Source organism: Camponotus vicinus, unplaced genomic scaffold, assembly GCF_025532165.1.
Source record: "Camponotus vicinus isolate PSW18456_S1 unplaced genomic scaffold, iyCamVici1.0 SCAF_2, whole genome shotgun sequence".
In the NCBI taxonomy this organism is placed as follows: Eukaryota; Metazoa; Arthropoda; class Insecta; order Hymenoptera; family Formicidae; genus Camponotus; species Camponotus vicinus.
Window position 1 is genome coordinate 17,975,953 of NW_028141956.1, and position 72,089 is coordinate 18,048,041.

The 72,089-nt window shown below is 36.0% G+C and overlaps 2 protein-coding genes across 2 annotated transcripts; one reads left to right on the plus strand and one right to left on the minus strand.

The window, feature by feature from the left end:
- Positions 1 to 8,983: 8,983 nt before the first annotated feature.
- LOC145966489 (uncharacterized) lies at positions 8,984 to 23,633 on the minus strand. The gene is made up of 6 exons (XM_083090574.1): positions 23,540 to 23,633; positions 12,826 to 13,416; positions 11,317 to 12,600; positions 10,472 to 11,142; positions 10,306 to 10,418; positions 8,984 to 10,076 (listed from the first exon to the last, which is right to left on the minus strand). The coding sequence occupies exons 1-6, from the start codon at positions 23,631 to 23,633 to the stop codon at positions 8,984 to 8,986; spliced, it is 3,846 nt and encodes a 1,281-aa protein (XP_082946700.1).
- A 43,514-nt stretch (positions 23,634 to 67,147) lies between these two features.
- On the plus strand, positions 67,148 to 68,869 carry LOC145966879 (uncharacterized). Its single transcript, XM_083091305.1, has one exon. It carries the CDS (start codon positions 67,167 to 67,169, stop codon positions 68,298 to 68,300), a length of 1,134 nt encoding a protein of 377 aa, XP_082947431.1. The 5' UTR covers positions 67,148 to 67,166; the 3' UTR covers positions 68,301 to 68,869.
- Positions 68,870 to 72,089: the final 3,220 nt, after the last annotated feature.

Here is a 72,089-nt window from a genome sequence, read left to right on the forward strand (position 1 = left end):
ATCTAGGATTTCAAAAGAAGTTCTTGCCCGATTAGCCACTATTCGCTAAGAAATATTTAAATCATTAATTTCTAAGAGAAGCCTGTTACTTTATAAAAGATTATTATTTAGTTATTACTGGCCATTTGTTTTTACATTTTGTTATTAAATAGTCAAAGTTAAATGTTATTTATTATATACTTTCGCGCTGAAGATGACCCAATAATAGGGTCGAAACGTTCGCTATCCTCTCTTTGTATGCTTTAATATCAATATTTATTTGATTGTATTATAAATAAATGTGTTATAACATCGACACTCGACTCGTATTGCCATTATAACTGTTTTGTTTAATTTTATATTTCGAGTCTTATATTTATTAATTTTTGTAAATGTTATTTGTTACGTCCTATTTTATCGTTTATTCAACGATTCTGCAGGGCTTACCGTGCATGGACGAACAAGGTTGTATCTCTCAATTTCTTTTTCAGGGCAACCTGCTAGGCCGGATATACCCTGGGACGCCGAGAGATTCAGGATCTACAGGACGCTTCTTTTCAGAGATATTTTAAGGTTGACAAATAAATAAATATGTGGATATATTATGTTATAATTTCTATTTTCATTTTATTTATCCATGTACATTAAATGCAAATTTATGTTGAATATAATATCATAATAATTTTCTTGTTGACGCTAATGTACTTTATTTTTATAAGTCTACGATGGTATCGAGGAATTCCTCATTGTTTAAATAGTCGAGAATTTGATTTGTTTCCCAATCTGTAGAGCTCTCTTCGCTCGGAGAGATGTCTATGGGTTCTAAATCTATTTCTCCAAGAGCGACCGGGGAGTAATTCTAGGTAAAATAACCTGAGAATGAGTCAGGAGTTCGTGGAGGGCTTGGCGGCGGTGAAGTCTGGACTTGTTGATCTCTTGTCGCAGGGATTTCTGCGTTGCGCTCCCAAGCGCGGAGCAGTCCTAGCGGGATCCCGTCCGTAGGATTGTTTAAGTCGACAATTATTGTCGATGCGTCGCTTGAGCTGTCCGGATAGGTTGTTTCTGTAATGTCTTCCTCCTCAGATTTCTCGCCAGTTGGTATCGCCGGGAGGTTGCGATTGGTGACGGCCTCAGGGTTGAACTCCGGGGGCAAGGGTGCGAAAGAGAGATCGAAGAGTGTGTCTTCGCGATCGGTTGCGGCTCTTGTTAATCCGGCAGGAATCTCGTCCCTATCTATAAATAATTGACGGGCGACGGAGGGACGGTCTCGCAGTAATCTTTGTCTATATAATGCTCGGCGAGCTACGCCTGCGTTTCGCAGAGGGAATTCGCGACGAGTTATTGGGTCTGAACGTCGGGTGTTGACCATCTATTAATGAGAGAAAAGGTTCGAATTCCGATACGAATATAATATAATATTTTAGTTAATTTTCCCGAAAATTATTATTACTTACGATGTCACAAGAAAAAAAAGGGGTCACCTGTCAAAAATGAAAGTACCGCGTGAATAATACGTCACACACACGCATACGCACAGTGGAAGAGAAAGTAGATAATTAAATAAATTTATTTTATTTCTTTCCTTGATACTAAATTATGATTTGAAGTCATTGAATAATTTTTAGTTATTAATCGTGCCTTTAAATTCCAAATCGGGTGAATGGGCATTAAGTAGGAAGAGGATTACAGGATATGTCATTGGAAAGACAATTTATCAATGCAGCTGGCTCAGTATATTGTAAAATTTTCATATAAGCCTAAGCCAGTGTATCGTTACTAATCTCTGGGATGGATATCGTATCTTGAAATCAAGGCAAGATTCAACCTGACGTTGTTTACATCAGTCAGCTCCAAAATTAAAAGACAACTTCCATCATCAGTAACGCAGCTTCAGGATAATTGTCAATTAACCGGGCCTAAATTGTATCTTTGCCTAATCAAACGTCGATATGACAGGAGGCCGCTAATTTTTTTATTTGCCTCACCAGCTCCAAGTCGAAAGGAAACATCTATCATTGAAATGTATTTCTCCAGATAATTGCCTTTTCACTGTGCCTAAATTAGATTTGTCCTGCCGAAGCAGGTTCTTACTAATTACTGTCAATCGAGTCGTCTTATCAAAGAGATAGGTCCCATAACATCTTTAAGTTTAAAATAAGATTTGAATAAATTGATTGCATGGATGCAGGAATATAGATTGTTAAAGATATGGATTCCCGATTCATTAAAACTATCATACAATTAAATCTGGTAATAGTGATAGTGAGTTGAAATGAAATTAAAACAAAATTAAGTCCATACCGGAATAATTCAAACGGATATGAGATGACGGTCACGTAGCATGTGACTGTAGATTGTCAATTATTTTAAATAGTATTAGGAAGCGTAGAGGAATAATCTTTTATTATTTAGAATGTACTTACCAGATGAAGTTCTCGATGTGTAGGGATGACTGCTCTCCGTTGGTGACCGACTGCCTCGGCGAGGTCCCTGAAGAGAGGTCAGGAGCCGTTGAAGAATAATTGGCAGAAGACCGAAGTTGAATTTAAACTCACTTTTATTTTAAAGTATACTTGAGTACAATATTTAACGGCTCTAAGATGCTTGGTAAGTCAGTTGCATCCTTCCTTCTCGAGAGAGCTGGGTCAAATGCACAGAAGACTGAGCTGCGTTCTCTGAAGTACCCTCTGATCCCTACTTTGTTCTAGGAGTCCGTGGTAGGGGAATGGGAGATCTAAGCGTTGCTTGGCTGTTATTTGCTGCACTAGCTGCCCTTCCTTTTGGCGCCTGTTGTGACGTAGTGGTTACGCTTTTGCGTGGGGGTAGTGGACTATCCGTGCGTTGGTTTGTTAATTTATAAAATTTTATAATAGTTTTTAGCTACCAAAATTCCCGTTATTTGCATACATTTTCTAATGTAGAATCTTAAATCTCCTTGAAGAAATGCGAACGGTTATTCTAGCATGTTCCGTTCAAAAGCAGCCTTAAATTTCGCTTATATTAATCACGCGGTTTTTATAATTAGTAAATTCTGGTGTCATAAACTATTATAATTACAATAATTTTATAATATATATATATATATGTATAGTTGCTTAGCATAGAAGAAATAATTGTTAATAATAATTGGGTGATACAAAAGTGTTTTAATTATTGCAGTTTTTTCGGATCAAACGGTATATCGAATTAATCTTATTGTAGTGGATGGTCGAAATACCAGGCGGTCGTGCCGGGTCTCTTATCTTATCGCTAAATGAGCCCATGTACAACTGTACTGAATGAAGCTCGGAGGGTCGCTTATCTCTTGGTGAATAATTTTATTCTTCTACTATTTTATAAGACGATTTAGTAATTTCGCTTACAACAATTCATGTAGCTCTGCTACTTATTATGTAGGATATATATATATATATATATATATATATATTGACTGTAGGATTTTATAATTGTAAAATTTTTATTATCTTGTCAAATTTATTTTATAATGATTTAGTGTGTATTAATATTTTCATGCCGAAAAAAAAAAAAAATAGGAGTTTATTTGAACCTTATTACTTCTTAATTTTTTATTAAACATCCAGGCTCATTTGGCGTATGAATATTTATATACAGGGTGATTCAAAATAACCCCTGTGTCCCTGAAATGACATATTCTTGAATCAATTCTAAGACGATTTTTCCTTCGGCAAAATTTCGTCCGAAGCTTAGTTTTTGAATTATTAAAGGAAGTAGTTAACGTATGACGGGTCGAATACAAGAGGCAGGCAAGGGTGGTGCGATTCATCGTCAGACGCGGGAGCTTACGCGGGGCGCCTGCTGCGATCAGCTGATCGCTATACACATACAGACACACATGCGAACACATACATTCTTTCTCTGTCTGTCTGTCTGTCTCTCTCTCTCTCATTCGCTCACTCACCTGTAATTTTTTTTTTTTTTTTACGTGAGGGGAAAATGCATTTTATGCATACCCACCGGTCGATCCAGTGAGTTATGTGGGATTCGAGTACCAAGTCGAATTACCAACTCGGTACTCCCTACCCACTAAAAACCCCTCTCTTTTCACGAATTTCCTTTGACACACTGTCCCTCTGACTTCTCGAGATCTGTTTTCACATAACGTCAAAAAATAGTTATTATTACCTTGTTCGATGATTTTTGATGTATTGCTGTAATTGCTTGAAGGAGAAATGAATTTTCCGATAGATCGTACGTTCTCAAATTTAACGTAGATATCACGTTGCAAAAGACAAGAAATCCACACTAAATTATTAACTGAAAGTTTTTCTTCTTTCATGAACTGTATTCTTTTATAAACTTTAACGTAATCACATTTATTTACTCACTCGATGAGACGAGAAATTTACTAATGACTCTATCACTAATCACTATTAATCACTGTCGAATAATAACTGTTGGCGATTAAAAATCACTCGATGAAAGAAACACGCGCGGACACGTTACTACACGACGCGACGACGCGACAATGCGACGATAATTACTCGGCGACTGCAAGCAGTTTTTTGTCATGATAGGTTGCGGTAGGTTAAGGTACTACTGGCGCTATCGAACGCGATCATGTGTTCGATTGAAGAATGCGGTAAACATAATAAACATTTAACATATTAATATTATTGTTATCATGAATGTGTGTGATATCCATACATCGTATGATATCTACTTAAAAATTAATTAGATTAAATAAGTGTTTTTAAAATATTGATTACTTTTACTATTATCTTAAATAAATATTTAATATTAATATTTTATATGATAATAGTAAAAGTAATAAATATTTTAACACTTATTTAATCTAATTAATTTTTAAATAGATATCATATGATGTATGGATATCACACACATTCATGATAATAATAATATTAATATGTTAAATGTTTATTATGTTTACCACATTCTTCAATCGAACACATGATCGCGTTCGATAGCGCCAGTAGTACCTTAACCTACCGCAACCTACCATGACAAAAAACTGCTTGCAGTCGCCGAGTAATTATCGTCGCATTGTCGCGTCGTCGTGTCGTGTAGTAACGTGTCCGCGCGTGTTTCTTTCATCGAGTGATTTTTAATCGCCAACAGTTATTATTCGACAGTGATTAATAGTGATTAGTGACAGAGTCATTAGTAAATTTCTCGTCTCATCGAGTGAGTAAATAAATGTGATTACGTTAAAGTTTATAAAAGAATACAGTTCATGAAAGAAGAAAAACTTTCAGTTAATAATTTAGTGTGGATTCTTGTCTTTTGCAACGTGATACCTACGTTAAATTTGAGAACGTACGATCTATCGGAAAATTCATTTCTCCTTCAAGCAATTACAGCAATACATCAAAAGTCATCGAACAAGATAATAATAAATATTTTTTGACGTTATGTGAAAACCGATCTCGGGAAGTCAGAGGGACAGTGTGTCAAAGGAAATTCGTGAAAAGAGAGGGGTTTTTAGTGGGTAGGGAGTACCGAGTTGGTAATTCGATTTGGTACTCGAGTCCCACATAACTCACTGGATCGACCGGTGGGTATGCATAAAATGCATTTTCCCCTCTCTCACATAAAAAAAAAAAAAAAAAAATTACAGGTGAGTGAGCGAATGAGAGAGAGAGAGAGAGAGACAGACAGACAGACAGAGAGAGAATGTATGTGTTCGCATGTGTGTCTGTATGTGTATAGCGATCAGCTGATCGCAGCAGGCGCCCCGCGTAAGCTCCCGCGTCTGACGGTGAATCGCGCCACCCTTGCCTGCCTCTTGTATTCGACCCGTCATACGTTAACTACTTCCTTTAATAATTCAAAAACTAAGCTTCGGACGAAATTTTGCCGAAGGAAAAATCGTCTTAGAATTGATTCAAGAATATGTCATTTCAGGGACACAGGGGTTATTTTGAATCACCCTGTATATATATATATATATATATATTCTTTTAAAAATTTTATAATTTTATGAATATTACGCTCGCAATAGGAAGCGCTTCTTATAATATTCGTTCAAGTTATTATTCTCGAGTCTTCTTTGTCTTCAGACGCGGGCGCGTATATTGATACATTGTGGAAGATAAGATTGTTGGCGCGTGCCAACCGATAACGCACTGCGTTTGGTTTAGCCTTAGCCTTTGGCACATATAAGAAGATTTATAATTTAGCTTGAGTATTTGTACGTATAAAATCATGTTTACTAAATTTTATAAAATTGTATATTTGTTGGATTTCAATTTTATGTTCTAATCCCTTTAATATATTTTAATATATTTTATTTCCTTCATTAAATTTATGTTTCATTGTCAGTTATATTGTTCTTATAATTTGCCTTTTAAATTTCGTATGTATAAGTGTTACATATTCTTTTACGATTTACAACTTAATAATTTAGTAAAGCATATTGCAGGATATATTTATTAATAACCATGCGTGTTAATGGTCAAAGCAAAAGGTCGGTCCGAAATTTATTTTACGCCTTGACTTTAAAAGAATATTATTTTCAAGTCTGCTTGGTCTGAAGTCTAATGCATGAACGCCGTAAGTATCAAGGGAGATAAGATACGTTGGCGCGTGTCAGTAGATAACGCAGCGCATATCTTTAGCCTTGACCGCTTGACTGACTTATTAATTCACGCATATAAAATTATATTTTATTCGCATTTACCTATAGTTTTTAGATTTGTTACTAATAAAGAAAAAATTTATTGTATTTAAGTTGCTAGAGTACATATGTTTGTATGAATAATTAAAGCACTTAAGCTAACGGATATTCCTTGGACAATATATAGACTTAAAGTATATAAGAATATATTGCATGTTTTTTTGTAACTACAAATTTTGTGTGCCCAACTCACCTTGTTATTTTATTAATAATTATATATATATATATATACTAATAACAAGGGCGATAAGTCGGTCCGAGCTTGTTTCGCGATTTAATTCTCATTAATTCTTGCATACGGGATTACGTATAGCGCTGTCTCTCTCGCTCTCGCGGCCCAACCGATAGTGCGGTCTCTCTCACTTTCACGTACTACCTATTGAGGTCTCGCGTATAAATCTCGATCGGTTTAATCGTTCGATTATGCTTTATTATATGTTGGAGGAGGCTTAGTAAGTATTGTTGGCGTTGTTGTTTACTATTAATTGATTTATTAAAATGTGGTTTTCCTTTATGTAGGTTTTTATATATGTATATGTATATACATATAACTAGAAAGGCACAAGCCTATGGATTTTTCATGGATAATGTATGTACGAAATGAGCCTCTTTTAAATATTTAACAAGGCTGCTACGCAAAACATCCGTAATTCTTTGTTTGAAATTCATTTGGCAAGTATATTCAAATATATATATATATATATATATTTTATATTTGTAATTGAGTAATGTATTTTTGAATATGGATTCACGTGTAGGCTATTATTGAAATGTATTTCTAAGGAAATTTTACTAATAAATATATTTTTATTTTTCCGTATAGCGTGTTCGTTAGGTGATGAAAATATTGAGACACCCGGTGGACAACCGAGTGAGGCTATGTTTATAGGGTGACTTATTATTCTGCATGCAGAAAGAGTTATGTATAAAAATTTTTATTCATACTGAAATTTTTCCTTTTGTAGTTATTATTTAATTTAATATATTTATTGTTAAAATTTAGTGTATTAATATTTGATTCATCATACTTATTTTACTATTTGATTTTCTTCATTCCTATATGGTTATATACATTTGTAAAATATTATACCTTTTTAGTACATTAGTTTTGATTAATTAAAATTTTATAATGATAATAAATTTTTCTATAGATTGATGTTTTTTAGGTATTTTATGTTAAATTAATTTTTCATACAGCCAAATATTATTTGATTGTCATTTTCAGCTGCTGGGACTTGGAATTCTTGCTACTTATTTATGACGAGCTGTCTTATATTGTTAGGAAGAGGATATATATATGTTTGATAATTGCTTATCAAATAATCGGCGGCAGTGGTAACCGAACGCGGCTCGCACCAACTCTTCGGACGCGCGAGGCGAGACGGCCTAAGTGAGGGGACAAGCACACACACACAAATGGCCGGTGAAACAGTCGATCTAGTTTTAGAGTAGATAGCAAAATGAGCGGTTTGATTGTTCACGTTGAGCAGTGCTGATGAGCCCGTCGATGTATGCGACGTTCAAACATCACACTTCCGTTATAATGAACAATATGAATTCTAGATGCCGGGAACTCGGATGAGCACGTGGCACGCGCGAGGAACCGCTCTCGTGCTGTGAGGCGTATTCTTGTAGTGAGCAGATAACACGAGATTCCGACACCGATGAGCAAAGGAAAGCGTGCTAACATAAGCAAGTGCAGAGCAGAAAACACAGAAAGCAGTTAGCAAAGCTGACTGAATGAGAATGATAAGGGAGCGACACAATTCACATGCACACGGACAACGTGTAGAGAGCGACTGGGCAACCGCTTCCGGAAAAGAAGCCCCACTTTTGGGCCCGTACAGGGTCACGTGATGTGCAAGCTCGAGAGGTGGCGCCGCCAGGCGGGCGTTGCGTGCTACGCGGTTAGCAACAGCGCGCCCGAATCTAAATTGCCCTAATGATGCCCAAATGATTCGCGAACATTCCGCCCGCCATCAGCAATTATTGCTGATGTATAACTGGTCTATGAGCGAATTGATAATGGGGCGAGTTTGACTATCGGGCGCGTGAGCTGTGTTGTCGCTGTTTTGATTGTAACGATCCGGGTGAGTCCATCCTTTCCTGGGTGTAGCTTCACTACTCTTGCGAGTGGCCATTTTGAAGAGGGTAATCTTTCATCCGTGAGCAGCACCAATGTTCCAACTTTGATGTGATTCGAGGGATGATGCCATTTTGAGATTGCTTGTTGACGTTGTAGATAATGAGCCGACTGAGACCAGAACTGCTGTACTTTCTGCTGGATGAGCTGCCATCTAGATAACCTAGGAGTTGAGAGATCGATTAATGATGGTTCTGGAACAGAATTTAGAGCCCCCCGATGAGAAAATGCCCAGGTGTGAGAGCTGAAATATCTTCAGGATCGTCACTTAACGGTTCGAGCGGTCGCGAATTGAGTACTGCTTCAATTTGAGTAAGCAGGGTAGAGTATTCTTCAAAAGTGAGCTGAGTTTCTCCAATCGTCCTTCGTAAGTGAAATTTGATTGATTTGACAATCGCCTCCCATTTCCCACCCATATGGGGAGAGGACGGTGAGTTGAACTTCCACTCGGTTCCTTCAGTTGATAAGGCGGTTGTGATCTTGTTTACCTCCCTTGAGCCTTTCGTAAAGAGCCTCTTGAGTTCCTTATTCGCCCCGATGAAATTTGTTCCACAATCCGAGTAGATTATTTGAGCCAGTCCTCTTCGTGATGAAAATCGTCGATAAGTCGCGTGGAAACCTTCAGTTGAGTAATCGCTGACCACCTCCAGATGGACAGCAGAAGAGGTGAGGCATACGAAAACGCATATCCACCCTTTGTGAGTTTTAGTTCCTCTACCCTTCCAAGTTTTGAGTGTGATCGGTCCTGCGTAATCCACCCCCGTATGAGAAAATGGCCGTGAGGGTGTCACGCGCGCCAATGGTAGCTGACTCATGAGTTGCTGGGCTCGTGCCCCCCTTTGTCGCGCGCACACAACACATTTAAGAATGTGCGATTTAACTGGAGCTCTTCCGCCGATGATCCAGGTGGTTTGGCGAACTCTTGAAAGTGTGAGTTGCGCACCCCTATGGAGAGTTGCCCGATGAGCTTGGTCGATGATCAAATTTGTTAATGGAGAGTTCCTGGGGAGGATCGCAGGATGCTTTTCTTCGTAATTGAATTGCGCTTCGCTGAGTCTCCCTCCAACTCTTACTACACCCCCTTTGTCGATAAATGCAGTGAGTCTTGAGAATGCATGAGAGTGAGGTAACAATGATCCCTTTGTGAGCAGCTTAATTTCATGAGAGAAGTATGCCGTTTGCGTTGCCTTGATCCATAAGAGCCTGGCTTGTTGTAAATCCTTTGGTGAGATGAGAGATGGGGATGTGTCGAGGGAGTTCCTGAGCTTGCCAATGAATCTTGTACAAAGAGCAGTAATTCTGAGTAGTGTATTGAGCGATGAATATCGGTAAATCAAGTCCCAGTGATATTCTGGGCTTGATGCACTGACAATTAATGAGATTCCTGCTCGAGCCTCTGAACTGCCAAGTGATGATGACAATTCTGGTTAATAGGGCCATTCCATTTGATCTTTAGTGAGCCATTGTGGCCCGGTCCACCACAATGGATGATCCTTGAGTAGGTCGGTGTCAACGCCTCGCAATGCACAATCCGCCGGATTCATACTGCCAGGAACATGACGCCAGGTGGTATCTGTGCACAATTCTTGAATTTGCGTTACTCGGTTCCTGACATAATCCTTCCAACGAGATGAGTGCGATCTGATCCAATTGAGAGTCACTTGAGAATCTGTTCACAGATGAGTTGCGCCTACCTTGAGCTTCAGTGTGGCTTTAACGTGAGAGGCGAGTTTTGTGAGCATGAGCGCTGCTGTGAGTTCTAATCGTGGAATCGTCAACTTCTTGAGAGGTGCTACTTTCGTTTTAGAGCACACTAATATTGAGCGTGAGCCAGTGGAGTGCGAGTCAGTGGACAGTGAGTTAACAGTCAAATAAATGACTGCTCCCATGGCGAGCTGAGAAGTATCCGAAAAACCATGAAGTTCCACGGTGGAGTCACTCCACGTATTGAGCCATCGTGGAACTGAGACGCTGGCCAGCGCGTTGAGTTGGTTTCTCATTGAAAGCCACCTTATGCTGAGAGAGGCTGGTAAGGGATCATTCCAGCCGAGCTTGAGTAACCATAATTCTTGTAATAAAACCTTGGCCCTTATTACTACCGGTGAGACCAAACCGAGAGGATCAAATATCTGAGCCACTTCAGATAGTATGAGACGTTTGGTGAGCTTCCTTGTAGGTGAGTTGAACTTTGATGAGAAAATGAACTTGTCTTCCTGAGGAATCCATTTGAGTCCGAGTAATTTGGTTTCGCAGTCGTCCAATGATACTGTATTCGTTTTAGAGCACGATACTGAGATGTCAGTGAGAAATTGTTGATCCGTTGCATGCCATTTTGCGAGGGGGAAACCGCCCGCGTTGCACAAGCCTATGATTTAATGAGCGACAATTTTGAGCTCTGAGATTGTATCCGCTCCCCCGAAGATATCGTCCACATAGCGTCCATGCATTAGTGATGGAACCGCCAGTGGAAATGAGCTGCCTTCGTCTTTGACCAGTTGTAGTAATACTCTCGTGGCCAAGAAGGGAGCTGCTCGTGTACCGTATGTACACGAGCAGCTCCCGGTAGTGAGATGGAAAGGAATCTCGTTGAGTTGGTCATCAATCCATAAGATTCGCTGCAGATTCCAATCCTCTTTGTTTATTTTGATTTGCCGATACATCTTTGTAATGTCAGTCGCAAAGATGTGGCGATGATGACGGATCCATATGAGCACGTCCATGACATTGAGCAGTAGGTTTGCACCGGTGTGCATGATGTCGTTGATGGATTTCCCAGAGGATGTTGGACTCGAGCCGTTAAAAACGACTCTGAGCTTCGTTGACGTATTGTCCGGTTTGAGCACTCCGTGATGGGGCAGGTAGAATGGTGGATGAGCCAAAGACGGGTTGATTGGATCTTCCCTCAGGACTCTTAACTCTCCTGACTCCGAAGAATCATGTGCCAGGTTTTTCCTGAGTTCCGATCCCCCATCAGTGACTTTCCTCATGTGTCCGAGATCCTCGTATTCTTTGAGAAATGTCGTATAGAGTTGGCGATATTGAGCATCCTTGCTCAATCGACGAATTGTTCGTTTAAGACATCTTGATGCTGTCTCTCGAGACTGTCCTACAGCTGAGGGTGATGAACTGAGTGGGATCCGCACAATGTAGCGTCCTGAAATCTCTCTGGTGTGAGTAGCTTGAAAGTGAGCCTCACATTCTTCTGCTGGAGTCAGTGTTGTTTGAGCCGTTGATGGCACTTCCTCTTGTTCCCAAAACCTTGTTAGAAGCTCATTGAGAGCATTCTGTTGATGAGCTGTTATTTGGTGAGCGTGCACACTTGCTGAGTTGGCCACGTTCACTGGTCCAATGAGAATCCACCCAAAGATTGAGAGCTGGGCAACTGGTGATGTCGCATCACCTCTAATGATCTGAGGCTTGACAACTGAGCCGTAATGATTTGCCCCAATGATGATGTCCACTGCTCTAGGACGATGGTATTCAGGATCTGCAAGAGAAAGACCGTTAAAATGTGGCCAGTCACTAGGAGTGACTTTGATAGATGGGATCAACGATGTGAGCCTTTTTAGGATGTGTGTTTCAATGGTCACGGTTTCCATTGAATAGAGGGACTTCAACTGAAGTTGAGTGCAGCCGAGAGTCTGAGTTGATCGGGATCCTCCTATACCATTGATAGTGAGCGATGATGCATGCCGAGGAAGGCTGAGCTGAAGGGTGAGCTGTTCCGATATAAACGTTAATTCTGAGCCTGAATCAATGAGCAGGCGAACTGGATGAGCTGTTAATTTAGTGATGGCTTGCGCAAGAGCAGTTCCGAGGAGGGCTGAGCGAAAAGTTTGTTGAAATGAGCAGGAATGGGCGACTGCACTAAGTAATTATTGAGCTGTTGATGATGTTGAGGGCTGAGTGGTGTCCTTCGCTGAGGTGACGTGGCCAGAGTCATGCAGCATCGTGTGATGCCGCCCAGCGCACGTCTTACATTTCTGAGTTGATCTACACGCCTTTACATTATGCCTGCCTAGACAGTTGAAACATAGCCTTTTCTCACTTGCGATAGCTCGGCGTGCTACAGGCAGCAATCTTCTGAATTGTTCACATGCGACTATATAATGAGACCCTTTACACTGGTCGCACGGATGAGCTGTTGAGCTATGAGCGAATGCCGCAGTTCGTGAACTGAAGCCGTTCTTTTGATTCCTTGCGTGAGGAGATGTCCGTTGTGAGGATGTCTGTGAGCCTGTTCCTTTTGCTGCCTCGATTCTTTCTAGAACCCTCACTCGAGCGGTTAAAAATGAGCTCATCTTTTCCCACGAGGGATATTCCTTTGCGGAGCCGAGAGACAATTCCCATGCTTCTCTGGTTGCTGGGTCTAAGTGCTTTGAAACATGATAGACCATCATGTTATCGCCGAGAGTGGTGGTCACACCGAGATTGAGCAGCGCCTTATGAATCTCTGACACAGTGGTGATGAGCAGATTCAATGAGCTGGAGTTTTTCTGCGCCGTTGTGATTCCGAAAAGTTTGTCGAAGTGAGATTGCACTATGAGACGCTTGTTTTCATAGCGTGATGTGAGTAGATCCCAAGACTGTGAGAGCGAAGCGTGAGCGGCAGGCTGGCGATGAGTTGAGCTGGTGCATCCTTAAGGCATCCCCGTAGATAATGAAGTCGTTCTACATCAGATAGTTTGGAGTTGTCTATTATCAGACTCTTAAATAGATCGCTGAATGTCGGCCATTTTGAATACTCTCCTTTGAATTCAGGGAGCGAAATGTCTGGAAGTTTAGTATGAGGGGTGGTGTCTGGGCAGACCGATGAGCTGGTTGTATCCTGTGGAAATGAGCTTCGAAGTCTTGCAATCTCCCTCGTTAATGATGTGTATATCCGTTGAGCGTCTAGTAGAGGCGAGCAAATCTGCTCTCACTCCCGCTCGTTCTCGCCAGCGAGACTGGATTCTCGATACTCAGATTATCGGGAGCGCTGTTATCGAGAACAAGCGAGTCCCGAGACTCCCGAGTCTCGATGTTCTATTAGATGGAATGGGGGTAGGTAAGATTCACGATTCAGCAACCGAAATCGAAACGACTCGGCGTTGTACACAACACATGACAATAAATTCGTGAAAAAAATTGCATTTTTGCTATTTAATTATTTAAACAACTTTAGCTTTAAATCTAAAAATTATTAATAAAATAAAATGAAAAAAATAATAAGAAATTTTTTTAATAATAAATAAATTTTGTGAATAAAATAGGTAATAAAATAAGAAAAATTAATGTCATTTAATAACACATTTAATAACAAAATACATTTAAAATAGAGCTGAAAATGTGAATATGTATGTGTGTGTATATATATATATTATCCGAAATGTATGTGTGTGCGATTAAAACATGTAAAACTTTAAATATAATAAATAAAATAAATAAATAAAATATAATACAATAAAATAAAAATAAATTAAATAAATTAAATAAATTAAATAAATAAATACAATACAATACAATAAAAATAAAAAAAAATAAAATAGAAATAAAATAAAATACAATAAAATATAAATATAAATAAAATATAATACGATAAAATAAAAATAAATTAAATAAATTAAATAAAAAAATAAAATACAATAAAATAAAATAAAAATAAATTAAATAAATTAGATAAATAAATACAATACAATACAATAAAAATAAAAAAAAAATAAAATAGAAATAAAATAAAATACAATAAAAATAGAAATAAAATAAAATAAAATAGAGTAAAAATATAAATAAAATATATTACGATAAAATAAAAATTAAATAAATTAATAAATAAATAAATAAAATAATTAATTTAAAATAAAATTAAAAAATCTATATGTATTTTTAAAATTAAGACAGTTTATTATTATGAATAAGTAAAATATCATTTACGCGATCAGGCTCAATGGTGCTATGTCGATTTGTTATAATAAGTCCTGCTTTGCTAAAATTTCTTTCACTAGCTGCACTGGTAGCAGGAATACAAAAAATTCGTTTAGCTATTTTAGCCAGCTTTGGCAGATGATTTGCATATATTTCCCACCATAATAATATGCTTTCACATTCTAATAATTCTATGTTTAAATATTTTTCAATTTCATCTTTTTTGTGAGAATTACTTGACCGCCATTCTCGAAACTTCTTCATCGGAGGTTCTGAGACAGTTCCTTGATCAAAATTTATGTCTTCGTACATATATCTAACATTTTCGTGAATTTTTTCTCTTTGCTCATGGCTTAAGACTGAAAGTTCTTTAAATGCTGGATGTAAAAATGTAGATACATAATGAATATCTTGAAGTTCATTTAATACTTTTTCCATTAAAAATTTCTGAGCTCGTTTTTTAATTTTTTGCATTGGCTGTAATTTAAACATCAATAAATTAAATGTATGTTCTAAACATATGTGTATATATATGTGTGTGTGTGTGTGTGTGTGTGTGTGTGTGTGTGTGTGTGTGTGTGCATGCGCGCGCATATGTGTTCTAAACGTCACATTATTAAATTAACAAGCAAGTTGAAAAATTACCTCAGTATCAGTACTTGTGATATTACAATTGTTCAATAATGAATAAGTCCAAGGAACTGCGAGTGGAAGTGTCGGTTCTTTTTCTCCTTCTAAATCATCCGTAGCATCTTTGAATAGTTTTAAAAAATTTATTATTTCCTCCATCAATTTTTTATTATATGCGGATATCATATAATATTTGTTTCTCTCTAATAAAATATTTGCAATCTCTTCATACTGTGTGTGAAAAGAGTTTAACAGTATGAAAATGCTATTCCATCTTGTCTCAATATCTTGTTTTAAAGTTTTCTCAAGATGGACTACTAAGCCTGATCTTTTCATATAGCCTACAATTCTTCGTGCGCTTTGGATGGAAAAAAAGACATCAGGTACTTCTTCATTTAAAAATGTTTCGTCCAGAGTATGACGTAAAGATGTATTTAAACAGTGCGCTAAACAAGATAATCGTTTATAATTTTTTAGAGCTTTTTTTATATTTGATCCTTGATCAGTGACAAAAGTGATATTTTTCAAGTCAGTTATATCAAGCATCGACATTTGCTCTTGTATTTCTAATAAAATATTTTCACCTGTTTTAGAAGTATCTGGAAATTTGGTGGTTGATATTACATTTGTTTTAAGTTTCCATTTATGTAAAATTTCTTCAATATAACTACTTGTTATTGTCAAGTAATGTAATTTTCGATAATTATCTGTCCACAAATCGCAAGTCATGGCGCACTGTTTTTCGGCTATAGCTGTCTTAATTTTCGGGATTATTTCTAGTCTTATTTCATCTACCATCTCTGCTAAGTGTCGTGACACTGTTGTAGGATGTGGCAGAACTGAAGCCGCATCAATTTCGCCATATTTAGCACCTGTATTTATCAATTCTTGAGCAAGATCATGAAATCCATTACCTCCAACAAAATTAAATGGACGCAAATCTTTTGCACACATCAAAGCACATTTAAATTTTATCTTATCTTTATCCTGTTTTGATATAGTATTTGATTCCGTACTTTTTAAAACGCATTTATGACAATTCATGCCGGTTGTGCTATTTTTATATGATAAAATGGTTTGACAATTTGTACATTGCACGAAACCAATAGAAGCATTCGTTCCAGATTCAACAATCAACTGGATAAAAGAATTAAATAAAGGAAATTATTATAAAATTAGAATATTAGAAAATTTTTCATATAACGCAAGTATACATAATATATCAAATTTATAATAAATTTTTAAAACGTGTTATATATATATATATAGAAATAAATACCTTAAAATTATTCCAGCAAACACTGGTTTTATCTGTAATAGGTTTTTGGAATAATTGTAATGTTCCATCTTGTAATTTCTTAATTATTTCTTCTTTATTTTCAGACATTTTATAAAGATAATTTACTTTTATTTTAACACAGACAAACTTTACTATTCGAAGGCATATGTCTGTTTAACTGAATATTTTTCAATATCCTAACTAAACGTTCGATTATTTCAAACAAGGTCAAGATACTAAAAGAAACAATATTTTTAAATAACAAAATAAAAACATTAAATAAAATCATGTTTCTGTTACAAATATAATTATTTTATTGAAAATATAGATATTTTTATATATTTATATCTCTTCTTTATCAGTATTTATAAATAAATATGGATATTTTTAATTATTTATATTTTTACTTATAATTATATATATAATTGTCTAAATAACTAGAAGCGAGCTAATAAGAGTCAATAAGAATCAATACGTTGTAATTCAGGCGCAAGGATATATTTTAAAAACAATAATAAAAAGGCTATCGAACGTTTTGGCAATTTAAATTATTCTCAACGAATTTAAGTAATACAACCGTGTCAAAAATTAAGAATCAAAAATTGAAAAATTAAAATAATCGCATAATATTTATTATCAATTATATACAATAAAAAAAGAAATTTTGTCATGATTGTTATTAATAATGTGTATTCGAATAATAAAGTTATACTGAATAAAATTATACTGATATATTGATTTAAAATAAAAATAAAAGAGATCTTACTTAAATTTACAATGATAATAAATTTTTCTAATTTTATAATTATATATAGATTTATAATTATATATTTATAATTATACGTATAGATTTATAATTATATATTTGTTTATTATTTTATGTTTTATAATTACATATTTTCATTCTATAATTATATATTTTATGTTTACTTATTTATTTATTTATTTCTTTAATATAGTTTTTAATAATTTGTTAAAGTAGTTGCTTACGTACCGTACGTTTCGAATATAAATATACATACATATTTCATATTTTCTAATTTATTTTATTTATTTTATTTATTTTTTTATTAATAAATTTTATTATTTAATATTAAAAAATTTTATTTATTTTATTGCATTTTTTATTTTAATTTATTAATAATTCTTAAATTTTTAGTAAAAATTGTTCAAATAAATGAATAAAAAGTGAAATTGCAATTTTATTCGAATTTATTATTGTAATGTGTTGCGTACATCGAATCATCTCGACTTTGGGACTCATCGGGAACCGTCGAGAATCAAAAATCTCGATCTATCCCGAGTCTCGATATTACCGAAAGGTCTCGATTCCCGTCATAGCAGGTAGTCTCTATCTTATCCCCACTCTATCCACTTGCGAGTTCGACCGAGACCCATGGTAAAGACTGTCGAGACCGAGCGGGAATAAAACGATATTTGCACGCCTCTAGCGTCTAGGTACCAGTCATTTGAGAAGTACTCATGATCCAGGCAATCCGCCGGCCAAACCGTTTCAAAGTATGAATGCACTTTGGAGAACATCTTAAACGTGTCATCTATGTGCTTTTTATATTCAAGCAGCTCCTCTTTTGAGGTTGGAAGGTTATCCTGGAGTTCCTTTATTAAAGTGAGCCTCCCCTTTTGAGCTTGCACCTTAAGTATGAGCTCCGTTGATCATTGAGCCGGCGTAGATTGAGCACGAGTGTTGCCAGCAGGAGAGACATTTCGTGATGAGGCGGCAGATCCGGTCGGCGTGACAGTCTGGAGGCTCGACCTGCTGTTGGCACTTCGAGAGTTTTTGAGTTACCTTTATCGTCATTCGACATGATGAATTCGACGATGGGAGCGTGCCTTTATAGTCTGCTATGGAATGACCGTTGAGCTGCGTACCGAAAATCACGTGAACACCGGCTGTGTGCACGTAGGCACACAAGAGAATGTCCTTGAGCACGTAAACACACGCTATGACCTTGCCAGCACAACACGCAAAATGAGCGCTTTGTCTGATCGTGCGCACATACACGTACGGCGAGAGATCCTCCTTATACGTACACTTTCTCACACCCACGCGATCCGGCTCGAAGGACCAAAATATGTTTGATAATTGCTTATCAAATAATCGGCGGCAGTGGTAACCGAACGCGGCTCGCACCGACTCTTCGGACGCGCGAGGCGAGACGGCCAAAGTAAGGGGACAAGCACACACACACAAATGGCCGGTGAAACAGTCGATCTAGTTTTAGAGAGTAGATAGCAAAATGAGCGGTTTGATTGTTCACGTTGAGCAGTGCTGATGAGCCCGTCGATGTATGCGACGTTCAAACATCACACTTCCGTTATAATGAGCAATATGAATTCTAGATGCCGGGAGCTCGGATGAGCACGTGGCACGCGCGAGGAACCGCTCTCGTGCTGTGAGGCGTATTCTTGTAGTGAGCAGATAACACGAGATTCCGACACCGATGAGCAAAGGAAAGCGTGCTAACATAAGCAAGTGCAGAGCAGAAAACACAGAAAGCAGTTAGCAAAGCTGACTGAATGAGAATAATAAGGGAGCGACACAATTCACATGCACACGGACAACGTGTAGAGAGCGACTGGGCAACCGCTTCCGGAAAAGAAGCCCCACTTTTGGGCCCGTACAGGGTCACGTGATGTGCAAGCTCGAGAGGTGGCGCCGCCAGGCGGGCGTTGCGTGCTACGCGGTTAGCAACAGCGCGCCCGAATCCAAATTGCCCTAATGATGCCCAAATGATTCGCGAACAATATATATATATATATATATATATATATATATATATATATAGGGTTATAAAAGGTGTGTAAGTATGAATTATATTTTAAATGGTTTACTTAATAATTTTTATAGTAAATCTTCTTGTACATTTATTATAATTTTCAGGTATCAAGACTCTGAGAAAAATTACTTTCTAATAGAGAATATATATATATATCTAGGATTTTAAGCTTTGAGCCGACAAAGTGTCGATTTTTAATAGTTTAAAACGAGCAACAAATTCAATCTCATATATTTCGATAGTATAATGCTTAAGGATTATTTTAATACCAAAAAGATGCGAGCAACAAATTCTTTGAGTTACTTTTCTCTTGTACAAATGAATGGCATCATTCGCCGATACTATGATATGTTGGTTTTAATTAAATAATACAATTTTTACAAAATGTTTTTACACTATTTTGGAGCACAAAAATAGCACATAATTCTGGTGTAATTGATTTTTTAATTGGAGCATTTCTTATGATTTTTTCATTATGGGGGGGCTAGCTTAATGTCAAGCTGGCCGCACCCACTTCAAACGTAATTTTCTGCTAAACGGTTTGAGCAACAAAATCCGGACTACGGCAACAAATTAGCACATAATTAGCACAAAATTAATTTTATAAATTTTCTTTTATTATTGATAATTTTTTATTAATCTTTTATATTAATATTCCTTCTGTGTAGACTTGCTTTCAGAATATTTGTTAGCATTTTTGCCACAGGTTATGTCTCAATTCATCCAAATATTAATTTAATTATATTTTTTTTCAGGTATCAAAATTTGTAATAGCTGCATCTCACTTATAGCAGTCCAGTTACATCATCCATCGAAGTGATCCGTATAGGGCAATAAGATCAATCGTTAAAAGATTTTAGGTAAGTATTGTTTTATAATTAAAAATGTTTTTACTTAGTCTTTAAATAAATCGTTTCTAATATTATTTTATAATTTCCAGGAGAAGGGTTATGTTTTATGAGGTAGCTCGGTTGGTCCATAAATATTTCCGTATATTATGGTAAAGGGAATTTTATGGAACTTTACAGTATAGTAAGTATAGGTACTTATATGAACGTATTTTCCCTTACGATATTTTTGCTCTAACAATATAAATTACTTGAATTTAAAAATAGAAATTTAAATTTGTCTTCTTTTTGACTAAAGGAATTAATTATAATAGTGTTTTATATAACAGTTATGTTCACTTTTCTGTAATTAATTTAAAGTGTATAATTATTTTGCATGCACGATTACTGCAGGTGTAATATAGTATATTTTCCTAGATTTTTGGTTACATATATATATTAATAGATATTTGAAATAATAAATTTTCTGCTAATATTCATATAATGATTTATATGAATTTTGTCGCGAACACCTTTAACACAGTTTGCATTATTCAAAATAATTCTGTTGAAGATTTTTCTTTAATAACACAATTTCGAATCTATTTCTTTCCTGAATAAAGTTGATTAATAATAATTGGAGAAATATATTAATTTTATTCGATTAACAAATTTCTGTAAAACCAGCTACTCAGTTAGCACTGGTAGTTTGCTAGTATTTTAGTTATATAGGATAACTAAATAATGTGAATATCGGTTGATTACATATAATATATATAGTGATATGAATTTATAGTGAATATACAGGGTGAGCCATTTTAATTAACGCACGCAATTCTTTCGGAAACAAAGCATTTTAGAGAAAAATGTTTCAGACAAAAGTTTTATGGTTTCGAGGGGGCCATAAGATGGTATCATTGGTTTGACCTTGAAGAGTTATTTGAAGGTCACATGAAGGTCACCTTCAATTTCTTAAATGGAACCTACTATTTGTCATTGCATATTCTTGTAGCTTATCTCGAGAGCTTTCCAAAACACTATAATTAAGTACCTTTTCGTTAAGTACTTTTTGAGTTATGAGGCTTGAAATAATTTCTTAATTTTACATAAATTTTACGTAAAATATCTTGTAAAATATTCATTTTTCGATTATCTTATCTTAATACTTTTATGTACAAAATAATGAGAGGAATCAATTGGTGTAAAGAAAACACATAGTTGTTTTTAAGAAAAAATATGGAATTGTTAATTGCAAATTATATATTTTTTCTTCAAAACAACTATGTGTTTTCTTTACACCAGTTGATTCCTCTCATTATTTTGTACGTAAAAGTATTAAGGTAAGATAATCGAAAAATGAATATTTTACAAGATATTTTACGGTTTATGTAAAATTAAGAAATTATTTCAAGCCTCATAACTCAAAAAGTACTTAACCTTAAGTAACCTGTCACACTTCTAATTTTTCAAAATCATCAAGACCATCAATAATCCATGTTGATCCTGGATGAATATTAAATCTTGGATGATAATTAAATTATCTAATTACATTTTGGTTACAAATAAATAAGCATTGTGTCTCTGTCTATCAAGGTTACACTGTATCTCTCATAACCAAAATTTTTTATTCCTTGTTGCAATTACTCTTCATTAAATCTCATTCAAAGATTTTATCTTACGAGAATATATTTAATATTCTCATAGAAAATATATAATACAATATCAAGATTGTTTGCATTACCATTTATGCAAATACTCTTGATCGTATGGTTGGAATATCTGATGAGGTAGCTTACAAGAAAAAGAATCTCTTACTGACACATTTAATCCAATCATACAATAGAACCATACTATATGTAGTCTCATGAATCTTCGTGACGCTACATCAGTAACGATATAATAATTAATCTTACGTGTACTCACGTATATATGTTACTTTCAATTGTAAACACGCTTAATTATCCTATCTTATAAGTATGTTCAATTCAGAATTAATAATGAGACCCCAACGCGATATACATGAGACCTCATTATCCGATAACTCTGCTGTCGTAACCCGACGAAATAATAATTTAATTAAACTAAAAGAAAGAGATTAGGAAATAAGATATTAAGATATTAAGAAATAAAAATAAAACGTGACGAAAAGAAAAGCAAGTCACGGCCAAAGCTGAATAAGCATAACAAAACGGAGCACGAACCGCGCTCCGGCCCAGGGACACCTCATCCTTCCTGTACCCAACGATATATAAACCGATCACCACGACGGGGTGGCAGAAAGAAATCTGAAGTCATCAACAATATAAGCCGCCGCATTGACTAAAGTAGGCTCGCTACGCTTAACCCTAGCGTATAAGACAAACACAAGAGTAGCGTAAGGCCAGTGTAAGAAGAACGACCGAAATATATTCCTTTACTATCAAGTACGGAGTGTCTACATTTGTTGCCTGGGTCCTAATCCTTTGGGCGAAAAACCCTGAAGTCCCGTCCCCCACGGCGCGGGCACAACACTGCGAACACCTTGTATAATTCAAGAATATTGTTATTATTATACGTATTATCACTCTTATTATTAATATTAACATTAATATTAATATTGTTATACGTATATATATATATATATATATATATATATATATATATATATATATAGGTATAGCAATATTAATATTAATGTTAATATTAATATTGTTATAATACACGATTTAATTAATGTATATATATATATATATATATATATATTTATATATATATATACATTAATTAAATAGTGCGATTATTATATGGACTTACAATTATGTTTAAAAGCGCACGTAGCTACCTTATACGATGTATAATTTTATAATCCTAATATCGTAATTATGTTACTAATAATTGCATATGCATTACAGATTATCATGCTATTAATCCACATGATAATTCTCATAAATGTTACTTACCTCTTAATTTGCATCGATTATGATGAATTGTGGACTACACCTTAATATCAATGCTCTCTCTCTCCTTGATGTCGGAGAATGCAATCTCAAAATCTCAAAAATCAAATATGACAACGAATTGCCAACCCTGTATCATATAGAAGACTGGATTCTGTTGTACCGAAATCTCAACTAAGGCAGTAGCCTTCTCAGCAGTTATGCTTTACGGCATCACCGTCATGGGAATATTTAACGCCTGGACCACTGTTGACTTCTCAACCGCTCGGATCTGGAAAGGATTCGCCAGCTTTAATTTTCACGAAAATTCGATTAATTAAAAGCAATAATCGATATTGTCATGGTTGCAGTACGCATTTATTAAGAGCCTGTGGACTCCCTCACTCACCAGTTACCTGTTCTCCTGGCCAGTGAACTTGTAAAGAAGGAGCTAAAAGGAAGAACCAGCAAATCTTATTAATTCGTCGAAGCAACTCCACCATCCCATGTCACTACACGAAATGCTAATACCACCTTGCCAGCATATGTCCGACAGCTATGGATGATGAACCTGAAAACACGGAATGGAAACCGTAAATATAAAACTTTAAATATATATATACATGTATAGATCAAGAGCTATGAGAAAGCCTACAAACCCTCTCGAACAAAACCCTCCGATTTCATCGGGTTTCGTTCTTAATTAGGGGGGAGGTGTTACGTTCCGCCACATAAAAATTTTTCTTTTGTTAATAAGCTACAAAAGCTTACTCACTTTATGCATATACAAGTTATTAAGACCATATTTCTTTAAAACTTTGTCGTTAATCGACCAACTTACTATTGTTACGTCCCGCAACGAAAAGCTTTTTACTTTATATAATCGCTATAAAAATTCTCTATCTTATATAATCCTCCATATGACTATATATATATTCGCATTTACTTGATATTCATTATATTTAGTTCTTTTATACTACCAAAATATTAGCAAGCCACCAGTGCTAACCGAATAGCTGGTCTTATATGTTAATCAAGTAAAATTAATATATTCTTCAAACTAATTATTTGAGGCTTTATAACTATTGCAGTAAGGACTTCATTATATCTTTTCATTATGAATTTTAAATACTTGCTATGTATAATTTAAATTAATTAAAGCATTAATACTTATGAATAATAATTTTTATAGAGACTCTGGTAAAATAATATGAATAAAATCTTATACATAACTCTTTACTGCATGCAGAATTATAAGTCTTCTTATAAGCGTCCAAGGTTAACCTTCGCTCGCTCCGTTATCTCCTGTTACGTCCCGCAACAAAAATTTTAAATATTGCTTTGTAGAATAGTATAAAAGAATTTTTCATCTTATATAATTTTACGTGTAATTATATATATTCACTATACTATAAATTCATATCACTATACATATTATATGTTGTCGATCAATATACATATTATTTAGTTATCCTATATAACTAATTTACTAGCAAACCACCTAACTGAATAGCTGGTGCTAACCAGTGCTAACTGAATAGCTGGTTTTATATACATATATTAATCAAACAGAATTAATATATCTCTCAATTTAGTTGTTATAACTATTGTAAAAGGGATTCAAACTGTGTTAAAGGTGTTCGCGACAAAATTCATATAAATCATTATATGAACATTAGCAGAAAATTTATTATTTCAAATATCTATTAATATATATATGTAACCAAAAATCTAGGAAAAAATACTATATTACACCTGCAGTAATCGTGCATGCAAAATAATTATACACTTTAAATTAATTACAGAAAAGTGAACATAACTGTTATATAAAACACTATTATAATTAATTCCTTTAGTCAAAAAGAAGACAAATATAAATTTCTATTTTTAAATTCAAGTAATTTATATTGTTAGAGCAAAAATATCGTAAGGGAAAATACGTTCATATAAGTACCTATACTTACTATACTATAAAGTTCCATAAAATTCCCTTTACAATAAGATACGGAAATATTTATGGACCAACCGAGCTACCTCATAAGACATAACCCTTCTCCTGGAAATTATAAAATAATATTAGAAACAATTTATTTAAAGACTACGTAAAAACACTTTTAATTATAAAATAATACTTACCTAAAATCTGTTAACGATTGATTTTATTAACCTATAAGGATCGCTACGATAAACAATATAGCTAGGTTGCCATAAGTGAGCTGCAGCTATTACAAATTTTGAAACCTGAAAAAAAATATAATTAAATTAATATTTGGATGAATTGAGACATAACCTGTGGCAAAAATGCTAACAAATATTCTGAAAGCAAGTCTACACAGAAGGAATATTAATATAAAAGATTAATAAAAAATTATCAATAATAAAAGAAAATTTATAAAATTAATTTTGTGTTAATTATGTGCTAATTTGTTACCGTAGTCCGGATTTTGTTGCTCAAACCGTTTAGCAGAAAATTACGTTTGAAGTGGGTGGGGCCAGCTTGACATTAAGTTAGCCCCCTCCATAATGAAAAAATCATAAAAAATGCTCCAATTAAAAAAATCAATTACACCAGAATTATGTGCTATTTTTGTGCTCCAAAATAGTGTAAAAACATTTTGTAAAAATTGTATTATTTAATTAAAACCAACATATCATAAGTATCGGCGAACGATGCCATTCATTTGTACAAGAGAAAAGTAACTCAAAGAATTTGTTGCTCGCATCTTTTTGGTATTAAAATAATCCGTAAGCATTATACTATCGAAATATATAAGAGATTGAATTTGTTGCTCGTTTTAAACTATTAAAAATCGACATTTTGTCGGCACAAAGCTTAAAATCCTAGATATATATATATATATTCACTATTAGAAAGTAATTTTTCTCAGAGTCTTGATACCTGAAAATTATAATAAATGTACAAGAAGATTTACTATAAAAATTATTAAGTAAACCATTTAAAATATAATTCATACTTACACACCTTTTATAACTATATATATATATATATATATATATATATATATATATATATATACATATATATATATATCCTCTTCCTAACAATATAAGACAGCTCGTCATAAATAAGTAGCAAGAATTCCAAGTCCCAGCAGCTGAAAATAACAATCAAATAATATTTGGCCGTATGAAAAAATTAACTTAACATAAAATACATAAAAACATCAATCTATACAAAAATCTATTATCATTATAAAATTTTAATTAATCAAAACTAATGTACTAAAAAGGTATAATATTTTACAAATGTATATAACCATATAGGAATGAAGAAAATCAAATAGTAAAATAAGTATGATAAATCAAATATTAATACACTAAATTTTAACAATAAATATCTTAAATTAAATAATAACTACAAAAGGAAAAATTTCAGTATGAATAAAAATTTTTATACATAACTCTTTCTGCATGCAGAATAATAAGTCACCCTATAAACATAGCCTCACTCGGTTGTCCACCGGGTGTCTCAATATTTTCATCACCTAACGAACACGCTATACAGAAAAATAAAATATATTTATTAGTAAAATTTCCTTAGAAATACATTTCAACAATAACCTACACGTGAATCCATATTCAAAAATACATTACTCAATTACAAATATAAAATTTATATATATATTTGAATATACTTGCCAAATGAATTTCAAACAAAGAATTACGGATGTTTTGCGTAGCAGCCTTGTTAAATATTTAAAAGAGGCTCATTCCGTACATACATTATCCATGAAAAATCCATAAGCTTGTGCCTTTCCAGTTATATGTATATACATATACATATATAAAAACCTACATAAAGGAAAACCACATTTTAATAAATCAATTAATAGTAAATAATAACGCCAACAATACTTACTAAGCCTCCTCAAACATATAATAGAGCATAATCGAACGGTTAAACCGATCGAGATTTATACGCGAGACCTCAATAGGTAGTACGTGAAAGTGAGAGAGACCGCACTATCGGTCGGCCCGCGCGAGCGAGAGAGACAGCGCTATACGTAATCCCGTATGCAAGAATTAATGAGAATTAAATCGCGAAACAAGCTCGGACCGACTTGTCACCCTTGTTATTAATATATATATATATAATTATTAATAAAAATAACAAGGTGAGTTGGGCACACAAAATTTGTAGTTATAAAAAACATGCCATATATTCTTATATACTTTAAATATATATATATATATATTATCCAAGGAATATCCGTTAGTTTAAGTGCTTTAATTATGCATACAAACATATGTACTCTAGCAACCTAAATACAATAAATTTTTTCTTTATTAGTAACAAATCTGAAAACTATAGGTAAATGCAAATAAAATATGATTTTATATGCGTGAATTAATAAGTCAGTCAAGCGGTCAAGGCTAAAGATGTGCGGTGCGTTATCTATTGACACGCGTCGACGTATCTTATCTCCCTTGATACTTACGACGTTCATGCATTAGACTTCAGACCAAGGAGACTTGGAAATAATATTCTTTTAAAGTCAAGGCGTGAAATAAATTTCGGACCGACCTTTTGCTTTAACCATTAACACGCATGGTTATTAATAAATATATATTGCAATATGTTTTACTAAATTATTAAGTTGTAAATCGTAAGAGAATACGTAACACATATACATACGAAATTTAAAAGGCGAATTATAAGAACAATATAACTAACATGAATTTAATGAAAGAAATAAGATATGTTAAAATATATTAAAGGGATTAGAACATAAAATTGAAATCCAACAAATGTACAATCTTATAAAATTTAATAAAACATGATTTTATACGTACTAATAATCAAACTAAATTATAAATCTTATATGTGCCAAAGGTTAAGGCTAAGCCGAACGCAGTGCGTTATCGGTTGGCGCGTGCCAATAATCTTATCTTCCACTATGTCTCAACATACGCGCCCGAGTCTAAAGACAAAGAGGACTCGAGAATAATAACTCGAACGAATATTATAAAAAGCACTTTCTATTGCGAGCGTAATATTCATAAAATTATAAAATTGTTAAAAGAATATATATATATATATATATATATATATTCATACGCCAAATGAACCTGGATGTTTAATAAAAAATTAAGAAGTAATAAGGTTCAAATAAACTCCTATTTTTTTTTTTTTCGACATGAAAATATTAATACACATTAAATCATTATAAAATAAATTTGACAAGACAATAAAAATTTACAACTATAAAATCTTACAACCAATATATATATATATATATATATATATATATATCCTACATAATAAGTAGCAGAGCTACATGAATTGTTGAAATTATTGAATCGTCTTATAAAATAATATAAGAATAAAATTATTCACCAAGAGATAAGCGACCCTCCGAGCTTCATTCAGTACAGTTGTACATGGACTCATTTAGCGGTAAGATAAGATACTCGGCACGACCGCCTGGTATTACGGCCATCCGCTACAATAAAATTAATTCGATATATCGAACTGTAATAATTAGAACACGTTATACCACCCAATTGTTATTAACAATTATTTCTTCTATGTTAAGCAACTATACATATATATACAGGGTGGCCCACATAACTCTTAACAGCTCAATATCTCGAAAACTATGCCATCGATTTTAAAGTTCTTGGTCTTAAATTGCATGGATCTGAAGGGCCTTTCTAACTACATAAACGTGAAGTGGCCCCCCCTTCCCCTTTAAGGGGGGGCGGGGGTAACTTTATAATTTTAAATGGAACCCCCTATAAAACGTTACATATTTAGATTCTACAGGAAAAAACAAGTAAATTTTGTCTGAAACATTTTTTTGTCAGATATTTCCATGATGAGATATAACAGTTTGAAGTTTCGACTTGTAGGTACTTACTAAGCGCTCGGAAATAGCGTTGTTGAATTATACGCGCTTGAGTTCTTTGCTTATTCGTGAAGAAATAAAATGTTCTTTAAATTAAATGTTCAAAATGTCCACCACGGACTTGTAAACATTTATGTACTCGAAACATCAAAGTTGTTCTAACATTTGTTAATATTTCGGATTAGGCATAGATACAACTTAGGCCCGGTTAATTGACAATTATCCTGAAGCTGCGTTACTGATGATGGAAGTTGTCTTTTAATTTTGGAGCTGTCTGATGTAAACAACGTCAGGTTGAATCTAGCCTTGATTTCAAGATACGAGATCCATCCCAGAGATTAGTAACGATACACTGGCTGAGGCTTATATGAAAATTTTACAATATACTGAGCCAGCTGCATTGATAAACTGTCATTTCAATGACATATCCAGTAATCCTCTTCTTACTTGATGTCCATACACCCGATTTGAAATTTAAAAGCATGATTTATAACTAAAAATTATTTGATGATTTCAAATCATAATTTAGTATCAGAGAAAGAAATAAAATAAATTTATTTAATTATCTACTTTCTCTTCCACTGTGCATATGCGTGTGTGTGACGTATTATTCACACGGTACTTTCATTTTTAACAGGTGACCCTTTTTTTTTCTTGCGACATCGTAAGTAGTAATAATTGTCGGGAAAATTAACTAAAATATTATATTATATTCGTATCGGAATTCGAACCTTTTCTCTCATTAATAGATGGTCAACACCCGACGTCCAGACCCAATAACTCGTCGCGAATTCCCTCTGCGAAACGCAGGCGTAGCTCGCCGAGAAATATATAGACAACGATTGCTCCGAGATCGTCCCTCCGTTGTACGACAATTATTTGTAGACAGGGATAATATCCCTTCTAATATTGTACACGCCGCCAACGATCGCGAAGATACCCTCTTCGATTTGTCCTTCGCCCCCCTGCCCCCTGAATTTAATCCAGAAACCAACGACAACGGCAACATCCCCGCTATACCAGCGAGCGCAGAGTCTGACGAAGAAGAACTTGAATCGGCTGGCTCTGACAACCCAAGCGGCTCAAGCGACGCATCGACAATAATTGTCGACTTAAACAATCCTACGGACGGGATCCCGCTAGGACTGCTCCGCGCTTGGGAGCGCTACGCGGAAATCCCTGCGACAAGGGACCAACAAGTCGAGACTTCACTGCCGCCAAGCCCTTGTTACGTCCCCAGTTCCTCAGGACTGGTCTGGAAGTCTTACTTTCCCAGTTGGACGCAATTAATCTCTCAATTTGTTTTAGGGCAACCTGCTAGGCCGGCTATACCCTGGGACGCCGAGAGATTGAAGGTCTGTTGTGCTCGGAGAGGGAGGATTCAGGAGGGAATGCGAATAAATAAATAGTTTATATAGATTTAAGATTTCTTTATTTATTTCACCTTTTGTTTCTTTTCTTTTATAACTTGAATAAATGTGAATTTATTCCTCCGGAGAGTAACCGTATATTTCTGGGAGAATTATATGAATATTCGTTATCGATATTTGCAATAGGTATCGCGGTTTCTATTTGAGGAATCTCTAAGGGTGCGAAAAGGTCTAGATCTTCGTAGGTTACTGGTGAATAGCTTGGGGGAGGATAGAAATCGTCTTCTTCCGGCGAATAATTATGTTGGTCTGGTATTACTCCGTTGGGCGCTATCTCAGCGTTTGGCTCTTCTGCTTCCAAAATAAAGTCGCTCAGTTCTTCAGGTAGTTCCTCTGTTGTTTCTAAGGTGTAGTTATTTCCCGCAGGTGGTGTCGTTGAAGCGAAGGTATTTATCTGATTGTCGAGGGGTTCCTGGATTTTTATACTTTCTTCGGTTTCAGGAATCGAAGGGGGAAGCAGACCGTTTGACGTTGAAGCTTTTATTGTTGTGATCTTTGGGATAGAAGAAGAAGACTGACTTATCGTAGATGGGGTAGGCTCTATGATTTCGTTATCCAGCGATACAATAATATGGGGTAAGCGTCGTGTATTTCTATTTCGGCGTATACGACGAGAGGTTTCGCGAATGGAAGGCGTTTGTCGAGTACCTTGGCTTGTACGTCGTACGCGAACCATCTATTAATTATATGGTTTGGTAACAATTCATTTAATTAAGTAAAAATGGAATAATATTGTATAGTGGTTCGGTGTTACTTACGTTGACCAACACCTGTTAAATAAAAGAAAGGGTGACTATTCGTTCAGTAATAAATAATTATTATCCCAAGAATACAGAAAGTAATAGTAAGATCTAGTTATTGAAGCTTCATAAGGGTTTAGATCGCAGCTCGAATATAGTCGGAGAAGAATAAATCATAATAGTAATAATGAATTATCGACCCGGGGTAATTATCGACTTGCGAAAATTACCGACCGACGGTAATGTAGATTTATGTTTTACCGACCGATGGTAACATCGGTTTTGCCGACCGTCGGTAATGTAGATTTCTGTTTTACCGACCGATGGTAACTTTAGTTTACCGACCGTCGGTAATGTAGATTTCGGTTTTACCGACCGATGGTAACTTTATCGACCGACGGTAATTTATATAATTTTGTTAAATTATTAGGTTAGTTTTGTTTTTAAAATTGCGATTTGAATATCTAAAGTCGGTTTACTGAAAATCGAAGAGGCTTGAGGAGGAAAAAGGAGATTGGATACTTTAATAATGTATCCACCTGTCAAACGTCTGGCTTAGTATTAACCTTATAATGTCAGGTTATAATAAATGAAATGTGCTAAAATAATAATTGAAATTATCAAAAGCTAAGCCAGTGCATCATCACTAATTTCTGGGATGTATCTCGTGTCTTGAAATCAAGGCAAGATTCAATCTAACGGTTGCGTCAACCAGCTCCAAAATTAAAAGACAATCTCATGAAAATTGTCAATTAACCGGGCCGAAATTGTATCTTCGCCTAATCAAACGTCGATTGACAGGACACTCTAGTTCCGTTTTCCAGGAATGGTCAACAGCTCCAAGAAAAAAAAGGAAATTTACCTGAGGATAATTGCCTTTTTCACTGCGCCGCGCCTTGAGCAATGTTCTGCCGAAGCAGCCTCGCTTTATTCACTGTCAATCGAGTCGTCTTATCAAGGAGATAAGTCCCAGTAAAAGTCTTCCAATTTGAAGTAATATTTAAATAAATTGAGTGTATGGATGAGGGAGTATGGATAGTCGAAGATATAGATTCCCGAATTAAACTATCATGCAGTTTAATTGAATTAATGTTAGTAGTAAGTTGAAATGAAATTGAATTAAGAATTTAGATGAATAACATTCATCTAAGTATTTACCAAGAGCTGCTGTATTCTAATGTGTGGATGCTGCTTCCTTCCACTGGATGCCGTCTACCTCGGTGATGGCTCAGGAAGAGGGTTGCAGTCAAGCAATGAAGTCTCTCGGTGTGTAAGGATGATTCCTCTCTGCTGGAGACCGACTGCCTCGGCGAGGTCCCTGAAGAGAGGTCTGGAACCGTTGGAGAATAAGTGGCAGGAGACCCAGATTATAAGCTCGAAGACACTTTATTTTAAAGTATACTTGAATATAATAGAATAATATAGAATATAATAGAATAAATTCGGCTCTGATGTATGGAGATGTCTTCTTGAGAGCGCCGAGTCAAATGCCAAGTTAACACTGTGAAGATCGTTGGGCCAAATGCGAGGAGGACCGCTCTGCACGGGTTTATATAGGCGTCGGTCCCTACTTTTCGTCCGGGGTCTGATGGTGGAGGATGTGCTTCGATGTGGAGGGAGTTGAGCTGTGATTGGTTCCCTCCTTTGCTTCTGGATGCGCGCGCCTTGAAAGATGCGCGCGCCTCGAGAGACGTGCCGCGTTGTCGATAGGCGATTGGTTTCCTCTGACGTGCTGGCGATTTATGATTGGCTCTCTCTGACGTGCCAGATGCGCGCGCCTCAGGCATGGGTAGCGCGATCGCTCATTGGTTCCCTTCTCCGAGCTGGGATGCGCGCGCCGCTGGGCGTTGCCGCAGGAAGTGGGCGCGACTCTTCTGATTTAGAGTGGGGGTGATGGAGCGGTCAGTATAGAATCGGCTATACTGGTTACATTGTCTTTTGACATATAATTTTTATAATAATTATTTGACTATCAGAATTTCTTTGCAGTTCACATGCATATATTTTCTAATGTAGAATTTTAAGCTCTAACTGTAGAAATGTCAACGGAGTTTCTAGCATGCTACGTTCAAAAGTACATTCTTTTCCTTTATGTATTATTATATAAAAATGCTTTTAAATATTATTAATAAATTCTGATATCATAATTATTATAATTACACTTCTTTTAACATCTGAAAATATATATATTTATGATTACGCAGTGGGATATAGATATATGTATATATATATATATATATATATATATATATATATATATATCTGTATGAATATAATTATTGTTAACAAATTCTTGTTTTAGCATGCAATAATTTATTTTATATCGCGGTGGGATATAATTAAAAGAGTAATATAAATTAATTTCATTTCATGGCGCAATAAAGTATTATTGCGGCTATTTTATATATGCATATAATTAACTCACGGTGGAATAAAATAATGTAAATTAATTGTTTTTAATAAATTATTGCAGCTATTTCACGCGGTGGGATATAAGTGAACATAATTTTAGTTTACGGCGGAATAAAGACTATTAATTAACTATTTCAACATGTTATGCAACAATTTTTATTCTCTGATTTTACTTTTAATATTTATAACCGTTAGGTTTTTGAATTAATAAATTAATAAAAATTATTGCATATGCTTAATATTAACATTTAACAATAATTTCGTTTGTCTCTTAATAATAATTAACTATTTCATCATGTTGCACTATGTTGCGCAATAATATTCGAACGGAATATTCTTTGGATTTAACTTTTAATAATTATAACCGTTAGGTTTTTGAATTAATAAATTAATAAAAATTATTGCATATGCTTAATATTAACATTTAATAATAATTTCATTTGTCTCTTAATAATAATTAATTATTTCATCATGTTTCGCAATAATATTCGAACGGAATATTCTAGAATATTCCGGAGCTTGGAATGCGGAGAGTTAGGTATTTCTGAGAATTGCGATCGATCGGCGCTTCTGAGAAATGCGTTGCATTTAGCCTTGAGCACTTTTCAGCGACTTATATTGCGTACGTAAAATCATATTTAAAACTTTACTTATAAAATTAGTAATATTGAAGTTTTTATAATTATGCATATTTGTATCGACTCAGCTTTTTGTGCTCTTTAAGTAAAAATTATAACGAGATTTATATCTATATTATTTTTTGAGTTAATAAGGAATCAAAGTTTTTTGATATAGTCTATGCCTTAAAATAATGAGATATATGTATAGTCGGTGCTGAGACGTGTACAAATATATATATATATATGTATATATAACTTAATAAAAATCCTTTGAATTTTAGTTTTTAACTTTTTTAGTATCAGGATAATATACCAATAAAAGAGGTATACTCTTATATGTCGGTAAGGTTAGCAACATTATTATCTTCAATCGGTAAAGTAGGAAGCAACCTTATCTTCAGTCGGTAAAGTAGGAAATGACTTTATCTTCAGTCGGTAACGTCGGTAACTGTGTTATCATGTGTCGGTAACTTTTGTGTCGGTAACTTTTGCTCGGTCGGTAAGGTAGAAAACTTCCTTATCAACCGTCGGTAATTTTTGTGCGGGTGACATTACCTGCTGTTGGTAAAGTAGGAAATTACTTTACCATTCGTCGGTAAATTTTCTGTCAGTAATTTTTACTCTGTCGGTAAAGTAGGAATTTATTTTATCGACTGTCGGTAACTTTTGCGTGGGTGATTTTGCCTATTGTCGGTAAAGTAGATAATTTTTATGCGGATGATACTGTGGGCAAATACTTAAAATTATTTCTATCATTCCTAAGTGAGGTTATGTTATGTATAGCTAGCTTCTTAACAAAGAAAGATTATTTTCGAAGATATTGACAATAGTATATCGCGCGGCGGAATGATATTGATGTACTATAAGTATTGGTGATATTACATTGCGCGGTGAGATTTTATAATAAGAAATATTAGTGATAATAGATGGCCTGGTGGAATTTTAATTAACAATATTAATTATATTAACAATAATATGTTACGCGGTGGGATTAAGATTTATATGTTCGTCGGTGGAACTACAATTTAAAGATTATAGAGACAAATTTTGCGTGTTTAAATAAAAAATAAAAATTTTGTTGCGGGACGTAACACCTCCCCCCTAATGAAGACAAAATCCGATAGTTTTCAGAGGATTTTGTTTGAGGGAGTTAGATATTCTCATCTATTGTGTTCATGCGATTCTTTAGGTTAGTGTAAGGATTTTGGATATTCACCTCTTCGGTGTTTTCTGCGTTGCTAGCTTTTGATGTCCTCGGCGGTTTAACTGGTCGAGGTTGCTGTGTGATTATTTCTGGAGGTGCGTTTGCTTCCGCGGTTGGATTGATTGTGACATTAGTTCCGTCGTTGTCCGATTGGTGTCCGTTAGTTTCCTTTGGTCTCCGGGAAGGGGGTTCCTTCGCCAGATGGAGCAGCAGATTTACGAGGGAGCTCCATACGGCTCCTAATAGATGTAGGCTACAACCATACACTGTATGCAAGGCATAACCATGGATTATAGTATCGATTAATAATTTGATTATACGAATGATCATGAATATTCCAACGAGTCCAGCGGTCGCAGATCCGAAGTTAACGAATCCTCTCCAGATTCGAGAGGCGGTGCTCTCGACTATTTTGTTTAAAGAATCTTCATTAAGTAAATTATACACTGATATTCCGTCAGTATTGACGCTGTGGCCCGTTAGTCCTCGAGCCACAGTGTTCAATAATGCTGGTTTCTCGGCAGGAAACATAATGTGGTCTCTTAACTTTTTTAGATCGACTTCGGAGTAGATTCCACTCACGGCTAGTGGTCTGGGAGTGAGATACTTCCATGTTAAAGAGGCCATAGGCTTAAATTGTTCAGGCGATACTTGTTGGACTTGAATCGTAGGTGTAAGCTGTATCCAGGTATCCTCTATACGGTATAAGGTGGGTAGTTCCATGCTGCACTCTCGTTCATTTCCGAGCTCCGTGATAATTCTAGATTTAGGTGTTAAGAAGAAAGTATTATTTCTTATAGTAACAGGGAGTTCGGTATAGCATTTTTCAGTCCTTCTTGCCATTGCTTCCACAGGAATACATTTAACTATGTGGACGGCTTCTCCTGCAGTGACAGCCATGTATCCAGGGCCTTTCATCAGCCGGTAGGCGAATTCATCTGGTTGGAGAGCGGCGAAAGATAAAGCATTTGTTATTACTTGTCTTTCTAGTTCGCATTTTTGAGAAATGACGTTATTATATAGGGATGTCATTTGCTGTTTGACGTGTTTTTCGATGTATACGAATTTGGAATTCATATATGTAAAGATGTCTAAATTATTAACGGCGATGGTTCCTTGTTTCGCGAACGTATTTCCTGGCTTTACTTCTAGGATGAATAATTTCGGATGTTCCGTGCATAGCAGTGTGTATCCACACAGGGGAAGTTCCTTAGTCTTCATAAGAGCAAAGGTAATTTCTTGAGTTACTAGGCTGTATATTACTGGAGAATCGGAGTGAGAGCTGTCTTCGAAGATCTTGTTTGCTGGTCCTTCATAAAGGACATCGTATCGTTGAAAATTACATGTATCCGTAGGCACGGGTTTCCAGTAAGTATATCCATCGTCGGCGTCTAGACAAGAACCGGCAGCAAGATTGGATACCGTTCCTGATCTTAATTTAATTTTTCCAGTATTTATTTGCACTGGTACGTAGGCTGATTTCAAAGTAATTTTTACAGCGGCTTGGACAACTACATTGTCCCAGGTTCCATATGGATCGGAATATTGCGCTCCTTTACAATATCCATCGACTTGCAATCGTCCCCTAAGGGTGACACTTCGGTACGTCGTTTGATTAACCTTGATCCCAAGGATTAAAACGTATTCGGCGAGTGTTATACTCCCGTCTTGAAACATACGCAAGCACTGGGAATGTCCGGTTTCGTGGACATAGTCGGCTTTTCCGTTGTGAACGGCTGAGATATGTGAGTGCATTCCGCAATGGAAAATAGTTCTTGAAATTTCGATCTTGCACTGAATAACTTCAGTATGACTGTAGTCAGATAGTTGTAACAATTGGATATGGACACTAGATGTATTTGGCTTTCGAATTTTTAAGTCACATTCGCCAACGTCAAGAAGAGAGACTGTAGTGACGTTGAGGTTTTGTCCTCCGCAATCGAATCCAATTAAAGCGGATGCTTCACTTAGCAAGATTATAAGGATAAGGGACGTCATTATGTCTGAAATAATGATCCCTGGCATAAGATATATGTATATATGTATTCTTAAAATTATATGATTACATGAGTAACAGTGAGTACTTATGTCTATCTTTAAGACTATATGGAATATACATGTGTATGCATTTGCGGTAGGATTATTATTTTAACATAATACACCGCTGCCACTAAAATTTTATCGTTATATCTCTTTAAGCGTTATATTTCCCACTAAAGTTAAAGTTGCGGTGGAATTATCATCACCATAGCGGTGTGATTGTTTTATATATATTTTTTTTTCATCGCGGTGGGATTATTTCTTTAAATTAGCTGCCACCAAAATATTTTATTTGTATTAATATATATATATATATATATATATTAATTTTTCATTACTATTATTCTATTATTTTTCCCGAGTCATACACGTATATACTCTAAATGGTTAATTATATTATTTTAAATATGTACGCTACCACCAAAGTAATTAATATGTATTCGTTAAACAATTATTCTATGTGGCTTTGACAACTTTTCGGCGGTTACATGCTTCCTCTTAAATATAATATATGTATACGTGAGTCTATGTTATATAATAAAGGCTTCTTATAATGGAGGTAAGCGTTATGCATGCGTTAATATTAATGTTAAGACTCTTATAGTGATTCTATGCGATTTACTAGATCGTCTCTAGTTTCTAAGTCAAGATTTGCTTCAGGAACGCTATATTCTATTCTCAGAGTTTGTGAATTTACGATTAGAGCTACTAATCGTTTACAATTTTCTTTCTCTCCAGATACGTGTTGGAGGAATTGGTAATATGCGCGTGTACAAGTTGGGCATTCTATAAGTGATTTATTCTGATAGCATTTCCCTCCGCATATCCGACAGGCGATTTTTGGCACATTTCCGAAATGGAATGCATGTAGATATTGCGTTAAGACCTTATTATAAATTCGTGGCTTATAACATTTGGCGCAAATTATGTAAGGGTCTTCGGAACCCATGACATCGTGTGTCAGAGTTATGGTACATTTTATGTTTAAGCTATTGAACAAAGTATTATCGAGCAGAGGGTGGACTGATGTCTTGGCCTTAATTGGTAGACACATCTTTGAATTCAGGAAATTTGACCCTGATTATGTGTTCTGCAATAGGCGAAGGCATTTATGTCATTTATGTTTCTCCCACGTTTTCTTTCAATTATAGCTCTTTCAAAATAAGTATAGACACATTCAGGATAGTTAAAGATAGAGCGAGTTGTCTCTAAAGGTGTGTTACAAAATTCGCATGCAGCGAAGTTAAGATTGCCAGAGGTAATCCAATGGCAGACTGTTAAGGAGGCTTGGCCTCTGAGTCGGCTGAGCCTATGACAAGAACAGCACATGCGTATTACACGAGATTCTACAAGTCTTTTATAAAATATGATCTTTTTACATTTTGCCTCGTGGATTTTAGGAAAATGAATTAAGAGGCCATGAATTAAATGATTACAAGTGGTGCTGCTTGGAGTTTCCATCGTGATGACAGAATTTTGATTCTTGGATTTTAATTTTGTTCTCTATTTTCTTTGTCACTGTTTTCGCGTTTGCGTTCCTCCTGTATATAATTTAGAAAACACTGTTCAGTGCAGGTGGTGATAGGAGTTATACGGCATACTTTCGTCGTGCATATGCAACATTCGAATTCGCGAAAATCGTTCAAAGGGCAGAATTGAGATATACTGTGGTATTTGATTTGAACAAGACGATGGGTACAGATGTCGCGATCTTTGCATGTACGGCAAAAATATAAATTTTCTTTCTGGCAAAGATATCCGTTCCATTCCTCATGTACTACATGAGTCAACGTATCCGTGTTAATTTCGGATTGCATGTTCTTACGGTTCGGGGGTTCTTTCTTCACTTATGGAAACGGTTGGAGGTTGCGTATCCCGAAATATTCTGGCTATATTTCTTATGCACGTGGGGCAAGTGGCTAAAGGCCTTATGATAGATATAGGTCTGTAGCAATGAGCACAGAGTGTCTGTATTGCATGGGGTGCAATGGATATTATGTGGGAATTTATGGGTAGGTAGAATCGTTGGGTAATAGGAGTATAGAGTAAACAGTAGCGAGGACAACAATAATGGTTATGGTTATGGATGTGAAGATACCCGTGTAATTTTATACATGCGGCATTAGGTATTTGTCGAGACATCACAAATAGTGGAAAGGAAATATATAGATAGTATTTCAGTAAGATCTCTGATGCAAATAGAACATTGATGTATAGGGCTCAGAGTGGTTAGGTTTCGTAAGCAGTTGGCGCAACGGTATTCCACGTGGAATGGTCCAATGAAGAAATAGTGAACAAAGAATTGAGGAAGCTGAGTAATTAGTAGAGATAATTGTATCTCGATATAGCAGGGCTCACAGAAGTATGTATTGAAGTATGGATCTCGGTATCCTTGAGTTATCGCGCAACAAAAGACACCGGACATTCTTTCGATATGTCCTATAGCGCAGGGGTTCTGTCGTAGACATTTACGACTATGGGGTATGAATAATCGGTATGAGTCGAAGTCTCTTCTAGTGTTTGTAGTAATTTAGTAGCTGTTGCAACACAGGGAATGCAATTGATTATATCTTGAGTTTCTATTACCACTATACCGCAAGTTATGCAGTATTCTTCTTTAACTAGATGACTATTTACGAAAAGATGTCTATGAATTTTCTGGTAATTTGCCCGGATTATCGCGGTGTGAGTTTGATCGTAACACCGGTCACAAAAATTAGTGTCATCCTCGAGGCAGATTGCCCCGTGGACATGAGTGCAGTGAGCGAATAGGAATGAATCCCTGATTCGATGTACCTGCTGGGTATTTGGCTGCGGCCGAATCGGCTGTCGGTGCCAAAGCATCTGAAATAAAAAGAGAAATTAACATTAATGTTTCATCCGGGTTTAGAATGTGCGAGCTTCACTTTGTCGACGTGGACAATTCGAGTTTGATTTCCGATTTTGAGTTTGACGTTGCTGGGAGGTAATAATTCAAGTACCTCATGGGGACCCGTATATTGGTCGGCAAATTTTCCTTTACGCGGTTCTTTTAATAAATAAACTAATGTTCCTTGTTCAAGAGCTCGAGGGTTTATATTTCGATCATAATATCTCTTGCTTCTCTCTTTAGCTTGTACTAGATTTGAATGAGCTTGAGCTTGCAGATCTCTTATTTTATTAAAGAGGTTCGTAATATATTCATGGTAAGTAGGTTCAGTGTTTTCTTCGATGATAGGATGTGCAGAGGGTAGTCGAGCTATTCGCCCGAAAACCAATTCGTAGGGTGAATATCTAGTTCCTTCGTATACGCTAGTGTTGTATGAAAACATTGCGAGTTTAATATATTCGTCCCAATTTACTTCTCTATTTATTTGTGTCTTTAGGTACTCCGTTAGTACATGATGTGAGCGTTCTAGTGATCCATTTGACTGAGGGTGATAAGCTGTGGTCTTAAAATGTTGTATGCTAAACTTCTTCGTTAATTGTCTCATTAGAGCTGATAAAAAGTTAGTTCCCTGATCCGTTAATATGGCACGAGGGGCTCCGTATATGCAAATAAATTCCTTGGTAAAGGCGTCAGCTATTGTTAAAGATGTGGCTTTTTGTAGAGGTGATGCCACGGAATATTTCGTTAGTAAATCTTGCATAGTTAATATGTATTGATGATTGTTATCCGTGATGGGCAGAGGTCCCATAATATCTAATGAAACCTTGTCGAAAGCCATTCCAGGCGTATCAGTAATAACCATTGGTTGTTTTGTTTTAACTCTAGTTAATTTCTTTAGCTGACATTCACGGCAAGTCCTTATAAAATCTTGAATATCTTTCTTCATTGTCTTCCAACAATATCGAGAACGGAGGCGGTTATATGTTTCTGTCACTACTTTATGTCCGCCATGCGCAGAGGCATGGTTTTCTAAAATTAGGGAGAGTCGTTGCTCTATTTCAGGAGTCTGTATAAGATTTAGGCATATGGTAACTTTGACAGGTAATTCTTGGAGATGTTTTTTAAACTGGTTAATTATATAGGACCATGGCAAATCGTCGAAACGGTCGGTTTTGCTAAGACTGAAAGATGATAGATCGAGTTCGGTAATGACGTCTACTAAAGATTTCAAACAGTTTTTAAGATTTTGAGCTTCTATTAAAATGTGATTGTTTAATTTTATAGGGAGAGCGATAAGCGTGTTGGATTCTACTGTACGAATTCTGGCTCTTTCGAATGTTAATTCTTCGTAATTAGGAAGCAAGTTGGCTTCTTGATATTGTTTAGCTCCATTATCGTAAGGAGTACCATCTTGGTAAAGAAATATTACATGATTATCTTTTTGCTTTAACAGGCTTTCTCGTACTTCTCGTATTTGAGCTTGGCTCCATGGCGGTGGCTCTGGAGGTTTCGGTTGATGAGGTATAATATTCGAATCTATTATTTCAGTATAATCGGACTCAGTACCTTCGTCGGAGTCTGTTACTTCTTCGATGATAACTTGACTGTCGTCGTGATCTTCAGAGTCGATATTGGAGTTTTCCAATTCTTGCTGCTGTATGGGGGTGGAGGTTCTTGTAGCTTGAACGATTCTTTTATTCTTTTGATTTAATTTCTGTTTTCTAGAGATGTCTGGAGGTTGAGGCGAGAAAATAGATTCATCGGAAGAATATTCGTCAATAATGAATAAAGGTACGGCTATGTTGACAGCAGGATTTCTAGATAAAGCGTCGGCGTTATTATTTAAAGTTCCTTTTTTATATTTTATTTCGTATTGGTATTCGGATAATTTCATCCGCCATTTCCATAATCGCGAAGAAGGGTCCTTAATGGAATGTAGCCACACTAAAGGCTTGTGATCCGTGATAATTGTAAAAGTTCTGCCATATAAATATGGTCGAAAGTGGTTTACACAGTAAATAATTGCAAGGCATTCTTTTTCAATCGTAGAATAATTTTGTTCTGCTGTATTCAAAACGCGTGAAGTATAAGCTATGGGTAAATCTTTTCCAATTTCTCCTTGACTAAGTACGCCTCCGACGGCATATCCAGAAGCGTCGGTGGTTAATATAAAAGGTTGATTAAAATCCGGATATTGCAATATAGGTTTGGAACATAATGAATGCTGTAATTTATTAAATGCTTCTGCTTGATTTTCTTTCCATTCAAATTTCTTATTCTTTTTCAAAAGATCTGTTAATGGCTTGGCGGTTTTGGAGAAATTCGGTATGAATCTTCGATAATATCCAGCTAATCCTAAGAACTGCTTAATGTTTTTGGGATTTCTTGGCGTAGGAAATTTCATAATGGCTTTTACCTTTGCAGGATCGGGTCTGACTCCGTCAGCTCCGATTATATGTCCTAAATACATGACTTCTTGTCGTAGGAATTCGCATTTATCGGGTTGCAGCTTTAAGTTTGCTGTTCTCAATCTTTCCATTAATCTTTCGAATTTGACTTCGTGTTCCTTTAGAGATCTTGCATATATAACGATGTCGTCCATGTAAACGAATAACTCGTTTCCTTGTAAGCCAGAGAGCACGTTATCCATCAGTCTTTGAAATGTTGCGGGTGCGTTTTTTAATCCAAACGGCATTCTTTTAAACTGGTAGTGTCCATAAGGTGTGGAAAAAGCAGTCTTATGAGCATCTTTTGATGACATAGGAATCTGATGAAATCCTGACGCTAAGTCTAATACAGAGAAATATTTAGCGGACCCGAGTTGATCGAGTATATCTGTTATATTTGGTAAAGGATAAGCGTCTCCTATGGTTTTTTCATTAAGATTACGGTAGTCGATGACCATTCGCCATCGTTTGTTTCCTAGGGAGTCTGGTTTTTTAGGAACAATCCAAAGTGGAGAGTTATAAGGTGAGGTTGATGCTTCGATTAAGTCTGAAGATAATAATTCGGTTACTTGTTTATCGATCTCTTCTTTATGTACAGGGGGAAACCTGTATTGTTTTGTATGGACTGGTATTTCATTAATAGTAGGAACATAGTGTTGCGCGGCATTAGTAGCTTGAAGATGTTCACCAGTAATATGAAATCTATCGGCGTGCTTGTATACTAGAGACTGTATGTTTGCTGACTCCTCGGAGTTCAGATGTTCTAGTCGAAGAAGGTTTATAACGTCAGTAGCTCTTTCAGTAGATTGGGGCAATGCTTGATTAAAGTAAATAGGATTGTCGATGGCATTAGAGAATTTCCCTCGGGTTTCTTCTAATCCAACGGAGTTAGTAGCTGATACGTCTGGCTCACAGACGTCAAAATCTTGTAGTTGAATAACGGGGATATTGAAAATGAATTCTTCCTCGGAAGTGTTAAAGATAGGCATGTATGCCTTCCCGTTATTATTAGTAACGATTGCTTGCCCATAATAGATGCCTTCGGCTAGAGTATGACGTGGCACATAACCGACTTGTTGGTGACTTGAGATTGGAAAAGAGCAAGGGGTAACGCTCCTTCCTTTAAGAAGTATAGAATTTGAGTTTAGAAAAGGAATTCTTTCATCCTCGTGTTGAATAAAATTATTTTTGTAATCTATAGTAACGGCTCGTTCCCTCAGGAACTTGTTGCCTAAGATCCCATCCTGTGGGAATGCGATTGAGTCAGAGATTACATAGAATTCGGACGTTCTGCCGAGTATCGTCATAAAAATGACGCCTAAAGTGACGACGGTTTCAGAGGCAATCCCTTGCAAGCAGAGGGGATTGGTTGTATCAAGATTAACGTATGGTTTCAGGCATCCGTCCTTAATAAGGTTTAAACCGGATCCTGAATCAATCATAAATCTGCATTCTTTTGCCAAGTCTGGAGAAGCTAATGTAATCGTAGGTAAATCCGTAGGATGCTGATTGCTATTCAATTGGCAGATCCGGAGGCTTGCACTGTTGCTTCCGGGGGGACTGTGGCGCTTGGTTTTCCTTGTATGAGATAAGTCTGGCGCCCTTGTTGCTGATCGTTCCGACGAACGCCGGGATTTATCGGAACGCCTTGAGCGTTTCCCGAATTTACTGGTTGCTGTATTCTTTCTTGAGCTCGTCTCCAGGCTAGTTTTCGGCATTCTTGTATCAGGTGGCCTGGAGTTTTACAATAGCGGCAAATCTTTGTTTGATAATTCTGCGGAGATTGTCCAGTGGGTATTGCTGGTCTTGAGAATGTCGGAAGAGCTGGTGGTAATGTAGTTGTATTCCCATTACCCGGTTTAGATTGATTATTAGTGTTGTTAGCTACAGGAAATTGGCGAGAAGTGCTGTTATAATTATTAGGTCGATCTGCACGTGGTTGGAAATTCGGACGGAACACGGTTCGTTTCCGTATGTTCTCTGCTTCTATAGTTTTTGATAATTGGATGGCAGTGCTTATTCCATCTTTGAGAGTATGCGGATGTTCCAACTTGACTCTTACTAGCAGATCAGATGGAAGTCCGTTAATGAAACTGTGTAATGTAGTCATCTCGATTGCATCTTTTAATCTTTCATCTATATGTCCAGTATAGTCTGTTTCTCCATCGACGATTGCAGCACGTAATTCTTGTACTCTTCCAATATAATCGAAAATAACTTCGTTGTGCTTCATGTATACATTTGCCAATTCTCCTCTATATTGGTCTACCGATTTATTCGGTCCAAATATAAGCTTCAATCTTTGTGTTAATTCGAAAACAGTATGATATTCAGATCCTTCTACTGCGGAGTAAGCGTGTCCTTGTAGTTTATTCATTATTAATTGAACTAAGAAATATTCATGATACTGCGGTATTAATTCAAGAGCGCGTTCGCAGATTTTACTAAAATGAAAAACGGACATTTTATGTCCATCGAATTTAGGAATCGTGTCGATAGCATCTTTAAGTCGTATGGGGGATGGTTGATCCATCACATCAAATTTATGCGGAGATAGTTGCGGAGTCGTTTGTGTTTCAGGCCTATCATGCCTTGTGTCTTGAGTGGAATTTTCCAGGTTTGTAATCCTTGAATTAATTCTTTCAATTTGATCAGATATCTTATGCATCGATGATATTAATTGTTCCATGCCTGTGGAGTCTTCGGTAAATTCTCTTTGTTCTAATTCTTCTTGAGCTCTTCTAAGACGCTCTTGTTTAACTTGTAGATCCTCTGACTGTTCTTTTAATAATTGTTCCTTCTCGTGCATCTTCTTCATTATGATTTCAATTTCTTCTGGGCTATATTGTTTTTTCGTAGCTCCTGTGGTTACGGAGCTTGCAGAGCTTGAGCGAGTTTGCATGATTACGTTGAAAATTGTTTATTCTTATCCACTGAATCACTCAAAAGCACAGATCCTTCGGCAGATCCCACCGCTGCCACCAAAATATTTTTAAATGCTCTCTGTTACGTCCCCAGTTCCTCAGGACTGGTCTGGAAGTCTTACTTTCCCAGTTGGACGCAATTAATCTCTCAATTTGTTTTAGGGCAACCTGCTAGGCCGGCTATACCCTGGGACGCCGAGAGATTGAAGGTCTATTATGCTTGTAGAGAGGATTCAGGAGGGAGTGAGAATAAATATATGAATTTGTAAGCAAAATCTTTATTTATTTTCCTTCTTTATTTATTTCCTTTCTTATTTTCTTCTATCTTTTACAAGCTGGATAAATGGTGGTATTTATTAATTAATTAAATTGAGGTTATTCCAAAATCCTTCGAGTGAGGGGATCGTTGAAATTCAAAGAAGCGGTTGAAATTGCAGATAAAGTATAGTCTGAGAAGAATAAATTGTATTAGTACTATAAATTATCGATCTATGGTAAACTTCGACTCTCGAAAATTACCGACCGTCGGTAATGTAGATTTCTGTTTTACCGACCGATGGTAAGTTAGATTTCTGTTTTACCGACCGATGGTTAACGTCACTTTCTGTTTTACCGACCGATGGTAAGTTAGATTTCTGTTTTACCGACCGATGCTTAGCGGCACTTTCTGTTTTACCGACCGATGGTAAGTTAGATTTCTGTTTTACCGACCGATGGTTAACGGCACTTTCTGTTTTACCGACCGATGGTAAGTTATCGACTGATGGTAAGTTATCGACCGATGCTAAGTTATCGACCGATGGTAAGTTATCGACCGATGGTAAGTTTTGATTGATGACTATTGGAAAAATTACCGACTGATGGTAAATTAGGATTATCGAGAATTTATTTGTTTGAAATGTTAATGTGTTATCTTGGTTTCAAATAAATTCTTATTTTATTTTGATTCTCTGAAAATCGAAAAGGGATTCGAGGAAAAATCAGGAGTTTGGATACGCTGACAAGGTATCCACCTATCATACGGCTGGCTTAGTATTAACCTCGTAAGGTTAGGTTATAGTCGCAAGTAGTGATAATGATTCAAATTGTTATAAACTAAGCCAGTGTATTGTCTCTAAGTCCTGGGATGTATCTCGTATTTTGAAGTTAAGGCTAAATTCAATCCAAGATCAAAAGGTCAACTTCTATCATTGGGATAAATCCCTCAAGATAATTGCCTATTAATCGAAAACTGTATTTTCGCCTACTCGGACGTCGATTGACAGGAGGCCGCTTATTTTTTCTATTGCCTCACCAGCTCTAGGTTGAGAAACAACCTCTATCATGGGAATAAATTCCTCAAGATAATTATTTTTCCACCGAGCCAGACTTGGGTTCGACCTGCCGCTGCAGTTTCGCACTCGCTCACTGTCTATCGCGTCGTCTTATCAAAGAGATAAGTCCCAGATAAATTTTCCAATTGGAAATGATATTTACTAAGTTGAATAACTGGATTAAGGAATACGGGTAATCAAAGGTAAGGTTCCCGTATTGTCGCGCACTGTTTCACTGAATTTAGTTGTTAGTAGAAATTAAAGGTTAGATTAATGACAAGTGGCCGGATATTTACCAGTGTCTGAAATGTCCTAGTGTGTGAAGGCTGCTTCCCTTCACTAGGCTGATGAGTGGATGCTGCTTCCTTCCGCTGGATACCGTCTACCTCAGTGACAGTTCGGGATGGAGGTTGCAGTCCAGGAGTTCGATTGAGAAACTCAATGTTCAATAGTCACTGAATTTATTAACTGAATACACGTACAAAATCTCGGAGATATAAGTATTAACACTGTGAATATCGTTGGGCCAAATGCCAGTAGTTGGTAACTGTAGTAGATCGTTGGGCAAAATGCCGGAGGTAGTTGAATGTTGAAAACGTTGGGCCAAATGCGAGGAGGACCGCTCTGCATGGGTTTATATAGTCGTCAGTCCCAGTTTTGCACACGGTCCCAATAGTAGGAGATGCGCTTCTCCGTGGAGGGAGTCGAGCAGTGATTGGTTCCCTCCTCTGCTTCTGGCTGCGCGCGCTTCGAAAGATGCGTGCGCCTCGAGGGATGTGCCGCGTTGTCAACGGGTGATTGGTTTTCTCTGACGTGATTGTTGCGCAATGATTTGGGATTGGCTCCCGCTGACGTGACGGATGCGCGCGCCTCGGAAGATGCGCGCGCCTCGGCGTGGGCGGCGCGGTCGCTCATTGGTTCCCTTCTCCGGGCTAGTTGCGCGCGCCGCTGGCACAAGCGTGGGGAAGATGCGCGCGCTGCTGGGCGTTGCCGCAGGAATTGGGCGTAGTTTGGGCGTAGTTTAATTTGTAGATGGTGGGATTCTTCAGAATTGGAGTGGGGGTGACGGAGCGGTCAGTATAGAATCGGCTATACTGGTTACATTGTATTTTGACACATAAGTTTTATAATAATTATTAGACCATCAGAATTTCTTTGCAGTTTATATGCATATATTTTCTAATGTAGTTTTTTAAGCTCTAGCTGTAGAAATGTCAACGGAGTTTCTAGCATGCTCCGTTGGAAAGTTCATTTTTGTCTCTATGTATTATTATGGAAAATGCTTTTAAATATTGTTAATAAATTCTGACATCATAATTATTATAATTACAATTATTTTAACACATAAGTATTTATGATTATGCGGTGGGATATAAGTATATAAAGACTATAAATTATTTCAGTAAATGGTGCAACAATTTTTATTCTTTGCTTTTATTTTTAATATTTATATCTATTAGGTTCTTGAATAAAAATTATTGCATGTACTTAATATTAATGTTTAACAATAAGTTAATTATTTCGTTATGTTGCGCAATGTTCTCTTGAACGGATTTTTTTGTGGATTAATATATAAATGGAAGTTATTGCATACGCTTAATAATAATAAATTCATTTGTTACTTAATGATAATTAATTATTTCATCATGTTGCGTAATGTTGTGCAATAATATTCGAGCGGAATATTCCATAGTCTTAGTTTGGAATGTGATGATGACTCATAATATCGCATACGGAAAATTATATTTTAAGCTTCGTTTATAAAATTAGTAGTATTGGAGTTTTCATAATTATGTATACATGTGTCGGTCTGACTTTTTATGCTCCTTAAGGGAAAATTGTCATAAGATTTTTATTTATAGTATTTTTCGAGTTAATCTGGAATCAATGATTTTTGATATAATTTAGGCCTCAAAATAATTAGATATACATGTAGTCGGTGCCGAGACATGTTCAAAAATATATATATATATATGTATATAAAGTCTTTTGGTTTTTGATTTGTAAAACTTCTTGTGTATCAGGATTACATATTAGTAAAGGAGGTATTCTCTTATATGTCGGTAAAGTTAGTATCATCGCTACCCCAGAGATGGCGCTGCCCTCTGTCGGTAATGTGGGTACGGACAGTCTTCACTGTCGGTAAGGTAGGAAATGACTTTATCCTCAGTCGGTAACGTCGGTAACTGTGTTATCATGGGTCGGTAATTTTCCTGTCGGTAACTTTTGCTCGGTCGGTAAGGTAGAAAACTTCCTTATCGACCGTCGGTAATTTTTCTGTCGGTAAATTTTACTCGGTCGGTAAGGTAGAAAACTTCCTTATCGACCGTCGGTAATTTTTCTGTCGGTAACTTTGACTCTGTCGGTAAAGTAGGAATTTACTTTACCTTCCGTCGGTAACTTTTCTGTCGGTAACTTTTACTCTGTCGGTAAAGTAGGAATTTATTTATTATCGACTGTCGGTAACTTTTGTGTGGGTGATTTTGCCTATTGTCGGTAAAGTAGGTAATTTTTATGCGGATGATACTATATGTGGGCAAATACTTAAAATTATTTCTATCATTCCTAAGTGAGGTTATGTTATGTATAGCTAGCTTCTTAACAAAGAAAGATTATTTTCGGAGATATTGACAATAGTATATCGCGCGGCGGAATGATATTGATGTACTATAAGTATTGGTGATATTACATTGCGCAGTGAGATTTTATAATAAGAAATATTGGTGATAATAGATGGCGTGATGGAATTTTAATTAACAACATTAATTATATTAACAATAATATGTTACGCGGTGGGATTAAGATTTATATATTCGTAGGTGGAACTACAGTTTAAATATTATAGAGGCAAATTTTGCGTGTTTAAATAAAAATAAAAATTTTGTTGCGGGACGTAACAGTGGTAAGTCGGACGTCCTGGTTGCGGGTCGTTCCGGCGGATGTCGGTTCTCATCGGAACGCCTTGCGCGTTTCCCGAAGTACCGGGTTGTTGGTTCCCTTCTTGAGCTCTTCTGTAAGCTAACTTCCGACATTCTTCTATAAGATGTCCAGGAGTTTTACAATAGCGACAGATTTTGGTCTGATAACTTTGTTGAGGCTGTCCAGCAATTAATTTAACTGGTGATGCGGGGAAAGGTGGTTGCGAGGTTGTATGTCCATTGTTGGGATGGTAACGGTTGTTAGTGTTGTTGCTCATAGGATTTTGGCGAGCTGCATTGCTGACGTTATTGGGGAGGTCAGCACGGGGTTGAAAATTTGGGCGGAAGAGAGTGCGCTTCCGAATGTTTTCTGCTTCAATAGTTTTGGATAGTTGTATGGCTGTGCTAATGCTATCCTCGAAGGTCCTCGGATGTTCGAGTTTTACGCGTACTAATAGGTCGGACGGAAGTCCGTTGATAAAGCTGTTCATGGTGGTTGCTTCGATGGCGTCCTTTCTTCGTTCTCCTATGTTTCCGGATAAATCAGATTCTCCATCTATTATTGCAGTACGTAGTTCTTGCACTCTGCTTATATAATCAAAAATATTTTCATTTTGTTTCATGTATATGTTAGCTAGTTCTCCTCGGTATTGGTCGACGGATTTATTTGGTCCAAAAATTAATTTTAGTCGTTTCGTTAGCTCGAAAACGGTGTGACATTCTACCCCTTCTATGGCAGAATATGCATGTCCCTGCAGTTTATTGTTACGTCCTATTCGATCGTTTATTCAACGATTCTGCAGGGCGCACCGTGTAGGGACGAACAATGTTATATCTCTCTATTTCTTTTTCAGGGCAACCTGCTAAGCCGGCTATACCCTGGGACGCCGAGAGATTAGGATCTATAGGACGCTTCTTTTCGGAGGTATTTTAGGGTTGACAAATAAATATGCAGATTTATTATGTTATAAATTTCTATTTTTTCCTTTTATTTATTTTATCCTTCCTCGTTCTTTTACATTAGTTTATAAGGTAATTTTAGCGAAATTAAACTATGAATGATATATGTCATCTACCGTTCCCAAGAACTCCTCACTATCTAAGTAATCTAAAATTTGGTTAGTTTCAAAATCCGCGAAGCTCTCTTCGGCTGGAGAGATGTCTATCGGTTCTGGGTCTATCTCCCCAAGAGCGACCGGAGAGTAATTCGGGGTAGAATAACCTGAAAATGAATCAGGGGTTTGTGGAGGGCTTGGCGATGGCACAGTCTGGACTTGTTGGTCTCGAGTTCTTCTTATTTCTCCGTTTCTCTCGAAAGCTCGGAGAAGTCCTGGGGGAATTCTGACCGTTGGGTTATCCAGATCGTACACGACTGTTGGGCAATTGCTAAGGTGATCAGAGTCCTCGTCTGTCAGCGGAAGGTCCTCTTCTTCGCTCGATTCTTCGCCTGCTGGTATCGCTGGGGGGTTGCCGTTGTTGGTTTCGGGGTTTAATTCAGGAGACAAAGGAGCGAAGGACAAATCAAAGAAAGTATCTTCGCGATCGTTGGCGGCGCGTAAAATACGAGAAGGGATGTTATCCCTATCTACAAATAATTGCCGTGCAATAGAGGGGCGATCTCGTAATAACCGCTGTCTGAATAGTTCTCTGCGAGTTACGCCTGAATTTTGCAGAGGGAATTCGCGGCGAGTTATTGGGTCTGGTCGTCGGGCGCTAACCATCTATTATTGAAATAATTTAAGTTTTAAAATTTGTTTTATTGAAAGGATAATTTGAAATTATTTCGCGTCATCTAATACTTACGATGGAAATTTCGAGGGGTCACCTGTCAAAAAAGAATGTACCGCGTAAATCTAAAGTTTCGTAACCGGTTTAGAGAAAGAGACAGGACAGATTCTGAAATCGCGACTCCTCATTTATTATAAGAGAAAATTATTAGTTAATTACCTCTCATGCAGTGACGTGGTAAGGAGGGGGGTGTAGGAATGTTTGAATATAAGATGGATACCGTACCTACTGTTTAGTTTTATTATTATAAAATAATTCTTCTAATATATTATACTAAACCAGAGTTATCATACTATGTGTCAGTCGGTCCTTAAAGAGCGCGTCCCGTGCTCTACGACGAGTTTCGATGTGCAAGACGTCACGTCACAGCGGCACAGAGTCCGTAAAGAAATTTCCCTGGAGAAAATTCTTCGCGGAAACGGCAGAGGGGTAGAGTAGACTACCCAATGCACATCGATTGACAAGTCGAAAGCGACGATTCACTCTTGTGGATAAAACCAAAGACAGACTGAGCGTTTAACGTTCAAAGGCAATCAACGTACTCGTGTTATCGGAAGGAGAAGACGTTGGAATTGTATGAAGGTAAGTTGTTGACTAATATGTGTAATAAAATTCTTCAATATGTCATGCAAAAATAATAATAATATTCGGTTGATGGTTGCAGATCACGAGAGATGAAAAGGAAAATATTGAATAATTAAAACGAGTACTTACCCAAAAGTACTGCTGTCAGGATATGCGATGAATCTCCGTGGAGGACGGTCTGCCTCGGCGATGTCCCTGTAGGAGAGTCGGAGGAACCGGTGACAAATGATTGGCAGAAGACCCAAGTGATGGTTCAAAGACACTTTATTTTCTTAAAGTATACTATAATATTCGACTGCTCTCTAGACTAAGTTCTTAGTCCGGAAAAATATCCTGCGACTAAGTTCTTTTTCGACTCGAAAATGTTCTGTAATACGCTCGTGATCGCTTTAGTTGTTTTCTTCTCGAGAGCTCCAGGTCAAATGCGCGGAAGACTGAGCTGCGCTCCCTGAGGTACCCTCTGGTCCCTACTCCGTGCCGGCTATCCGCAGTGGTAGGAGAATGCGGCGCTCCCGGGCGTAGGCGGCTCGACCGCCGCTTGCCGCTATAGCTGTCCTTCTTCTTCGAGCGCGCTATGACGTGGTGGCCGCGCTCTTGCGTGGGGATAGTGGGGACGACGGAGCTGTCAGTATTGTCCATGCATCGAGCTCGTTAATTCATTTTACAAAAGGTAAGGCTTTTACAATAGGTTTTTAGTCATCAGAATTTTAATAATTTGCATGCATATATTTTTTAATGTAGAATCTCAACCTCTTTCAATAGAAGTGTGAATGATCGTTCTAGCATGTTCCGTTTAGAATTGATTTTTAACTTTCTTTATATTAATTATATAGTTTTAGTTAACAATGTTATACACAAATTCTGGTGTTATAAACCATTATAATTACAATTTGCTATATAATAATTATACGATATATGTATATATGTATGTGCATATGGGTGCATGGTCTAGATAGTTGTTAATAATAATTGTGTTACATTATAATATAAAAGTGTATTAATTATTCTTTTTATTATTCAGCTCTTGGAACAAAGGATGTGGCGAGCTGTTTTATCACCGGATGCAGGTGTTCGCCGTGCCAGGCAGTCGCGCCAGGCAGTCGCGCCAGGTCTTATCTTATCGCTGAGTGAGCTCATGTGCAGCTGCACCGGATGAAGCTCGGAGGGTCGCTTATCTTTTGGTGAGTGAATTTATAACGCTTTATAAATCGATTTAATAATTTCATTCGTTATAATTTATTCATATATTCCTTACTTGTTAATTGTATAGAATATATATATATATATATATATATATATATATATATATATACTTATATATATTGTTTGTAAAAGTTAATAAATGTAGTTGTTAAAAACTTTAACTTCATTATTGAATTTATTTTGTGATTATTTATTAATTAAATATGTATTATACATATTGTTATTTTTCTTTTGAAGGCTTGAAAGTTTGCTAAAAAAAATTGCATTACTGTTGGATCTTTGTTAGTTAATGATATGGATTAATTTAACATATAATATATATATATTCTTTTATAATTTATAATTTCGTAATAATTTATTACTCTTGCAATAAGAAGGCGCTCCTTATAATATTCATACATTATATATTCGCGAGTCCCTTTCGCATTAAGACTCGGCACGGACGTCGAAAACATTAGGGGAGATAACAAAGTAATAGGGGAGATAACGCGGTACGCTGGACTTAGCCTTGTGCTCTTATAAGGAGACTTATTATTCGTCTCAATAATAAAATCATGCATAATGAATTTTATAAGACCATACATTCATTATTATTATTAATATGTATATTTATTACCTTGTATTATTATTATTTAAACTTTATATTTCATGTGTGTTATATATGTGTAAAGTTTTGTTATAACAAAATTTATTTAGTAGTTATATAGATTTATAATTCTGCACGCAGTAAAGAGTTATGAGCTTTATTTTGCATTATTTGTTTTATTAAATCAGAATCTTTATTATTTATAATTATTAATAATTTAAATAATTTAATATATTTGTCTTATATAGTTATTATATTTTTCAGATATTTTGTAAAACGACATTCTATACAGAAGATATTCGAGGGTGCATATCATTTATAGCTTGGCTGTATTTTAACCGACAATATAGAACGTTTATTAGACTATTGTCGGAGCGGATCAAAATACTCACATATGATCATCTGGCCATGACTTATTAACTCTATGCACCTCTAATTGCGGATAAGTTTTGGATATTTTGAAATATTTTAATATTAATTATTTTGAATGTGTTTGACTTGACAACTTCTGGTCATTTATTAAATATATATATACATTAATTAATGTTGAGCTTTTCACATAATGAAAATGGTTTATTATTTGGTTATCATTGCTTACTTATTATATTTTAATTGTATATAAAATTTTGCAATTAAGTAATCAAAATGAAAAATATATGTATTATTTGGCAATAATGGGTGGATAAGAAATTAGATTTTATATAATTTATTATTATGTAGTGAAGTTTTATTTGAATAACTGCATAGAATATACGTATATGAAAAGAGATTTTTATAACGTGTTAATTATTATGTTCTTATGCTTAGAGTTTAAACGTGTTATTATTTGAATTTTTCTTATTTGTCTAGGTTACATTTACATATATAATATATATATATATATGTTGGAAGGAATATGGACCAATGGATTATTCACGGACAACGGACAGGCTTAAACTATATAAGAATATGCAGTATTGAAAGGATTTTGAGGAATCTGTGTGAATTATTTCGGAAGTTTATTTGGTGAGTTTATTAATTAAAAATTTTATTTAATTGTAACATATATATATATATATATATGTATATATATATATGTATATGTAATATACATATTTATGTATTTTTATTATTTCAATGTATTGTCTTTTAAGTTTTTATTAATAACTATATATGTATTTATACTAATAACAAGAGTGACAAATCTATTCGAGCTTGTTTCGCGATTTAATTCTTATTAATTTTTACATATGGTATTACGTATAGCGCTGTCTCTCTCACTCGCGCGAGTCACCCGATAGTGCGGTCTCTCTCACTTTCACGTACTACTACCTATTGAGGTCTCGTGTATAAATTTCGATAGATGTAGTCGGTTAATTATATATTTGAGGAGGCATATTTGTGATTTGTTATTGAAATATATTTCTAAGGAATTTTATTAATAAATATATTTTTATTTTTCCGTATAGCGTTTTCGTTAGGTGATGAAAATATTGGGACACCCGGTGGACAACCAAGTGGAGGCTATGTTTATAGGGTGACTTATTATTCTGTATGCAGCAAAGAGTTACGTATAAAATTTTATTCATAATAATTTCTTGACATTTCTTTATTATTTAGTTATTGTTTAGTAGTTATTATTTAATTTAATATATTTATTATTGAAATTTAATATATTAATATTTGATTTATTATACTTCTTTTACTATTTGATTTCTTTTACTCCTATATAATTATATACATTTATAAAATATTAAACATTTTTAATATAGTAATTTCGATCAATCAAACTTTTATAATGATAATAGATTTTTGTATAGATTGATTTTTTAGTACATTTTTGTTAAGTTAATTTTTCATACGGCCAAATATTATTTGATTATTATTTTCAGTTGCTAGGACTTGGGATTCTTGCTACTTATTTATAACAAGCTGTCTTACGTTATTAGGAAGAGGATAAATATTATATATATAGGATCATAAAAATTGTGTAAGTATGTATTATATTTTGAATGGTTTATTTAATAATTTCTATAGTAGATTTTCTTATACATTTATTATATTTTTCAGGTATCAAGACTCTGAGGAAAATCACTTCCTGATAGTGAACATATACATATATTTACGGGAACTCAACGAGGACCAAAAACTAAAATAATCTAGGATTTTTAAAGGAAATTCTTGCTTGATTAATTATATTTTATTTATTAATTATATTATATTTTATTAATTATATTTTATTAATTATATTTTATTAATTATATTTTATTAAGAAATGTTTAAATCATTAATTATATTTTATATATATACTTTATTAATTTTATTAAGAAATGTTTAGATCATTAATTTCTGAAAGAAGCTCGTTACTTTATAAAAGATTATTATTTAGTTATTGGCCATTTACATTTTGTAATTAGATAGTCAAAGTTAAATGTTATTCAGTAATAATTAGAATTTTATACAGACATATTTGGCCAATGGTATTAATGTACAGTAAAGATTTATTATAACGTTTAGAAAAATATTTATTCAAGGAAAATTTATTAATTTTGTTTCTCATGAATATAAAAAATATATATATATTGTTAATTATTTTATTACTAATTATTATTACTGATTTTTAAAGCGTATTGTTTTAGTAACAATTATTATTCATGGGTATTAATTTTTTGATTGACTTGGTACATTTATTTGTTGTTTCATATTCTTATATGTACATAGAATATTAACTTTATAACTTTCCTTTTGTTATTGATGATTCTTTGTAAATTTTTGTATTACTATTTTATTCGTATTAATATTTTATGTGGCTCACTTTCGGAGCATTTGTTAGCATTTTTACTGTAGGTTATTTATCCCAAAATATTAATTAATTATATGATTTTCAGGTTTCAAAATTTATAATCGCTGCATCTCTTATGACAACTGAACATACTATTTATTAAAAAGATACGCATGGGCTCAAAATCATTTATTAATAGAATTTAGGTGAGTATCGTTTGATAAAATATTTTGATTTATGCCTTTTCCTTTGTAGTAAGCGCGTATACACGCATAGGGATATCCTTTTTTGGTTATATGTGATAACTGAATAATATGAATATTGAGTGAATATCTATATATATTGGTTACATATAATATAAAGTGGATTTATAGTGATTATATATAATTACAAGTAAAGATTATATAAGATACGAAATTCTTTATACTATTCTTCGAAACAAATTATATTTTATTCGTTAAGAATTATTTAAATCATTTTCCTTTTTAAAAGAAGCTTGTTATTTTACAAAGGATTATTATTTAGTCGTTACTGGTCATCTGTTTTTACATTTTAATTTTATAATTAAATAATCAAAGTAAATATATTTATTATTTGATAATAATTAAACTTTTATATATATATATATGTGTGTTTTTCATTGTTTATTGATTTATGTCTTTATTTGTCTAAATACTAATTAATTATATTATTTTCAGGGTTCGGGATTTATGGCTATGGAAGTTTTCCCATGCCAATTTTACCAGAAGAATGTAAAGGAACGCACAAGAGGCTATAAGACCAGTTACCGACGGATTTGTTCGTATACCAATTTATACGAAGTCTTGTTGCAAATGATTTGCTAAGAGTTTTTCTTGATAATAAAATTTCGAATAAATTTCTTTTCTTAGTAAGGTTAGTTATTAAGATTAATATCATTATATACGACCAGTACCAGTACTGCTAATTCATTGTAATATCTTTCTGGCTATATACCACATCAATCAATGTATTGTATTAATATGAGATTATGGCGAATATATATATAAATATATATATATATATATATATATATACAGTATTTTGCTATTGATTTATGAAATTTCATAAGCGATTTTAAGGTGATTGTGTGGGGCTTTTGCAGCTTTATTAAAATTGCATAAATAATAATTATATATATATTGAAATTCTTTTACGATTATTATAAATGACTGTTTCAAAGAGCCTATTACTTTTTCTTGATTGATAGATGTGTATAAGTCCAGCTTTCGGTTAGTACTGGTGGTTACTAGTATTTTGACTACATGAGAACTGATTATTATTAAATTGATGTATATATATATTGATTATACAGGGTGACCCATTTTAACTTAGGCAGCCAAATAACTCGAAAAATAAGCAAGATAGAGAAAAATGTTTTAGACAAAAGTTGTGTGGTTTCGAGGGGGCCATAAGATGGTATCATTGGTTTGACCTTGAAGAGTCATTTGAAGGTCACGTGAAGGTCACTTCAATTTTTTTAAATGGAATACCCTATATATTTTTGTACATTCTTGTAGCTTATTTCGAGAGCTTTCCAAAACACTATAATTAAGTACCTTTCCGTTAAGTACTATTTGAGTTATGATGCTTGAAATAATTTCTTAATTTTACATAAACCGTAAAATATCTTGTAAAATATTCATTTTTCGATTATCTTACCTTAATACTTTTATGTACAAAATAATGAGAGGAATCAATTGGTGTAAAGAAAACACATAGTTGTTTTTAAGAAAAAATATGGAATTGTTAATTGCAAATTACATATTTTTTCTTCGAAACAACTATGTGTTTTCTTTACACCAATTGATTCCTCTCATTATTTTGTACATAAAACTATTAAGGTAAGGTAATCGAAAAATGAATATTTTACAAGATATTTTACGGTTTATGTAAAATTAAGAAATTATTTCAAGCCTCATAACTCAAAAAGTACTTAACGAAAATGTACTTAATTATAGTGTTTTGGAAAGCTCTCGAGATGAGCTACAAGAATGTACAAAAATATATAGGATGTTCCATTTAAAAAAATTGAAGTGACCTTCACGTGACCTTCAAATGACTCTTCAAGGTCAAACCAATGATACCATCTTATGGCCCCCTCGAAACCATACAACTTTTGTCTAAAACATTTTTCTCTATCTTGCTTATTTTTCGAGTTATTTGGCTGCCTAAGTTAAAATGGGTCACCCTGTATATAATATTATGGAGCAAATATATAGTGATTATATATAGTATCGCGCAAAGATTATATAGGATGAGAGAATAGGTAGGGATTATATTTTTATAAATAAGATTTTAAATTTTTCGTTGCGGGACGTAACACCTCCCCCCTAATAAGAACAAAATCCGATTGTTTTCGGAGGATTTTGGTCTAGAGAGATTAAATATTTTCGTCTTGGGTGTTTAAGCGGTCTCTTAGGTTTGTATATGATATAGGTATATTTACGTTTTTGGTGATTTCTTCGTGGCAAGGTTTCATTGTCCTTGGAGGTTTGGCTGGTGGAGGTTGTTGAGTGATTACTTCCGCAGGTGCAGTGGGATCGATGTTGGAGGTTTGCATGGTTGTTCCTCCGCCAGGTGATTGATTTTCTCGGTTATCGTCTCCAGATTTTCTAGAAGATTCCCGTGCCAAATGGAGCAGCAAATTCGCGAGGGAGCTCCATAAAGCTCCGAGTAGATGAAGGCTGCAACCATACACAGTGTGAAGAGCGTATCCATGGATGATTGTGTCAATGATTAATTTTACTAGGCGAATAATCATGAAGATTCCGACGAGTCCTGCAGTGGCTGATCCAAAATTTATGAATCCCTTCCAGATTCGCGAGGCTGTGCTTTCGACAATTTTATTTAAAGAATTTTCATCCAGCAAGTTGTACACTGAGATTCCTTCAGTGTTCATGGAATGGCCAGTTAGTCCTCTAGCAACGGCATTGAGTAAAGCTGGCTTTTCGGCTGGGAACATAATGTGATTTCGTAATTTCTCCAGATCTGTATCAGAATATATTCCGCTTACGGCCAAAGGTCCCGGTGTGAGATATCTCCATGTTAAGGCAGTCATGGGTTTTAGCTGTTGAGGTGGCAGTTGTCTGACTTGAATGTTAGGTGTAAGTTGCACCCATGTATCTTCGATTCGATACAAAATAGGAAGTTCTAAACTGCATTCTCGTTCGTTGCCAATTTTGGTGATAATTCTTGACTTTGGTGTAAGGAAAAAGGAACGATTTCGTACAGAAATGGGAAGTTCGGTATAACACTCTCCAGTTTTTCTTACCATCACTTCAACAGGGATACATTTAATTATTTGTACTGCTTCTCCTGTTGTAACGGCCATGTATCCTGGCCCTTTCATGAGCTGATAGGCAAATTCGTCTGGTTGGAGTGTAGCAAAAGATAAGGCATTAGTAATTACTTGTCTTTCTAAGTAGGTATACAAGGCGGGTTCTAACTCAGGTCCTCTCAGGGGGGGTGAGGCGCGAGGGGATCTCAGTGGCGCGGGGGAATGACGTCACGCGGGACGGAGGGGATTTCGTAGCCGCGGGGGCTGCGGGGCAGGGCGGGGGACGCTTGTGTTGGATGTTTTATGACAAGTATAAACAATCATAAACCGATGTTTGACTGCTTTGTACCCTTGCCGCGCGTGTGAGAGAGAACGATAATATCGCGTACGAGAGAGAACGATAGCGAGACTTCTAATTAATGCGAGAGCACGCAAAGGATTGGAGCGCAAGGAAAAGGCGTGTAAATAATTGCAATTTTTTTGAAATATAAATTTATTTAAAAATGTGTATGAGTATTACAAATTGTGTGTGTGTGTGTGTGTGTGTGTGTGTACTTAATAGTAAAATTATGTAAAATTTAAGAAATTAATAAAATATAGAAATAAAAAAAAGAAAAAAAAATGAATATAAAATAATGCGGACGGTGCGCCGGGCTGTAAGGGGGAGGCAGCTCCTGAAACAGGAAAAACGCTATATTAATTTTATCTTAATTAAAATAAAAAAAATAATAATTTATTTTAAGATACTTTTGATATATAATAAATTGTAAGTTACTTACAATGTTATCCATGATCCATTTATTTAATTTGTGCAAATAGGGCACATGTTGCAGGCCAATATTTGATTCAAACATTTTCTGCACCCTGTGCATGACATACTCGAATTTTCCAAATGAACATAAGCTATGGTTCTATGTTCTCGAACAGCACTAGTTTCTTCAAACTGATACGGTACACTTAGAAAGCATTCGATACAATATTTCGATCCATTTTCCATGTAATAATAGGAAATGCAACATATCTTTGTTGCTTCGTTGTATGTCATTATTTCAGGTATGCTTAAATCTCGCTGTTTCTTTTGTAACCGTTCATCAAGAATATCGACACTATTGTCACTATCATAATCACTGTCCTTCGCCAAGGGTTCTATATCAGATTCATCATCTTCCATCTCTCTCCTCTCTCTCTCCTCTCTCTCTATCTCCATCCTCTCCGCCACAGCTGGATCCATCCAATCATCGTAATCATCATCCGTATCGTCGTCGATAATAATTACGTTTTCTTCAGCCATTGCACAAGATCACCGTAACACAGAAGAGCAACGAAAGAAATGACACTCTAGTGCAGCAGACTCCTCTTCATTATATATATTTTTTAACATAAACAATATAAACGCGGGGGAATGACGTCACGCGGGACGGAGGGGATTTCGTAGGCGCGGGGGCTGCGGGGCGGGGCGGGGGACGCTTGGGGATGTGTTGGATGTTTTATGACGAGTATAAACAATCATAAACCGATGTCCAGATGGTAAACAGCGGTATTTGAAGAGGATTGAATATTAGGGCCAGAATTATTTTCCATATTTTTTCTAGGAAGAATTGCAACGTATCAGCGCCGATATTCGGCTGCTTTGTACCCTTGCCGCGCGTGTGAGAGAACGAATTCTTTCTGAGATGTAAATAAATGATTATTATGATACACCACTTATTTATTTTACACAAAGATGAAAAGGTTTAGACGAAATACAGGGAGGATTGAAGCGCATCAAGTCACAGTACATGATTTGAACGCGCATCGACACGTCGCGTCAGTAAAAGTATAGTCAAAAAGTATAGTGTTCTGTCAGTGTTGTGTGATAATATATATATATATATATATATAAAAATGGAAGACGAAGATCACGCGTTGTCATCTGACAGTGACTGCATTAGTGACTGCAGTAAGAACTCCACGGAATTCAGAGAGAAAATAATGTCTGTTGCGGAAATTAATGCTTTAAACGCACGTAGTACAAAATTTTGTATCATATACAGTTATTATTCCACGGGTGGTGCTCTAGCTATATGTCCTTCGTGTATGATTGCATTGCAAGGCGTGGATAGCCAAATGATGTATGCTATTAGAAAACATAAAATTGAGACACTTAATGCGATGGATGGCCGATTTTGTTCAAGGTGTAGCGAGCCGTTGTATATTGTTACGTCCCCAGTTCCTCAGGACTGGTCTGGAAGTCTTACTTTCCCAGTTGGACGCAATTAATCTCTCAATTTGTTTTAGGGCAACCTGCTAGGCCGGCTATACCCTGGGACGCCGAGAGATTGAAGGTCTATTGTGCTTAGAGAGGATTCTAGGTGGAGAGTGAATAAACATTCATACTAAATTTTATAAGTTTATTTTGTTTTGTTCAAAGTATATATATATTTTTATTTTACAAATTTGAATATCCTTTTATTCCTCCCTCGGGTAACCGTACAATTCTGGTAGAAAGTAAGAATATTCGATGTTTATGGTTGAGATGGGTCTTTCTGGGGAAGCTAGGGAAATCTCTAAGGGCTCAAAGGGGTCTGGGTCTTCATATGCCACGGGGGAATAGCTAGGAGGACTATATAGGCTGTTTTCCTCGGGATAGTAGTTGTATAGGGGTACGGTGTCAAGATGTTGGAATGTCCCCGAGATGGAAGCAGTCGCTGGACTCTGACTCCAATCCACTGAAGGTCCGGGGATGGATGCCTGGTCGGAGTTTAGCGAGATGGTTGAACAGTTGCTTCTATCTTCGGTAATTCTTTCTACTAGATTGGAGGGAGAATATTGATTATGTGGGACTGGGATAATTTCGTGGCTTTCTTCCTCAATAGTGATTATGGGAATAGGTGACTGAGGTTCTAAGTCGATGATCTCGGGAACTGGTGCAATGATTTCATTCTCAAGAGTGATGATAGGGAAGAAGGTACGTCGCGTTTGCCTATTTCGTCTCACACGGCGTAGAATATTTCGACGGGTATTGAAGTTACCTTGTCTCACTCGGACCATCTGTCGTTTAATTAACCAATTATAAACCTGTCTATTTAGTATTTAAGACTTTGGTGATTTTGAAGTCACTTACTTTTGCGTAAAGTTGAATTTAAAAATACCCGATACCTGTTAATAAAAAAAAGAAAAAAAGGAATTCCATATGAATGTTCAATTTATAATTGTTATCCCGAGTATAGTCAGATAGATGTCCCCAAAGTTGATAGAAGTATAGACCGGCAGAAATAGAAAGATTAGTATAAAAAATTTTATTGTTGGTAACGTTGACTCCCGAAAATTACCGACCGTCGGTAATGTAGATTTCTGTTTTACCGACCGATGGTAAGTTAGATTTCTGTTTTACCGACCGATGGTTAGCGTCACTTTCTGTTTTACCGACCGATGGTAAGTTATCGACCGATGGTAAGTTTTGATTGATGACTATTGGAAAAATTACCAACTGATGGTAAATTAGGATTATCGAGAATTTATTTGTTTGAAATGTTAATGTGTTATCTTGGTTTCAAATAAATTCTTATTTTATTTTGATTCTCTGAAAATCGAAAGAGGATTCGAGGAAAAATCAGGAGTTTGGATACGCTGACAAGGTATCCACCTATCATACGGCTGGCTTAGTATTAACCTCGTAAGGTTAGGTTATAATTGCAAGTAGTGATAATAATTCAAATTGTTATAAACTAAGCCAGTGTATTGTCTCTAAATCCTGGGATGTATCTCGTATTTTGAAGTTAAGGCTAAATTCAATCCAAGATCAAAAGGTCAACTTCTATCATTGGGATAAATCCCTCAAGATAATTGCCTATTAATCGAAAACTGTATTTTCGCCTACTCGGACGTCGATTGACAGGAGGCCGCTCATTTTTTCTATTGCCTCACCAGCTCTAGGTTGAGAAACAACCTCTATCATGGGAATAAATTCCTCAAGATAATTATTTTTCCACCGAGCCAGACTTGGGTTCGACCTGCCGCTGCAGTTTCGCACTCGCTCACTGTCTATCGCGTCGTCTTATCAAAGAGATAAGTCCCAGATAAATTTTCCAATTGGAAATGATATTTACTAAGTTGAATAACTGGATTAAGGAATACGGGTAATCAAAGGTAAGGTTCCCGAATTATCGCGCACTGTTTCACTGAATTTAGTTGTTAGTAGAAATTAAAGGTTAGATTAATGACAAGTGGCCGGATATTTACCAGTGTCTGAAATGTCCTAGTGTGTGAAGGCTGCTTCCCTTCACTAGGCTGATGAGTGGATGCTGCTTCCTTCCGCTGGATACCGTCTACCTCAGTGACAGTTCGGGGTGGAGGTTGCAGTCCAGGAGTTCGATTGAGAAACTCAATGTTCAATAGTCACTGAATTTATTAACTGAATACGCGTACAAAATCTCGGAGATATAAGTATTAACTGTGAAGATCGTTGGGCAAAGTGCCAAGTTAACACTGTAAATATCGTTGGGCCAAATGCCGGAGGTAGTTGAATGTTGAAAACGTTGGGCCAAATGCCGGAGGTAGTTGAATGTTGAAAACGTTGGGCCAAATGCGAGGAGGACCGCTCTGCACGGGTTTATATAGTCGTCAGTCCCAGTTTTGCACACGGTCCCAATAGTAGGAGATGCGCTTCTCCGTGGAGGGAGTCGAGCAGTGATTGGTTCCCTTCTCTGCTTCTGGCTGCGCGCGCCTCGAAAGATGCGTGCGCCTCGAGGGATGTGCCGCGTTGTCAACGGGTGATTGGTTTTCTCTGACGTGATTGTTGCACAATGATTTGGGATTGGCTCCCGCTGACGTGACGGATGCGCGCGCCTCGGAAGATGCGCGCGCCTCGGCGTGGGCGGCGCGGTCGCTCATTGGTTCCCTTCTCCGGGCTGGTTGCGCGCGCCGCTGGCACGAGCGTGGGGAAGATGCGCGCGCTGCTGGGCGTTGCCGCAGGAATTGGGCGTAGTTTGGGCGTAGTTTAATTTGTAGATGGTGGGACTCTTCAGAATTGTAGTGGGGGTGACGGAGCGGTCAGTATAGAATCGGCTATACTGGTTATATTGTATTTTGACACAAAGTTTTATAATAATTATTAGACCATCAGAATTTCTTTGCAGTTTATATGCATATATTTTCTAATGTAGTTTTTTTAGCTCTAGCTGTAGAAATGTCAACGGAGTTTCTAGCATGCTCCGTTCGAAAGTTCATTTTTGTCTCTATGTATTATTATGGAAAAATGCTTTTAAATATTGTTAATAAATTCTGACATCATAATTATTATAATTACAATTATTTTAACACATAAGTATTTATGATTATGCGGTGGGGTATAAGTATATAAAGACTATAAATTATTTCAGTAAATGGTGCAACAATTTTTATTCTTTGCTTTTATTTTTAATATTTATATCTATTAGGTTCTTGAATAAAAATTATTGCATGTACTTAATGTTAATGTTTAACAATAAGTTAATTATTTCGTTATGTTGCGCAATGTTCACTTCAACGGATTTTTTGTGGATTAATATATAAATGGAGGTTATTGCATACGCTTAATAACAATAAATTCATTTGTTACTTAATGATAATTAATTATTTCATCATGTTGCGTAATGTTGTGCAATAGTATTCGAGCGGAATATTCCATAGTCTTAGTTTGGAATGTGATGATGACTCATAATATCGCATACGGAAAATTAGATTTAAAACTTCATTTATAAAATTAGTAGTATTGGAGTTTTCATAATTATGTATACATGTGTCGGTCTGACTTTTTATGCTCCTTAAGGGAAAATTGTTATAAGATTTTTATTTATAGTATTTTTCGAGTTAATCTGGAATCAATGATTTTTGATATAATTTAGGCCCCAAAATAATTAGATATACGTGTAGTCGGTACTGAGACGTGTTCAAAAATATATATATATGTATATAAAGTCTTTTGGTTTTTGATTTGTAAAATTTCTTGTGTATCAGGATTACATATTAATGAAAGAGGTATTCTCTTATATGTCGTAAAGTTAGTATCATCGCTACCCCAGAGATGGCGCTGCCCTCTGTCGGTAATGTGGGTACGGACATTCTTCACTGTCGGTAAGGTAGGAAATGACTTTATCCTCAGTCGGTAACGTCGGTAACTGTGTTATCATGGGTCGGTAATTTTTCTGTCGGTAACTTTTGCTCTGTCGGTAAGGTAGAGAACTTCCTTATCAACCGTCGGTAATTTTTCTGTCGGTAATTTTTGCTCGGTCGGTAAGGTAGAAAACTTTCTTATCGACCGTCGGTAATTTTTCTGTCGGTAACTTTTACTCTGTCGGTAAGGTAGGAATTTACTTTACCTTCCGTCGGTAACTTTTCTGTCGGTAACTTTTACTCTGTCGGTAAGGTAGGAATTTACTTTACCTTCCGTCGGTAACTTTTCTGTCGGTAACTTTTACTCTGTCGGTAAAGTAGGAATTTATTTTATCTTCCGTCGGTAACTTTTCTGTCGGTAACTTTTACTCTGTCGGTAAAGTAGGAATTTATTTTATCGACTGTCGGTAACTTTTGTGTGGGTGATTTTGCCTATTGTCGGTAAAGTAGGTAATTTTTATGCGGATGATACTATATGTGGGCAAATACTTAAAATTATTTCTATCATTCCTAAGTGAGGTTATGTTATGTATAGCTAGCTTCTTAACAAAGAAAGATTATTTTCGGAGATATTGGCAATATTATATCGCGCGGCGGAATGATATTGATGTACTATAAATATTGGTGATATTACATTGCGCGGTGAGATTTTATAATAAGAAATATTGGTGACAATAGATGGCGTGATGGAATTTTAATTAACAATATTAATTTATATTAACAATAATATGTTACTCGGTGGGATTAAGATTTATATGTTCGTCGGTGGAATTACAGTTTAAATATTATAGAGGCAATTTTTGCGTGTTTAAATAAAAATAAAAATTTTGTTGCGGGACGTAACAATATAAGATTTCTATGCAATATGTGCCCAATTTGCACTCAGTGAAAAAAAAATGGAAAATATCGAACAGACTGAACGCGACCTGGTGGAGCGATCCAACCAAATTGCCACCTTGGGCGAATATTTTGCATGGCTACAACGATGCAACGAGTACATCGAGTCGCTGGAAGAGCTAAGTCGGATCAAACGACTACGATTATCGATCGGGAATCGACAATCATTGATTGCTCGGATCGCGCGACTCGAAGGTGCAAAGACTCGATTGCAGAGACAGTTTATGCCCAGTGGTGGTAATTACAGTGGCGACAATAACGCGGGTGCCGGATGTAGCGCGCATCAAAATGAACTTGTGTGGCGCGAGATTGATACCGCGTTCGATAACCGTATTCTGACCGGTGCTGTGATTAACGCAAACCATATCGAACCTCGTCAATTTCTCGATGACGCCAAAGACATTGTGATAGAACATGTGCAGGACGTTATAAGAAGACACTACAGTGTAAAAGTGAACACTATATTCAATGGTGAATTTGTGTCGGGTGATAAGCGCGCAAATGAAAGTACCAATACGAGAAACTGTGAACTCTTTCGCACATCCGATTTACACGAGTGGTACGAGCGTCGCGTTATCGAACCCACTCTAGCATCGCTGGAAGAATTTCAGGAACGCGATAGCGGGTGGGCATTGTCGCGAATATTGAATTTGACTGTAAATATAAATAAGTATAATCCTATGCGCGCGGGATGTCATATAAAATTGCCGCGGGAGATTGTGATGAAGAGAGCGGTGATTAACGTACAATCAAAAGACAATGCATGTTTCGCGTGGGCAGTGGTCGCCGCTCTATATCCCGCCGAAAGGAATGCGGAACGGGAATCATCGTACCCGCATTACGCGACAGTGCTGAATCTCCGGGACATTGAGTTTCCAGTGACTGTCAATCAGATTAAAAAATTTGAACTTGTCAACGATATTTCGATCAACGTGTACAGCATCGAAGAGAAGAACGGCATTGTTCCGATACGTCTTTCGCAGCAGAAGCGGGACAAGCATGTGAATCTGCTATACGTGGAAGACGACAACAATGTCGGACATTTCGCATGGATCAAAAATTTATCCCGGCTCGTGAGCTCGCAACTGAGCAAACACAAGAATCAAAAATATATCTGCGATCGGTGTGTATAATTTAAATAATTATAAGTTATGTAGCAAATTGTATATAAATCTTTAATTTTTAAAAAATTTTTATTTTCTTTTATAGATGCTTGCATTACTTTGGTTCGGACGACAAGTTGCAGTTACATACGGTAGACTGCGGAAAGATGAACGACTGCGCTATCCGGTTACCGAGCGATAAGGACAAGTGGTTATCGTTCAACAATTACAACAGGAAAGAGCAGCTTCCATTCATCGTGTACGCCGACTTGGAATGCGTTCTGGCCAAGATGGAGGAAGAGAAGAATATGTGCCAGCACCATCAAGTATTTAGCATAGCATATTATATACATTGCTCGTACGACGACTCATTATCAGCATATCATTCGCGTCGCAGTACCGATTGTATAGCATGGTTCGTCGAGCAACTTAAAATGTTAGCATTTCGTGTAAAAAATATTTTAACTACTAATGTCCCTATGGTAGATTTAACATTCGAAGAGTGTGAAAAATTTAATAGCGCTACTCAATGTCATATATGCGAAAAACCGTTCGCGCAAGACGATACACGCGTACGCGATCATTGCCATTTGACTGGACGGTACATAGGTCCCGCGCATTCAAATTGTAATTTAAATTATAAAGAGTCTTTCTGTATTCCGATAGTGTTTCATAATTTATCCGGTTATGATTCGCATTTCATTATCGAGGAAATAGCCACAGCGTTCGAAGGGAGAGTCGAGTTACTTCCAATAACGAAAGAGAAATATATATCGTTTACCAAAAATGTCGATCTTAAGGAAGAAAAACCAAAAAATCAAGTAAAATTACGCTTCATCGATTCATTCAAATTTCTTACGGCAAGTCTCGACAAATTAGCATCTTATCTAGATAAAGATAAACTAGATATTTTAAAATCAGAATTTCAAAACTTATCGAGTGAAAACTTCAAATTATTAACACGAAAAGGTGTGTTTCCATACGAATACATCGATTCCGTTGACAAGTTGCAAGATACATGTTTACCACCGCGCGAATCATTTTACAGTTCCTTAACCGGTGAAACTATATCCGAGAGCGATTATGCGCACGCCGAGACCATCTGGACGCGATTCTCCATTCGAACGCTAGGCGAATATAGCGATTTATATCTTAAAATCGATGTCTTGTTATTAGCCGATATTTTTGAAAACTTTCGCAACAAATGTATCGAAAGTTACGGACTCGACCCTGCGTATTACTATACTCTCCCCGGATACACGTGGGACGCCATGTTGAAGCATACCAAGATTACGTTTGAATTGCTTACCGACATCGACATGGTTATGTTTATCGAACGCGGTATACGTGGTGGTCTGAGTCAGTGTTCCAACAGATACGCGCGTGCTAATAACAAGTACATGGAGTCATACGATCCATCGAAACCATCATCATACTTGATGTACTTTGATGTAAATAATTTGTACGGATGGGCAATGTGTCAACCGTTGCCTTACGCCGATTTTCGATGGGTCGACGACGTGTCGAATTTTGACGTAGCATCGATCGCGCTAGATTCGCCTACAGGCTATATCCTCGAAGTCGATCTCGAGTATCCGCAACATCTTCACGATGCGCACACTGACCTACCGTTTTGCCCGACACGCGACAAACCACCTGGCAAGCGGGAATTCAAACTGCTTGCAACGCTATACGATAAAAAGCGTTACGTGATACACTACCGCAACCTGCAGCAGTGTACGCGTCACGGTCTTCGCGTTACAAAAATACATAGAATTTTACAGTTTTCTCAATCTCCCTGGCTTCGAAATTACATAGAACTCAATACACATTTTAGAACATTGGCTAAAAACGATTTTGAAAAAAATTTATACAAATTAATGAACAATGCGGTGTTTGGCAAAACGATGGAAAATGTGCGCAATCGCGTTGATGTAAAATTACTAACGCACTGGGACGGGCGGTACGGTGCAGAGGCAATGATCGCTAAACCAAATTTCCACAGCAGAAGCGTCTTTTCGGAAAATTTAATAGCTGTGGAATTGCGCAAACTCGAGGTGAAATTCTACAAACCAATCTACGTGGGTGTTACGTCCTATTTTAGCGTTTATTCAACGACTCTGCAGGGCTTACCGTGCATGGACGAACAAGGTTGTATCTCTCAATTTCTTTTTCAGGGCAACCTGCTAGGCCGGCTATACCCTGGGACGCCGAGAGATTCAGGATCTTGTTAACGCTTCTTTTTAGAGATAAATCAAGGTTGACAAATAAATAAATGGATTTGTATCATAATTTTCTATTTCTTTTTATTTCATTCCCTTATCCATATACATTAGATGCAGATATAATAATAAATTTTCCGTTGATATTAATGTTATATTAATTTTATAGGTCTACAATAGTATCGAGGAATTCCTCGCTGCTCAAATAGTCGAGGAGTTGATTTACCTCAAAGTCTGTAAAACTCTCGTCGCTCGGAGAGATGTCTATGGGCTCAAAATCTGCTTCTCCAAAAGCAAGCGGAGAAGAATTCGGGGTAAAAGGGCCTGAGAATGAGTCAGGAGTTCGTGGAGGGCTTGGCGGCGGTGAAGTCTGGACTTGTTGGTCCCTTGTCGCAGGGATTTCTCCGTTGCGCTCCCAGGCGCGGAGCAATCCTAGCGGGATCCCGTTCGTAGGATTGTTTAAATCGACAATTATTGTCGATGCGTCGCTTGAGCTGTCTGAATGGGTTGTTTCAGTGATGTCTTCCTCCTCAGCTTCCTCGCCAGCTGATATCGCTGGGCTATTGTCGTTGTCGCTGATTTCTGGGTTAAATTCAGGGGGCAAGGGGGCGAAGGACAGATCGAAGAGGGTATCTTCGCGATCGTTGGCGGCGTGTACAATATTAGGAGGGATATTATCCCTGTCTACAAATAATTGTCGTACAACGGAGGGACGATCTCGGAGCAATCGTTGTCTATATATTTCTCGGCGAGCTACGCCTGCGTTTCGCAGAGGGAATTCGCGACGAGTTATGGGATCTGGACGTCGGGTGTTGACCATCTATTAATAAGAAAAAGGTTCGAAATCCGATATGATATAATATTTCAATTAATTTTCCCGAAAATTATTATTATTACTTACGATGTCGCAAGAAAAAAAAAAGGGGTCACCTGTCAAAAATGAAAGTATCGTGTGAATAATATGTCACACACACGCATATGCACAGTGGAAGAGAAAGTAGATAATTAAATAAGTTTATTTTATTTCTCTCTCTGGATACTAAATTGTGATTTGAAAATCATTAATAAATTTTCGTTGTTAATCATGCCTTTATATTTCAAATTGTGGGTATAGACATAAAGTAAGAAGAGGATTATAGGATATGTCATTGAAATGACAGTTTATCAATGCAGCTGGCTCAGTATATTATAAAATTTTCATATAAGCCTCAGCCAGTGTATCGTTACTAATCTCTGGGATGGATCTCGTATCTTGAAATCAAGGCTAGATTCAATCTGACGTGATTTACGTCAGGCAGCTCCCAAAATTAAAGGACAACTTCCATCATCAGTGACGCAGCTTCAGGATAATTGTCAATTAACCGGGCTTAAGTTGTATCTTTGCCTAATCAAACGTCGATGTGACAGGAGGCCGCTAATTTTTTATTTGCCTCACCAGCACCAAGTCAAAAGGAAACCTCTATCATTGGAATATGTTCCTCAAGATAATTGCCTTTTCACTGTGCTTAAATTAGGTTTGTCCTGCTGAAGCAGGTTCTTACTAATTACTGTCAATCGAGTCGTCTTATCAAAGAGATAGGTCCCATGAAAGACTTCC

What these genes read in the sequence shown, in the direction of transcription:
- LOC145966489 (XM_083090574.1), bottom strand. Translation starts at nt 23,633, where the DNA reads ATGGTGGAGTTGCTTCGACGAATTAATAAGATTTGCTGGTTCTTCCTT. An exon ending in GCCAGGAGAACAGGTAACTG is followed by an intron (nt 13,417 to 23,539) that starts GTGAGTGAGGGA and finishes GGATGCCTTAAG; the next exon opens with GATGCACCAGCTCAACTCAT. An exon ending in AAGCCACACTGAAGCTCAAG is followed by an intron (nt 10,419 to 10,471) that starts GTAGGCGCAACT and finishes CAATTGGATCAG; the next exon opens with ATCGCACTCATCTCGTTGGA.
- LOC145966879 (XM_083091305.1), top strand. Translation starts at nt 67,167, where the DNA reads ATGGAAAATATCGAACAGACTGAACGCGACCTGGTGGAGCGATCCAAC.